General features: G+C 44.1%; 1 protein-coding gene across 1 annotated transcript; it reads right to left on the reverse strand.

Annotated features, from left to right (window-relative positions):
• Nucleotides 1-13,591: 13,591 nt before the first annotated feature.
• LY86 (lymphocyte antigen 86) lies at nt 13,592-43,223 on the reverse strand. Its single transcript, XM_068396967.1, has 5 exons — nt 42,965-43,223; nt 29,087-29,173; nt 27,468-27,596; nt 20,279-20,331; nt 13,592-14,336 (listed from the first exon to the last, which is right to left on the reverse strand). The coding sequence occupies exons 1-5, from the start codon at nt 43,083-43,085 to the stop codon at nt 14,241-14,243; spliced, it is 486 nt and encodes a 161-aa protein (XP_068253068.1). The 5' UTR covers nt 43,086-43,223; the 3' UTR covers nt 13,592-14,240.
• Nucleotides 43,224-71,430: the final 28,207 nt, after the last annotated feature.

Consider the following 71,430-nt stretch of genomic DNA (forward strand, 5'->3'; position numbering starts at 1 on the left):
CCAGCAAGTTTCTGTAGTGGGTTTGGAAGGGCTGCATTTATGTGCACTGTGTGCATGAGAGTCCTGACTGTGCTCTGCTGTCCCAGTTCATTAAATATGTTTCTACATATTCAGTTGTGACTGAGTTAGTTAAAATTGTTTTGGAAAATTGACTTGGCTAAATCATAGAGAAACCATGGTGTGGACATGCTGGTCTGTAATTAATTGATGAGCGCTAACCAGATAAAAACCGGTTGTCAGCTCGCCTAAGTGCATTCATATGCGTTTGTACGTATTTAGCCAAACAATTCAAATGCTATTTTGATTCAACTGCTTCTAGACACTGTTTATTCCCTCCTATAAAAAGTGTACCTTAGCAAAAAGGAGGTGCAATGCTGTCCCAGAACAGAGGTGTACCACTGCGTGCCCATCCTCTGCCTGCTGCCAGGGCTGCCCTGCGACGGGAAGATGCAAAGCAGACTGCCTCCCTGGGAGCCCTGCCAGCGGCTGACTCAAGGTGAAGTATCTTGGGGACTGACTGTGATGGATAAGAGCCACACCCGGGGTGGTTAAGCAGCACACCTGGTGCTGTCTGCTCCAGCAGCGATTGGGAAAGACATCAGTGTTTGCTGGCATAGCCCCCTGACAGTGTGTCCGTGGCTCACCTGGGCTTCAGGCACAAGCAGGCCTGTGAGCTCGCACAGCTATGAGGTCTTGCATTGCCGCAGCCTGTGTGGGTAGGGAACTGGCACAGCCCCTCTCCTTCCCTGCTGGAGGAGGAAGATGGATGAAACTAGGCTGGGGGCAGCTGAGTCACAGGCTGGCTCCTCGCTTCCTCTTGGGGCAACTTCTTGATTGAGGATCCAGAGGTATGTTAGAAACAGGAAAGGGACAGCTAGCTAGTTTCTAGTGGGGATGCTGGGCTGGGAATCTGGAAGTGTAGGAGATCCCCAGCTGTGCTACTGGCCTCAGCTTCCCCTAGAAACAAAACAGGGCTAATAACTACTCTAGCATGAAGTTCAGCCTCGGGAATATTGACTATTACATAAGGGAGTATCCATGGGACTAACACTTGTTTTGTGGTTTTATTAGCACTGGCACTTAGTATAATGGGAATAATCTGGGGATCTAACAGGCTCTTCATTGGGTAGCTTGCTTACTCTTTTACTGAGCTCAAGTCAATTGACATAATAGTTCAGGGTCTTCTGCATCAGCTGTTAGTGCAGTGTGAGAATAAGCATGATTAAGGTTTTTTTTTTTTAAAAAAAAGGTTTTCATACCATAGTAGCAGGAAAAATGAGGGAGTTCCCTTTTTTCCTTAGGATGCACTAAACAGGTCCTTATTATTATTATTAAATCTTAACACAGAGGTTTTGACCAGCCTGAAAGGCATGCTGGTAGTGAGGAAACTAATGCAGTATGTGCTTTTGGTGCCCACATGCTTAGGAGAGATGCTTTCCTAGGCATTCAGTACTCTTGTTTTTCACAAAAGTCATGAGAGCACTCAGTACTCAGCCCTAAAAACCTCGTGATCTCTGCAAAACTAGAGAAGGCCATATTTAGCTTTCTTGGTATTCCTAAATCTGGGGCAGGGGGGAATACCACCACAGTCCTGAAAGGAAGCACACTTAACTCCCCACCCCATCCATGGGAAAAGATCAAGTATTTCTCAAGCCACAAGAAACTCCTCTGAAAAAGAGCAAAAACCCAATCTAATAATGATGTTTTTGCAAGCACCCTTAAAATCTCAACAGAAAAAGGCTGAATTAAACCTCTTGAAAACATCACCTTGATCTTATTTGGGGCAACACAGATTGAAGTACAGTGTTCAGATCAGACTCATCCTCCCCTGTTTTCACTTCTGTGAAAGTGATCAGAAGCAGAAGGGGTGACTTCAGATTCTGCTTGCAGGATGCAGCGGTGTTGAAAAGCAGAAAGCAATACTTCAAGGCTGCTTGGAAAGAGAAGGTATTTAATTACTAACTTAATCAGTGAAATGGGCTCTTTCCTATGAATTTCAGCAAGGGCTGCCACAGATGCTAACAGGCTAAACTTCACTGAAACTGGTGGTGCAGGGAGAATCTGTTCCCCCCCCTCCCCCTGTTTATGGTAGGAGTAGGAAACAGATAAGGTCCCTAATGGAACTTGAAAAGTGGAAATACTGGAGCCCCTGCCCCAAATGCACACTCATGACAGGCGGTGGGTGCTTCAGCTGGCTATTGGCTTATCAAATATGAAATGATTGAGAGGAGCAGGGAAAAATGATGATGCCTTTTTAATGGCAGAGGAAGGCTGTCCTAATGCCTGACTGCTGCTGAACACACCATCCAGCTCTTCCCTTTCCTCTGTTTTTCCTCTCTGACTCTGAAACAAGCTACTTGGGGAGACACAAACAAACTCAGCACGGTGACCCTCCCAACAGTGACTTTTATCTTCTTTTTTTTTTTTTTTTTTTTTCTCCAGTAGGATCAGCTTGCAGTGGGATGGCAGGGATGGTTGTGCTGGCCTGAGGGAGAAGCACAGCTGCACATGGGGGTTGTGAGGAGGTAAGAGGCAGTGATCTGAGGGTGATTCTCAGGAAAAAAAAAAAAGTCTGCTGAGTCTTGTGTTGGCAGCTGAAGCTGTTAATGAACTGTCTGTGGATCTGCTGCAGGGGATGGGCAGCTGTATTAATGCCTGGTATTGACAAGTTTGCTAGTGCACCAGCCTGTTACTGGAGGTGGCTTGGGAGCAGGTACGTGCTGTGCTCAGCTGTCCCCTCTGCAGGGCAGTAATCTCTGGCACAGAGCGGGTTGGTGGCCCACAGCTGGTAGTGTCCTTGAGTCCTGCAGCAGGAATAGCCAGAGCCACTGTCAAGGTTTGAAGAGGCTTTTAAACAGAGTATGAATTTCAAAAGGGGACATGAGAATGTGAGCAAATACATTGCTTTCCATTATTTGATCTCTTCTGTGTTCACAGCGGGGGAGAAAAAGGGAATTTGTGCATTCTTTGTAAGGGATGGAGGGAACACCTTCTTCAGCTACTAAATCTGCTTGTAACGGAAACTTGCCACTCCCTACATTTTTGGCTGGATGCTGAGGTCAAAAGGGATAATAGTAGCACTGTGATGGGGTTAGTGTTGGTCTAGTTATGAGGAGGGAGCTCTGTCTTGTCAACATAGGTTGAAATCATCTCATAGTATGGACACAGATGATACTTAAGTCATTAACACTTCAGTGATAAATATCTCCTCACAAGGTAAAGTCCTAGGAAAGTGGCTGTGATATAAATCAAGAGGATTGCTTAACTGGAAACTTTCTACGTTTATGGCACTCGCACTATGTTGGTGTATGACACTAGACGTGCTCCAACAAGTAAGGGCCCAGCAGGACAATTCATAAGGCTTGTTGCCTTCTTTGGAGGGCCTTCAAAGCAGGTAGCAGGCCACTCTTACCCTGCTGGTGATGGCAGAGGTAGCAGCTGAGGCACTGCAGCCCAATCTGTGTTTCATTATGGTCTTTTCTGTATCAGGAGACCAGGTGTGAGCTTTCGCTATGGGAGAGGAGGGGCTGCCAGCTCCTCAGGAAAGATGGTAATTGGGTTGGTTTCCAGAAAATCAGTATTTGTGAGTAGCTCCTCTAAAGAATACCAGGAGCTCTTGAAAGATGGTTTGCTCTGGTACCACCAGCCAAGGACCATTCTCCTGATGGCCTTGGTAGGAAGCAGGGTAGGTACAGGCTTGTGTGAATGTGTGCAGCAAAGGCAGTGTTTCAGAGATGTTGAGCTGACTGCATGTCCATAGGTCAGCTCTTCTGTCTGTGTGTGATATGTGATTTCAAGGATAATCAGATGTGTAGTACTCATGTGGTGAGTAGAACTTGTGGCCTGTCTCTAGCTAGAAATTTGGGCACTGCTGTCCCAGAGCATGTAGCTTGCAAAGCCTCATTTGCTGGTAGCTTCTGCAATTGTGGTAGAGAAGGGCCAAGTTTCAGGGAGGTAAAAAGTGGCCATGAGAACTTTTAAATCACTAAAAAAAGACACAGACACTGCAATCTTTGCTATGACTCATCTGGGCTGTTATTTGAAAAAAGCAGGCTGAGCAGTTGTGGTCCTCCTTGCTCAAGGGAGCAGCACTCATTTGTGAACTTGCCCTGAAAGCAGAATTGGTACAGGTGAGCAGCTCCCATGCTTAGCCTCCGACCACTGATTTCCCTCCAACCATGACCAGATGCAGCTTAGGGAGAGCTAGAAGGTCATGGCTGGCTAGTTTCTTCCCACCTGTTGTTTCCACTGTTGCTAAACCAGTTTGAGAAGTAAAAATCCAGCAAATACATTCTCATAGTCATCTTTCTTCTGCAAACAAACAGTAAAATAGTTGCAGGAATATCAGTAATTCCTGAATGATGGGGCTTTGCATTGCCATGAGTGTTGCAAATGGGAGGTGGTGGGTGTCTATAAGGAAAGCTGGTGTCTGCATTAGTGAAGTGTGAGTGTAGATAATTTCAGGATGTTTTGAGGATGTTTTGAGAATATCTTGCCCATTTTGAACTTTATTCCAAGTTCACAAAGAGTCAAAGCACTGCTGTGAACTGCAGCAGCTTGTTCAGTCACCTTCCTTCAGTGAACAAGCCATGCTCCCGTGGGGCCTTGCTGGGACATGAAAGTGCCGACACATGAGTTCTAGCAAACCTCGCAGCATCGCTGCCCCCTCCCTGGGGATTAGGGTCCCATCGAGTCCTAGAAGGAAAGAGTACGTCCCCTCAGCTCAGCAAATCTTGGTGCAAACTGCTGAGCGGGGTAGGTCTGTGCCGTTTCACTGTCCAGCAGCCCGGTCACTGGGCAGAGCAGTACTGCTGTCCCTGGCCACCACTGCTGTTTGCTCAGGGAGCGGGAGTCGGGGTGATAACGTGTCTCTTGTGATAAAGCACTTTTGTTGTTTGCCTGCTGGGTCAGAGTGAGGTAGGTGTTCTGCGTCGCTGTGCGTTCAGGGTGTAGGCTGTTTCAAAGTTCCTTATTTAATTTCTTTTAAACAGGCTGAGTCCAGGTGTCAGAGGGTTAAAGCAGAACAGTTCTGGCAGTCGCTGGAGGGAGAAAGTTGTATAACATCACCTTACACCGAGTAAATATCTCTCTCTGAGCTAGCCAGCCCTTCAAAATCTTGATGCAAGAGAGGAACACTCGTGCAATCATAAAGCCATCGTCTGTTTAAGGAGCTTTTATTTTTTTCAGCCAAGTTTTTGCAATGGGGTATCGCCATCCTCAAGGCAGGAAAAAAGATTACTGTGGTGAGGTAGGAGGGGGGGAAAAAAACCCAACCCGAGTAGTGGCAAGGCTCAGCAGTTTCACAGTGCCACCTCCTGGATTGCCGTGCAAGGGAGCGATGTCCCAGCCTTGCACTGACGTGTCCCACACTTATTAGTTACCAGCAGCAGCTGTGAAGTCCCACACACAGACTTCTCGCCAAGTGCTGGACAGTGCGGGGCTGCAAAGGGGAAAATCAGCTGCAGCTTATACCTAGTCAGCGCAGCAGCCAGGAAGGGTCTTTGGTGTGCAAAGGCTGGCCCAGGCACGATTTTTCCACTTCATGCGAAATCCACAAGTCTTCAATATTTTTCATCTGCATGGGATGAAAAGAAATCCTGATCTCACCTCCTCTCCCAGGGGTGGGGGGGCTCAGAAAATAAAACGTTTTGATTCAGAACGGCAGGACAGATCCTCTTTGGTAAGGTCAGATCAATTGTCCAAATGCTGATATTTAAATTTTATAAAATATTAATTAAAGGCAACAGTTAGAAAGGTATTTTGAGATTAAAAGCCCCTCCCTATAGCACTGGTGTAAAGCTTTCTCCTTAGGAACAGGCCAGGATTTCCTGGTGTGAGGGGGTATCCATTGCCCCATCCTCTAGGCCCCTGATCTCCCTATTAACACAGGACATGTGTTGCTGCACAAGGCAGCATGGATAGAGCCAGGCAGCCCTGCTGGGGCTGCACAGGGTGCTGCTGCAAATGCCTCCTGAGCCAGGATGATGGGAGGGTGGCGTGGCCAGGCAGCTCCTCAAGATGGGCTGTCAGCTGGAGAGCGAGGACTAACCTGGGACTGAGGAGCTTGGGGTACAGTGGAAAAGGCTGTCCCTAGGGAGGCCAGCAGAACAGGGTCTCAGCTTTGCAGGAAACCTTGGTTTCTGCAAAGGGTTGGGTTCACAGCCCTATTTTTGCTGCTACACTTGAATTTCCATGAGGCTGAGCAGGATCCAGGACTGCCTTGTGTGTGGGTGGCAGTCCCACAGCAGTTTAGGCAGCTCTTAACCTCCCGCCTTGTTTCCTTGCTCCTGGCTACAGCACTCCTATGACCACTGCAGAGCCAGTTCAAGAAGTTAAACCATCAGAAAGCAGAAGGCAGAGGTGAGCAGCTTTTTGCTGGTTCACTTTCATGAACAGACATGCAGCAGAGCAGGGTGAACATAATGTGGGTGTGAGGGAGGGGACAGGAGCACATAGCTGTGGTGGCAAGGGCATGAGCACAGCCCCAGTGGCCTTGGTGCTTTGCTCTGCCCTGGATGCTGTGTTTGTGATGGCCCCCAGTGCAGCTGGGGCAGGCCTTCAGCAGCAGGGTGCACTTCCTGAGGCACATCAGCTGTTTCAGCGTATTCTCAAGAGCACTTAGAGATGCTCAGGACCTCATAGGCAGAATTTTCCCTCTCTAAGGAAAGAATTTATCTTTGCAGAGGTTCCAGTAACAGCATGGGGTGGTTTCTTTTTTTTCTCTAGATGGTACAAAAAAATATACTCACACAATACAGCAGACCAGCTTTCTAATCTTTCCTCTGTTGTACCACTTTGGCAAGTTCTTTGGATTTATATCTGTATTTCATGGTGTTCCCATCCTCCTCACTTTCATCTCATCCTATGGTGTTTCCTGTGGGTGTAGTTACTACTGAGGAAGCAGGAGTGGCAGGAACATCTTGAAATGGCTGTGATGGAAAAACCTGGTGGTGTGGTAGTGCCTCCTTAGCTGAACTTCAGCCTGTGGTGGGGCAATGCAGAAACCTCCGCAAGGCTTTTGACATGAGGAATGCTGCATCCTGGGACCTCAGCCCTTCAGCTGGGCTGAAGGATTTGTGGTGTGAGCCACACCAGAGAACTAACTGAGACTAAAATAAGTAAATAAAGTTACAGCAGAAGTCTAGTGTGTTGACACAACTGGGAGTTCCTTCAGCCAATTTTGCTGCTTAAGCCCCCATATCCTCAAGGTAAAATTTAATAGTTTTAGACTTTCTTCCAAATCACTCATGAGTGAGTGTTCTTCCTACCAGCCCTTTCTGCTGTGTGACCCTAGTCTGTGTTTGGGAGGCTGTCTGTTTAATCAATCCTTTCCAGACAAACTGCTTTGCTTCATCTGGCTGCTTCCCCTGAAATTGAGCAGATGCTCTTCAAACCTTAGTATTTGTCTGTCAGCTCTGTTTCACTCATGTTTGGGGTTTTATCCCAAGTGGGATGTAACAAACCAGAAGATTTGCTGAAAAATTACCTTTCAGTCCTGATGGCGAACATCAGTTGTGTGCAGGTCTGCACAGAGACTGTGATTTCCAAGCCAATGTAGAAATTTTTCCCTGAAGTGTCACAGGTGGACTGGGATTTTTCTTTTTGCCTCAGGATACTCTGGTATGGTTAAACCCTGAGGTACCCATGAGTCTACTTGAGACTAAGTTTCTTACCTCAGCTGTACTTGGGATTTGTGTCCATGTTGTTCTTTTCTTGCTGGCCAGTAAATACCAGAGTGGGAGCAGTTTGCCATTGTAGACACAACTATGAGATCTGTGTGAGCAAGCAGCAGTGACTTGGAGGTGAAAAAATCCTGTGATGTTGTTTGCTTGCCACCTTCTGCAATTGCAGTACCAAAGCTCATCGTAGTAGTGGCTCTAGGCCTGTTTGTTTATTTGTACTCATCATCCACAAGGTACTAATGTATTTTTGAACTCTCATATCTCTTGTGTGTTTACCCTTGGAGGTGTTGATGGAAGAACTGGGGATGGAAAATTATTGTGTATTCCTGATCTGGATCTGTAGTTCCCTAACATCCAGGGAGACCTTGAATTTGGTGCTACTTTGCTGTTTCTTAGGGAACAAACGAAACTATGAATAATAAATGCAAGCTCTGGGCAAAACTGTTTTCCATTCATAAAATTCAACAGTAAAGACTGAGTAGTAATTTCTCAGCCTGCTGCAAAGTGATAGGAGCTCCATGTTGGGGCTAGAAAGCTACTGACTGCTTCTTCAGCTTTTGCTGTGCCGTAGTTATTGAATTGGTTCATCTTTGATTTTTATCTAGATACAACAAAGGTGTCTCCAGCTAAGGGGTGCAGGTTGGGATCTACATTAATCTGAGCAGTTTGAACTTTAAAAAATACAGTTAATACAAACCCCCTTCTTCCTTCTGTTGGCTTCTCTCTTGGCTTTCAGAATGGGAAATAGCTGGGGCATAACTTGACTGAATCAAGTAGAAAGAACAGATGGAAGCTATAGCATTGTGTTTTGTGATGAATTAAAACCTATGGTGCAGACGCTGAAGTTTCTGCTTCAGTGATGAAAGGGTGAGAAAGAAAATTATTTGCATCCTATGATTTGATGTGGTCCTGATCCAGCAGTTATTTGTGTCTCAGCACCTAAAGGGTCCTGTGGGAGCTCAGGCAGAGCTCTGCTGGGGGGGAGGCAGGGAGGAGGGAGTAAATTACTGTCAGCACAGTGGTGCAAAGGTTGAGGAGGATCTTTGATTTGGGTGCTCTAGTAAAGAGTATTTCAAGCATTCAGTAGGGTAACCTGATCATGACTCGCTCTCCTCCTGCCCTGGAGTAGCCTGTTGTTTTCTGAAATGATGTTTGTCAGGTGGTAGAAGGAGGTGAAGTTTTGCAAGGGACAAGAGGGCATCCTGGATCAAAGTATTTGGTGTTTCAAGGTAAAGCTGCATTAAACTGGGGAGAAGCAAATCAGCAACAGTGAAGAATAATCTGTGCATTTTATCACTCTGCTAACCCCAGCTGTAAAATTTACCATAGAAAAGCTAATAAAATGGGAGCCACACAAGCAAACAGAGGGCACGGGACTATTGGCAAACATTTATTTTGGCTCTGGTGGAGCCACTCTCCTGATCAAAGCTGTTGGAGTTTGAACCTCTTTTAAGTTGTTCCCTGCTTGGTCTGGGAGTGCCCTGCTCTTGCATTGATGGTATCAGTATCATCTGTGCAGCTGAGTGGAAGAAGGAAAGTATCAGCAGGGAGAAGGAAAGTATGTGTGAGGATGCATTACTGCAGAGTGAGACAACAGTAGCTTATTTTAGCTTTGCCAGCCGCTGTCTGGTTTAGGAAAACAACCTAAGGCTTATTGTATAACTAAGGTAGTACAGGAGTTATCAAGGGGCCAACAGGGAATGCTTTACCATCTTGCAGGCTCGGGCCTGGCAGACTGAGTAGCTCTGCAACCCTTATCAACAAAATATCCCTCTGGCAGAAATCCCCTTGAGCCTCAGGCTGGGCCCTTCAGGGACCCTCTTCTCTGTCTAATCTCTTTGTTCAGGGTTCCCCTCTTCTCCCCTAACTAGAGATGCTTGAATCCCTCTTGGCAATTAGTCTCCTGGCTGAAATGAATTGCTCCTCTCTGATCCTTTCAGGCTCCACGGTTGGTGTCTGGTGGGGGGGCTTGATTGGTGAATGTGGTGTTCTCGCTCAGTCTCACTGGCTGGGGAAACACTTAAAGAGCTTCTGGGAGGAGGTAACGTGGGTGAGGACCACAGTAGTGCCATGGAGAGAGGCAGAGGAAGGAGAAAGTTTTAAGGCCTCATGAGCAGAATCTTTCCATGTAAACATCTTGCATCTCCCTTTATATGTTAAGAGCAGAACAAAGGCAGTTTTATTTCTGACTTTCTTTCCATGGTTTCTTTTCTCACCATTTTTGCTCCTTCTGTCCTTTTCTTTTTTTTTTTTTTTGGTATTCTGTTGGGGAGATTGTTGTAGACATCAGTGTGCTTGAGTTCAGATCCAGTTTAAAGCCTGCTCCTAATGTGTTTGCAGTAGAGAGGCCTGAGAGACAAGTGGGGAGCTGGGCTTGAATGTACCTGCTAATACCATGGCTGTCCTCGCTGGGTCAGGGCAGTGCTGAAGAACAACAGAGTGTCCCTGCCTCGAAAGAGAAGCCAGGCTGAGCAGCAAGGGAAGAGAGCAGATAGTGGGAAGTTAACCCTGTGGGGGTTAGTCTGCAGAGGATTGCTTCATAATACATTTTCTTACAGTTCTTTTTTTTAAATGGCTCTGCATTATCTAGCCAGAGCTAGGCCAGAGTACTTGTTTTTGGGGCCCTCCCTGGAGGTGTGGGTATTGAGGGTAAACTGGAGCAATCTGTAAGGCTGGCAGAGCAACCCAAGCAGGGCTTTCCCCTCACTGTCCCAGGGGACCATATGTGACTTTCTGTCCTCATACCTTCCACAACCAGCCCTCTTGTGCTGTGTGAGGAAGGTACTGCATCCATCATGTAAGGTCCAGGAAGGCTTTCCTGTTCTAGGCTGGTTGAACACTGTGGCATGCACCACATTAGTCTAAGAGCTGTCCTCCAGGGAGGCCCATCCTACTGCTGCACAGAAATGTACAGCCATGTAATGAGGTTGGGTGGGTGAAAGCTAGCTTTGTGGGTGGACCTTCATGCTGATTTAGGGATGTGCTGGTGTAAAGGAGTGGTGGGAGCTCTGTTCACACCTGGCAGTCTTGGACCTTGCCTGCTGAGGTACAGAATTCTCTGACTGGGCTCTGTATGACTTGGTAGAAACATTGTAGTAACTGTTTTATCTCAGCTTTAACTGATTCTTGAGTGTATTTGTAGCACACTGATCACTGTCTGCCTGAGCCCTGTGGGAGCTCCTGGGGACCAGACTCCCATCCCATCTGTCTCACTGAGGCGTTTGTTAGTCCAGGGAAGGTTAGTTCAGAATAATCCACGAAAGAGACTGGGGTCTATATTCTAGGCAGATCCTTCATCATAGTTCATTACATGAGAGCTGAGGGTTAAGATAGCTTCATGCTTTACCTTCCCAGTGTCCTCTGGGACAAAAACTTGATTTTTGTTGGAATAACACCCTTTAGTTGTCCTGTTCCCCTCAGTCCCCTTTCTCATGCTGCAGAGCACTATCAAAATAATAAAATGGAGCCACTCTGGAATTCTCAGGGCTACACTGTAGAGTGTAGAAGATGGTGTACAAGAAATGTAAACAATGGATCTTTATGGAAAGAGTAGCATCTTTCAACATAACAGAAGAAACAGCATAAAGACATCTCCAATTCAGGCAATCTTGCCAGTAAGGGCTGAGAGCTCAGCATCTTGCTATGGGGTTCATTTATGCCTCATCCCCCTGACTTCAAGTAGAGCTGGCTGGAAATGTGCAGATCCTTGTTTCAGCAAAACCCAACTGCCTCCTTGTTTAGGCTGCAAATCCCTGGAGGATATTGCTCTCACCCTTGCACAGCTGAGCTAGTTCAGAGACTGGATGTTGCTACAGTGCCCTTATTAAGCTTTTTGAGGCTATTTCAGGAAGATACCTGCAGTAGCTACCAAATGTATTTGAATTCTGGTTGTGATAGTGTGAATACACCACAGACCTTCTGGGACAGCAAGGGATTCATTAGCTGTGCTGGGATCAATGAAGCTGAGCCCTTTTTTTGTTGCTTGACCATGCATGATGGTGCCTGATTAGAAACAGGAATTCACAGAAGAAACAGAGGCACTTCTTAGGCTGAAGGGGCAGAGCTCTTTTTAATTTAGTGAGCAGCTGAGGCCTTGAGCTGCTAAGCCCTAAATGATTTTTAGACAAGGAAGCTACATGGCTCTGTGGTATGGCAAGTACACCTTTCTCTTGCTATGGAGAAAGCTCCAGTTTAAGCCTTGGAGTGTGGGTTTAAGATTTAGTCTTGGTTCTTCAGCTTAATTCCAAGAGAAAAAAGGGTAAGTAATTTTTGTGATAGGAAGCCAAATGTTGTTCAGCTGGTGCTGGGAGTGAGGCTCTGTGGTGTCTGCATAGGAGCTGGGCAGTGAAGGGTCAGTGATGGAAGATCTCAAGGGCCAGAAGTCTGATGTTTTAGAGATTAAATTCCTGCTTTTTGGGCAGCTGAGACCTCCTGCAGCAGCTTCTGCTACAGCTCTAGGGAAGTCCCCACACCATGTGGAGGCAAAGGCTGGCTTGTTTGCTGTGGTGGGCATGGGGCCCCTCCAGGTGTGCCCCAGGGTGTGAGGAGCCTGGCAAATTTAACTAAGAGGATCTTGGCTGTTATGGGATTGATTTCAAGTAGAAGCACTTAAACTAGCACTGGGTTTGTTTTTCATCTGATAACAGACCAAGAATCTTGGTGGAAGGAATTTGGGTTTTAGTCATGCTTTTGTTGTGTGGTTGTGGTGGAACGGAGCTGGGCAAGTGGACTCTTGTGTGAGAGCTGCTGTTGAATGCAGTTTTGTTAGCTTCTCCTCAAGGTCTCGCTCTTCTGACATCACGGGAATCACAGGGAGAGGTGAATCTAAAGAGCTACTGATGTGAGGAAAAAAACATGAGCTTGTATCTGTAATGTGATACTCTTTTATTAGCTATGAAGACCCAAAACATGGCAATGGTGGTGACTTGGATGAACTGTTGCCAAAACAGCACCAACACTTTAGAGCTGAACCCTGATCTGGGGAGTGGTAGCCAAAGCTGTGATGAATCCCTCTGGGCTTCTTTTCTGTTATTTCCAAATCAGGGCGTAATAGAAATGGGCTGAAACTGCAGTGTGTTAAATGTACTCTATCCTATTTTATGGTGCTTGCTGTTTCATGTTCAATAGTGGTAAGCCTCCCTAATGCGAGTCAGGCCTCAAAGACTTGTTCACATTTGCTGAGATGGCAGGTGAGAATTTCACTGCATGGGAGGGAAGCAAGGGACTATCCCTTGCCGCTAGCTGTTGGCTGCTCTGTGGTGTTGGTCATGTGTGCAGCAGGGATGTTCTTGCTGCTCAGGAATTTGTTTGAGCCACAGCACGTGGGTGTGTAGGATGGAGGCCATGTGTCAGAGCTCCTGTGTGGCCAGCTGTGAGCCACAGCTGCCCTAACCATATATGCTGAACCTCTCCAAGATGAGGCATGCAGCCCAATGCTTGCTACCATCCTTCATAAGCCTGTGCTCAGCTCCAGGACCCTCCTGTGGCTCTGATTCCTGCCTCTACTTTTCCAAATCAGAACTCAGCCTTACTCTTGATCCTTCCCCTACTCTTCCAGTCCCCCAAACAGGTCTCCACACTCTCCAACACAAGATCCTAATCCCATGTGCTGCCCTATGCTTGGTTATCTATCCACCCTACAGCTATGCCAGCTGCAGAGGCTCCTGGAATGAGAGGGTTTGGGGATGTGCCGCACCTGGAGTGCAATTTGTGTTTACTTCTGGGGCTTCATGCTCGAAGCAAGGAATAGTTTGTCCTCTGCTAACAAAATGTATGTCAACATGACTGATATTTCATATTAAAAAAAAAATGCTCATTTAACTTGTTCCCTCAGTTTTTTTTCCCTTCCCTTTTTTCCCCACTTTAAGCTTTAGAAAGATCCTAGAATCATGAGGAAAAAGAAGAAAAAATTGTTCTTTCATTATGAATTTATTGAGAGGCAAGAAGAGCACATAGCTTAGATACAGAACAGTTCACATATCATTTAAAAGACATTAAAGAACAAAAAATTCCAGGCAGACTCCAGAAGACTTGAGTGACATGAATCCAGAAACAGGGCATGGATCACTGGAAAAAAGGCATGTTCATCCTATTTGGTCTTTGTAGTTATAACAAAATCTATACCAGTGGAGGCTCCAGATAGGTCTCAGGGAAGACTGAAAATGTTGAGTGCTGTAACTGCATAATATATGATACCTATGAAAGTCTTCTTTAGCCTGTATTAGAAATGGATGCCTCCATAACTTACTGCAAAAAATGTTTAGGCTCTTGCCTATTATGCCTCATGTTATTTTCACCCTAAGATGAGAATGTTTGTATCAATACTTTCTACTTGCAGCTGTCTATGTCAGAAGCAAAAAGTAGGCTACAGTGTGCATTTAGAGATAAAATTGCCACTAGAGGGTCTAGTGACTTCTTGAAAATAGTGAATTATAAAGATGAATAACATCAGAACCACCATTTGGGGATTATTTCCTTCAGAATCATTGTAGCATGCAAGCAGCTCACTTGGCTTGAATAGCTTTGGTAGTCTGTAGCTTTCATGAAATTGGTTTGTTGCTAATAATAGTCTAAATAATTTTTCACGGTAAAATCAGCACAAGCGACAGTGACACCATCTTCATTAGTTAGCTTCGCTGAAATGGAGTAATCTCCCTGTATGAGCCAAACACAAAGGAAGAGATTAGCCCGTCAGTAGTATAATAACTGCTTCTGTTTCTATGATGGAGTCATCTTCCTAGAAACAAAATAACATTTTTCCCATCAAGTTCCTCCAAAACCTTTCCTGTCCAAATGCGATTCAGAACTGATAAAGGACTTGCCTATATTTTCTGCCAAAATACTCTCATCAGGGATATCAATCCTGACAGCACAAGTTCAAAATTAAAACAGTGCAAGGGGAACAAAATGTTTTGATGCATAAAAATTCCTTTCAAGTCTGTATCACTCCTCATGTTTCTTATGAGCAAGCACAGTAGGGCCCGTGCTGTTTAGTAACTGGAAGGGGAAGAGGTGCTCAGTTGTCCGGCACTTCTCTTCCTTGGATCTTGTTGTTCAGTGTATACACTGTTATTGATATGAATTTTTATAAAAGAGAACACCTTGGGGGATGTGTGTGTATAGATGACTCAATCTGTGATGAATTCCTATATGATAAAACAAGAGGTAGCTTAATTTCAAATAGTGTGGTTAAAGCTATTAATAATTCAGGCTTTGGGGAGAACTTGCGTCATCACAGTGCAAAAAATCTCAACCTTAAAGAAGCCACGGATTTTTTTGTATTGGTCAAAACTACTTTCTCCAGACGTTTGGAGAAGGAGAAGCGCTGGGCAGGGGAGGTGACAAGGCTCATTTAACAGACTTGGAGGAAGAGAAGAATTAAATTTCATTCACTCTAGATTGCTGGCACTGCACTATTCTTTCTGTGTTTTTTTTTCTTTTTTTTTTTTTCTGTAGTGTAGAGGGGAGCAGAACCTGGGGTAGGGGAGCTTGGCAGCAGTGGCCTCCTGGCCTTGCATCATACAAAGCTCTTGCCCTGCTCAGAACTCTTCTGGTTGTGGAGTAGAAGGAGGCACAGCTAGAATGAGTCAGGCTTCTTGGCATTTGCCTTTTACCATGGGATTTCTAAAGCAATAACTGGCCTGTGTCCTCACAGAGAAGGTCAAGCGAAGTGTAACTTCCAAATTTAGAGACAGGCCCAATGGCAACATGCTCATGAGAATACAGCCTTGTAATTGCTGCACAAACGTCCTTTGGGCTGCTCACGTGAGGCTCTTTGTAATGAGAGAAGACTATTGCTGCATGGAATAACTCTTTATTGCCAGCATGGAAGGATGGTGCTATTTGCCTGATTGATTAATTAACAAAAAAGGCTTCCTATTTCCTTTCTCGCAAGCATGTTAATTCTCCAAAAGCTTCTAGTTTCATTCATGGAAGGGAATTTATAGTAACTCACTTCCATTGCTTGCTGTGATTAGATTTTTTTTATTTTCCTCCTCCAGAGTAATTTTTTGCTCATGGGTAAAAATTGGAGAGCTTTAAACTAGATTCGAAGGGGGATGGGGTAGTAGCTGGGCTTGCACCACTGGGACAACTCTCTAGTGTTGAGGTAGACCAGGAGGCCTCCCATCCCCCTGGGGTGAAATCGGTGTGCTCAGCTCACTCCCTGAAATGCCTGTACACCAATGCACGCAGCATGGGGAATAAACAGGAGGAGTTAGAAATCTGTGTTTGGTTGGGGGGGCTATGATTTAGTGGCAATCACAGAGACTTGGTGGGACACCTCGCATGACTGGAATGTGGTCATGGATGGCTATGTCCTGTTCAGGAAAGACAGGCCACTAAGGAGAGGTGGTGGAGTTGCTCTTTATGTGAGTGAGCAGCTAGAATGTATTGAGTTCTGTCCAGGGGCGGATCAGGAGCGAGTTGAGAGTTTGTGGGTGCGAATTAAGGGGCAGGCTGGCAGGGGTGATACTGTTGTGGGTGTCTATTGCAGGCCACCAGATCAGGATGAGGAGGGTGATGAGGCCTTCTACAGGCAGCTGAGAGCAGTCTCGCAATCACAGGGCCTGGTTGTCATGGGGGATTTCAACTACCCTGATATTTGCTGGGAGGCCTACTCAGCCAGCCATCCTCAGTCCAGGAGGTTCCTCCAGTGCATTGATGATAACTTTCTGATGCAAATGGTGGATGAGCCAACTAGGAGAGGAGCGCTGCTGGATCTTATCCTCACTAACAAGGAGGGTCTGGTTGAAGAGGTGAAGGTTGAGGGCAGCCTTGGTTGTAGTGACCATGAGATGGTAGAGTTCAGGATCTCATGTGGCAGGAACAGAATAGCTAGCAGAATCACAACCCTGGACTTCAGGAGGGCCAACTTTGGCCTTTTCAAGCAATTGCTAGGGGAAATCCCATGGGACAGGGTACTAGAAGGTAAGGGGGCCCAAGATAGTTGGTTAGCGTTCAAGGACTGCTTCTTCCGAGCTCAAGATCAGAGCATCCCAACAGGTAGGAAGTCAAGGAAGGGTAGCAGGAGACCTGCATGGTTAAACAGGGAACTGCTGGGCAAACTCAAGTGGAAGAAGAGGGTGTACAGATCATGGAAGGAGGGGCTGGCCACTTGGGAGGAATATAAGTCTGTTGTCAGAGGATGTAGGGAGGCAACTAGGACAGCTAAGGCCTCCTTGGAATTAAACCTTGCAAGAGAGGTCAAGGACAACAGAAAGGGCTTCTTCAAATACATTGCAGGTAAAGCCAACACTAGAGGCAATGTAGGCCCACTGATGAATGAGGTGGGGGTCCTGGAGACAGAGGATAAAAAGAAGGCGGAGTTACTGAATGCCTTCTTTGCCTCTGTCTATACTGCTGGAGGCTGTCCTGAGGAGCCCCGGACCCCTGCGGCCCCAGAAGAAGTCAGGATAGAGGAGGAATCTGTCTTGGTTGATGAGGGCTGGGTCAGGGACCAATTAAGCAACCTGGACATCCATAAATCCATGGGCCCTGATGGGATGCACCCGCGGGTGCTGAGGGAGCTGGCGGAAGTCATTGCTAGGCCACTCTCCATCATCTTTGCTAAGTCGTGGGCAACGGGAGAGGTGCCTGAGGACTGGAGGAAAGTGAATGTCACTCCAGTCTTCAAAAAGGGCAAGAAGGAGGACCCGGGTAACTATAGACCGGTCAGCCTCACCTCCATCCCCAGAAAGGTGATAGAACAACTTGTCCTTGGTGCTGTCTCTAGACACATCAAGGATAGGGGGATCATTAGGGGCACTCAACATGGCTTCACCAAGAGGAAGTCATGCTTAACCAACTTGATAGCCTTTTATGAGGATGTTACCCGGTGGATAGATGATGGTAAAGCTGTGGATGTGGTCTATCTCGATTTCAGTAAAGCGTTTGACACGGTCTCGCACAGCATCCTTGCAGCTAAACTGAGGAAGTGTGGTCTGGATGATCGGGTAGTGAGGTGGATTGTGAACTGGCTGAAGGAAAGAAGCCAGAGAGTGGTGGTCAATGGGACAGAGTCCAGTTGGAGGCCTGTGTCTAGCGGAGTCCCTCAAGGGTCGGTACTGGGACCAGTTCTATTCAATATATTCATTAATGACTTGGATGGGGGAATAGAGTGCACTGTCAGCAAGTTTGCTGATGACACAAAACTGGGAGGAGTGGCTGACACACCGGAAGGCTGCGCAGCCATTCAGAGAGACCTGGACAGGCTGGAGAGTTGGGTGGGGAGAAATTTAATGCAATATAACAAGGGCAAGTGTAGAGTCCTGCATCTGGGCAAGAACAACCCCATGTACCAGTACAAGTTGGGGACAGACCTGTTGGAGAGCAGCGTAGGGGAAAGGGACCTGGGGGTCCTAGTGGACAGCAGGATGACCATGAGCCAGCAGTGTGCCCTTGTGGCCAAGAAGGCCAATGGCATCCTGGGGTGTATTAGAAGGGGTGTGGTTAGTAGGTCGAGAGAGGTTCTCCTCCCCCTCTACTCTGCCCTGGTGAGGCCGCATCTGGAGTATTGTGTCCAGTTCTGGGCCCCTCAGTTCAAGAAGGACAGGGAACTGCTAGAGAGAGTCCAGCGCAGAGCCACGAAGATGATTAAGGGAGCGGAATATCTCCCTTATGAGGAGAAGCTGAGGGAGCTGGGTCTCTTTAGCTTAGAGAAGAGGAGACTGAGGGGTGACCTCATTAATGTTTATAAATATGTAAAGGGCAAGTGTCATGAGGATGGAGCCAGGCTCTTCTCAGTGACATCCCTTGACAGGACAAGGGGCAATGGGTGCAAGCTGGAACACAGGAGGTTCCACATAAATATGAGGAAAAACTTCTTTACGGTGAGGGTGACCGAACACTGGAACAGGCTGCCCAGAGAGGTTGTGGAGTCTCCTTCTCTGGAGACATTCAAAACCTGCCTGGATGTGTTCGTGTGTGATATGGTCTAGGTAATCCTGCTCCGGCAGGGGGATTGGACTAGATGATCTTTCGAGGTCCCTTCCAATCCCTAACGTTCTGTGATTCTGTGTGATTCTGTGAAATTGTTATTAAAAGAGGATTGTGAACAGTCTTAGAATTTCTGGCTCCAAATTCAGCTAATTTGCCCAGAAGTGGAGTTTTACTAGTGGGTGTGGATGTGTCTAGGGCCTCCTCTTGGTCTAAAAACCTGTTATTCATTTTGTCTAGAGCCTTTACTACGGAAGTGTCCTCAGTATGTTAGTAAAGCTGCTCCTGGAGCAGGAAGCTGACTGATAGGAGCTTGGGTACTCCACAACAAAAGGCATTGCTCAACACAGCATCTTTAGGTGTAGCCTTTAGGGAAGTAGGCTGGTAAGCATGGGATAACAGCCTGCATAAGGGGGCCCATCTCCCTGTGTGGAAGCCTTGGAAAATGAAGGTTGTGGTTGCTGCTATCATCAAGGGAAGACTGAGACATATGAGATAGTAGCTGTTATTGAGGCTCAATCCTCCCGAAAGCCATCTATCCTTGTTATCACCTCTGCAGGTCTTGGCAAGCCTGGCTCTCTGGGACTCATGTCCTTGTTCTATACCCTGTCGTGATTCTGTTTTCTCCTTTTCCTGCATCTGGACCAATCCAGCGCTGCGCAGGCCCCAGACCTCATCTTTGAGGCTGTGACATAGGTTTTATGTCTGCTGCTGAAGAACTGAGAGCTCATGCTGTGTTTCTCTGTGTGAGTAAATCTAAGGTGTGTTTGATTGACCACCTGGCCTGTGTGCTTTCACAGTGGTGACTGATTCTTTCTTCACCACATTCTCAACCAGATGCCTTCTCCCCTTCAATCTGGTCTCTTGTGTATGTGGCTAAAAATCCTTTGTTATTTAGTGGTCAAATCTAGATTCATGTTGCACCCAGTTAAGAGAGACTGTGGTGCATTCAGCATTTGAGACCCATCTTGTTTTGCAATATGATTTGGTTGACCTTTAAGAAGGGGACTTAGCTGAGTGGGGAGATGGCTGCTTCTAAGGACCATCTGTAATGGATGACCAGGATATTCAGAGCAGTGTCTAGAGTACTGCCTGTTTTCTTACTTTTCTAAGAAATTATTTTCTTATTTTAAGGCTCCATAAGTCCAAAGTGTTCTGTACTTTCAGTTACAACCTAGAAGACCTCTATGTCTAACACCATATATGTACAGTGGAACACATACAATTCTAATAGTTATCTAAATTGCCTTTATAGCCAGTGAGGATGAACGAGCTTCTCCAAATTGTTCAGCCCACTAAGGAGTGAGCTCAATTGCAGCCTTGATCTCTTAGGAGTCCCTTGAAGCTACATTTTTTGTTGCCATTTTAAGAGTAATAGAGAGGAAGCCATTAAAGAACTGTATGGCTGCATGACTTCGTGCTGGAAGTGGGGATCTGCTATCCTAAGAAAACCTGTCCATCTCTGGATAATGGTGGTTCTCTAATGCCTTAAGCAAAGTCATTTGATTTCATATTGAAAAGGTTTAGTCATGTAAACACTATCCGATCCAGTGTGCCAGCTGGGGAAGCTTGGAATATGCTGATGTGATTGCTGGTAGTCCTCTGACCATACATCATCCAGAAAGCCCTTCTGCTTGGGAGCACAGCTGTGACCAACTTACCTGTGGGATTTCTTTGATTCCCAGTGTGACTGGTCCCTCATAATAGAGATGTTCTGAAAAGCAAAAATGGTGATGGGTGGTTAGACATACAGCACATGAAGGAAACAAGCAGATTATTATAGATGCTTTTTTGTAATAGCAGTTCAAAGTGCTCCAGGGGCAAGTGTTATGGAACTGCAAAGAGCTCTCTACGGTCTTATAACATCCCTCCTGAGAAATGTCAGGATGTGTACTGCTACAGGGGGAAGGCAGGTCAGAGCCTGGGCTCAAGGAGGACCTGCAGTCCCTCTCTGAGTGGAGGAGGGGGCATGGATTTGCACAACTGGGTGGGTGTTCCTATGTCAGCATGCATGCTGCAAATGGAGGAACGAAAGGGGAGGGGGATTGCTGGACAGAAGTTACTTTAGCATGATCTGTTAAACACCTGCAGCTGCAATTGTTGAACTGTACTGTTTTGGTAACTTTAAGAAAAAACAGTCTGAGCTGAGTGTTTCTGTAGGTGTGGACTTCTGACTGCTTGTTGAACATGACCTTAAAGTAATGAGAATATCTCTATCCCACTGCTGAGGGAGCATTCACCAAGAAGTTACATGATGTGCTAAAGCCATCACAAGTTGTGCTGGTGACTGGAATAGAGCCCAGGAGTTCCACCTTCCAATCCTCATCTCCCTAGTCGCAAGGCATGCTTGCTCTTTGCTGTTGAAGAAAGGGCAACTTTGGCACTAATGGACAGAATTAGCAAGCTGTTCTGCAGTTCCTCCTACTTTTTCATAGCTTACTGGGCCAAACTGTGCAGACTTGACTGAAAATAAAATTTGTAGATGTTTCAGTATTTCAGAATTTCTTGCACAACTTGCCCTCCACAAGTCATGGAAAAGTCTAAGAACTGTTTAAGGATTCTCTTTTGTAGGTGTCATGAAATATTCTTTACTTTGACAGTAACAGAGGAGTAAGTGTTTCATCATATTTATACGAGTATGTGCTGGCATCTTGATGCTTGTCACTTCTAGAGAGTTGTTTTAGTCCAGTCTCACTGTGCTGGTTTAAACTGTTTCTTGTGAAACGTTTGACAAAAGCTTTGTAAGATGTTTATGTAGTATGGTCCATACCACCATGCAGTAGGTATCTGACTTGTAAAGAGTCCACAGAAGGTCTTTCCCACACATGCTATGACATGTTAGTCAATGCCTTGTAACAAACTTAAAGGAAAGAATCACGACTGTAAAATAAGCTAGGAAAAGAGTAGGAGAAACCTGAGACATCACCAATGTTCTACACCTTTGCATTAATGAGGAGTTTGTTAAATGTAATGCCCTGATGATCCTGGGAGGTAGAGAAGACGCAGAACTTCTCGGTAGAGAAGATGCAGAACTTCTCGGTGTTGCCCTGAAAAACCTAATACCAAACAGAGAATAGAATAAGTATGTTTTGGCTTGTCACTCTCAAACTGATCAACTATGCTGCAGCACTCACTGTACTCATTCCCCTCTGCATACCTGGCTACTTCACCTGGACACCAAGAGGTCTTTCCCTTTTCAAAGAGCAGTCACCATCGCTGCTTGCTTCTGTGCACAAAGCAAGAGCCCTGGAGTCTGACACATCTCCGCTGCAGAGAGCGGTGACTCAAGAATTTTAAAAATGCAGTACAGCCCACTTCTCAGTTCGCAACTTTACTAGAGTCTAAACGGGAGTTAAAGGCACTGCAGACTGCATGAATTGGGTGATGAGTGACTCCCTTGAGACTTGAGCTGTATGAGTGTTGATATATGCTAAGCCATATTGTGAGCTGCCCCCGCAGGGTGGTGTGAACCACACGATAGCGTGGCTTGTGGTTTGTGTGTCCTTTCGTTCAGTAGAGAGCCTTGTTTGACTATCTCTCCTTCAGTCAACTCCGAGTCTAGCAAATTTTGGATGGCAGCAGAGGAGAGTGGAGAGGAAACTGGGCTGTGAACAACCACCCTTCCCCAAAGTCCTTCTCCACAGGGACATGGAAACTCCTCTTGGATAACGTGGCTCATTAGGGTCTCATTTAGGCTGTTGGAAAACCATCCAGAATCTAAAGATACAGATGCACCATTCAAGCTCTGCAAAGCCTATATTTTAAAATGAAGTAGAAGTCGCCAGGCCATAAATTTGCTTCTGAAACGATGGGAATGATAATTTCTCCTTCAGTGTACATAGAAGCTATTCCCCCTGCCTCCTTTTGCTGTGACAAAGTAATGATTACATCAGAGCTAGATGATGCGGTCTTAGGGCTCTGCCTCAGCCCTCTCTGAGAAGTTTTCCATGACTGCTCTCATTTGTGGTAGCTGTGCCTTTGCTCAGTAATTAATGGAGTCACTCTCATGGACTGGACTATGTTTTAGGGAGCCTCAAACTGTGGAGCTAGGTGCTGTGTGTCCAGGTTGAGGCCCACATTTACTGCTTTATGTTTCAGCATTGCTCTTATTTAGCTCTTTCTAACCAGGGATCTTGCAGTGGTTCACAGCTATTAATCATGTGGAGCTACTGGAGAGAGTCCAGTGAAGGGCCACTGGGATTATCAAGGGACTGGAACATCTCTCCAATGAGGAGAGATTGAGAGAGCTGGAAGTGCTCAGCCTAGAGAACAGAAAGATTAGGGGAGAGCACATCAATACATACAAATATCTGAAGGGAGGTGGTAAGAGGACAGATCCAGGCTTGTTCCAGTGGTGCCCAATGACAGAACAAGAGGCAGTGGGCACAAACTGAAACACAGGAGATTTCTTTTCTCCTGAACATCAGGGAAGACTTTTTTTTTTTACTGTGAGGGTGATTGGGCATTGGCAGAGGTTTCCCAGAGATGTTGTGGAGCCTCCATCCCTGGATATATTAAAAAACCCTGCCTGGACATATTCATGGGCAACCTGCTCTTGGTGGCTCTGCTTGAGTAGGAGGGAGTTGGACTAAATGATCTCCAGAGGTCCCTTCCAACCTCTCAACCATTCTGTGGTTCTGTAACCAGGCCTCTAGAAAACTCTCGTGACCTTCCTTGCTTCAACAACACGGGAAAAAAGGACTATGCTGTTTTGAAAGTATGTCCTGACAGGAAAGCAAGGGCAGCTTTAACTTTCATTAGTTGAGACTTGCCAGGAAATAATATGGATCCATAGTTCTGCTGAATTTTACCATTCATACTCACTTTGGACCATGGCAATCTCCTCAGTGCCTATGCTGGCTGGATCAGGCTTTTCAAAGCCCATTCAATGTTCCTCTCACTTGAGGATTTCTGCTATAATTCCAGAGGTGTAAACATCCTTTAAGGCTTTAAGGACTAGTTTGTCACAGCATCCTTCATATACTCATACATTTTTCTCCATATATTCATACACTTTTGCATTCCTCCATTGAAAAAGGATGAACGCATCTGCAGCAGTAAGTGTAACTGGCACAAACACTGAGCCTAGCTCATTGAAAGAATTCTGTGGTCTTTTTAGAGCAAGCCCAGATGTAGTTGCAAAAATGTACAAACATTGGGAACAGCATAAATCATGAGTGCATTTTTCCAGTTAAAAATTCCCCTATGTCTTTATTGGTCTGCTTGTAAGTTATAGTATTTGTCAAGCATGCTTCATAAGTGATGTGTTTGCAGTCTGCTTTCCATGTTTAGCCCTTTTTTGTTAAAGACTTAACTGAAGGTGACTTCTGTAGAGTGTCCTGGAAAACATTACTAATGTACCACTGATTCAAGGTGATATTATTTTATTTGTTGTAGAAGCTTTTCACTACTGTTTTTACCAAAAGTAATTTAGTTATTTTCCCTGTCAGTGAGTAGGCCTCACAGCTTCCAGTCTGAAGCAGAGCTTTCAAATATGTAAGAAAGAACTTCCTGAGGATTACTTCAAGTTACTAGTTATCATTTATCGTGAAGATGCCTCTCATTCCTGACAAAACACCTATAATGAAATTCTCACTCCTCTTTCTCAAATCTTCCTTGCACTGAAAATCTTTAAACATTCTCACACTCTTGTACTATATAAAGGCCCTGTACATCTGCACCCACCTCTTCCTTTTCCTGTTTTAAATCTTTTTAGAACTTAAATGCTCCATGTTGGAGTTCTTCTAGGACACGATCTTGCACCCATGCAACTGACACACAACTTCTGTGAGTTTTAGGGATGCAGGAATGATCTGAATAACAGCCAGCTATAGATGTATAATTGAGTGAGAAAAATGTATATAAATATATAGCTGGGTGAAAAACATCTACTCTCTTTACTGGGGAGGAAAAAGTGAGATGAAGGGACTAAGCAAGACAGCACTGTATAATTGTTTATCAGCCCAAAGACCTAGCTTTATGGTGTGGCTGCTTTCTCAGAAACATGTACCTAAACTCTCAATGTGATACCCTGTTCTGTAACTCATGCCATCTTCTCTACTTTTATTCACAAATACTATTTTAGAAACTTGCTCACTGTTAACATCTGTTGTAAGAGGCAATAATGTGAAGAAGAGAGATCTGAAGCAGGGGGCGTTTCTCTATGGTTTGGGAGTGTGCAGAAGGAATCGTGAAAGTTCTCTGATGGTGCCTTTATCAGTTGGGAATAGAAAAAAACTAGCAGACTTGCAGAGGATGCAACTCTCTTTTGTCAGGAAGTTTTGTTTAAGCCTGCAAGTTGTGGTTGGCACATTGCTAAATATTACCTTGGTAGGTCTTTTTCTCTGATTTTAGTGATTGCATTGGGAAATCTATTAAATCTTATGTAACTGTTTTCTTTGGAGGAAATGGGGAATAACCAGCACTTTCTACTAAAAAAGAGGAAGAGCTGTGTTCATGTTTTGCTGCAAAGAATTTAGCGGGTTTTGTTGTTGTTGATGGTCTTAAATGGACAATGACCCCCTTCCTTGCAACCTTTGAGCTAGTAACTTCACAAGTCATATAGCTCAAAGAAAGGGATCTTGGAATCCTATTTAGGAGACTCAGAGAGCAGTGCCAGATGTGACCTTTGCTTAACATAAATAGTAAATACTATATGATTATGATGAACATGAAACCTTCAGCTATATTATGTCTCCTAAAGTATTTCCAGTCATGGCAAAAGAGTAGCATTATTGGAGAGCAAAGAAAAAAAAATAAAACACCACACCACCAAACACCCAAGACTTTGCCACATCTGGGTCTTATAAGTCTCTTTTCCTTGTAACTTCTGCTCTGCTTGTCCACAGGAGTGAGCAGACCAACAAAGCCTGTAGCAGAACTACATTCTGTCTCATTTTGGGAGACGGAAGAACAGGCAATTTTTGGCCTCCTTGTGGAAGGCAAACAAATTCTGTGCGGAACCATATTTAAACTCAGGTCAGGTCTGGCCAGATGTTGGAAATTTTGCCTGTATAACAGGGAAAAAGGGGCTCTGCATGAAAAGCTTCAGTTCAAAGGGCTATCTGCTTCTCTGTACCTTTGCTGGGGTGCATACTTGGCCATTCACAATGTTGTCCTTTCTGCATAGGTATTAGGTCAGATTTACAGCTGTGTTAATATGGTAAATTATGGCTGTGCTGAATTGCCTCAAACTGGTCTTCAGCTCACTTCTGTGTCCTAAAACAGGGGTTAGAATCAAATGTTAACTAATTAAGAAATACCACATTTTCAGTTTCAACCTTAATCTGAGAAAGTTCACTTCTTTCCCACTGTGACTTTAATTACTAAATAAAAACAGCTACTGAAAAAGAGGACGTGTATTAAAGAGTGTGTGGCAGAGGTCCTTGCACTAACTTAGGGTTATTCCTAAATGAAGATATATATAGTATTATTTAAACAACCAACTATGTTTTTATATCATAATGTACTTCAATTAGTAGAAGCAATCACCTGTCTGTTTAAGGGACTTGGAAACCGCAGGAGGTTTTGGCTTTGTGGTGTAATGTGTGAACAGCATTTTGTGCTCAGTTCAGGACTGACTCCACTTCTTAATGTATTCTCCAAAGGATGTTATTTAGTACTTCATCAGAATAAGATAGTTTTTCAATAGGTCTGTGGGTGGTTTTTTTGCCTTGTAATTCAATACACAATTGAAGAAACCTCAGAATTTGTTTTTTTTGTCTATCTGGCTTACAGGATTTACATAATTGGTTGCTCGTGCAGTGTTTCTCTGTTATTCTTTGTGATATTTCTATGCTGTGTGAAATGCCTTAGTAATTTTCCAGGGGCTGTCTTAGCAGTAGTGCTGTGCATGGTCTTTAAACTCATGGCCCTTGCACGTGAATTATTACAGCATTATGAGGGTGGAGATGCAAGTGAACGGAAGGAAAGCAGAGCTTCTGAAACTAACTGGTGCTCTAACAACTCTGAAACTTCCCTGCAGCTCTACCTGGTTATTTTATAATCAGCCTAAAGACATGATCATGGTGTAAGAGGAATTTCAAAATAACCATTTAAGATGCGTGGATATTACAGTCCAGAGGCATGACCATAGTTGTTCTAAGGACACACCATGGCTAGCTTTGCACTACCTGGCCTGGGTTGTGGTGGAAAGGACCTTGAGGTGCCCATGCTCACCTGGGACCAAAGATGCCTGCATTCTGGGGGCAGCTAATGCCACTGGAAACCAACTAGTACAAGTATGCACCAGTTGGCAGTTTGACTGGCGTGAACTGAAATCTTCTGACTGCTGCATAGGCACATCTTTAGCAGAAACAAGATGCAAACCATAGATGGTATTCAATAGTATCTTGGTCCAAATATCCTTATTCAAGTGTAATTCCTCTTAAAGTGAGTTAGAACTGCCTTTAAGGACAGGAAGTGTTGCTTCCTTAATAGTGAAGAACATGTTCAGAACGGCTTGTTTGTTTGCTCAGCCATTTCTTTGACAAAAATAAAGGCCAGTTCTGTACTACTTCTTGCTCACATGACAACCATGTGGCTATAAATAGGGCTTATGAACCTCTCTGCTGTTGGATGGGGTCACATTACCACAGTTTTTTTTAATGGACTTGAAATCCCATGTGTGTGCAATATTCTGTCATTCAAAGAAAGCAAGCAAATGGGTTAGGGGAAAAAAGCAGGCTCTAAAATGAAAATGTCTCTGCCCTACTGTGTTTGTGTCATCCATTAACATGCTGTGGAAGTAAACAGAACATTATGATGTATTGGTGCATTCAACAGCACAGCAGGTGCATCCTGCTTGGAGTATTCAGTAGCTTCACACATTTAGAGTGCTACCTAAATTACCTCCTTTCTTCTTTCCACAGAAAATCAGCTTAGAATGACCCGGCCCGCAAAGTGTCTCTGAGTAGGTTAAGACAGTCTTCCCATTTATGATCAGGTCAACCTTGACGTACAGTTCCTTGATGCTGTGTCCTACACACAAAGCAGAAGGAGAACTTGGAGAAAGTGCAAGGGTAAACAGGTTTATTACTTTATTTTTAAAAATATTCAATTTTTTTCTTCTGCTGTTTAAGCCATTGAATGTTTTCACTGAGAACTCCTGATGCACGGAGATGCATGCTCCAGGAACAGGTCTCTAAGTCCCTTAAGGTATTATAACAGGGGACATAATAGCATATATCTTTATTGTTAAATAAACTATGCCCATGACCACTCTCTGACCTGAGGCCAACTGACGCAGTAAAGCTGGTGTCAGTGCACCTACATTTTCTTCCCTACTGTCCCTTGCAGAGGGACCATATTCAGTGGGCCCCTGGGAGCAGCCTGTGGCCTGGACCTGCTGCCTGGGAAAACAATAGCTGGCCTGAGCCACAGCTGTGCCAGGGACCAGCATAGCAGCTTGGCAATGCTGGGAGGTTGTCTGCTTGTGGCTGGCTTGCTAACACAGATACAGTCAGTGAGGCTACAGGATTTAGAGGCAGGTCCTGCACTCTGAGTTGTTGGAAAATTATTTGTAAATGTCTGTAATGTTATTTTGTAGGCTTGTTTAATTTTGCAGCCACCTGAAAACTGGTGCTCCCCAGGCAAAAGGGCAGCATGTCTCACAGAGGGAGACCTTTTGCATGCAAGGAAGCATTCCCAAGTGCTAAAAGACACTTGTTACACAAACTTATTTTCGGCACCAGGAGCATACAGTAGTGCTCTCGTATTTATGCTCTGGTAGAGGTTCTAGATGAGCTTGGGTCCAACAGAGTTATGAGAAGGTGGCTTTTTCTGTGCAAAGATCACAAGTCAAGCTACGGCTAATACTAACTTGTGCACCCAGCCCATTAGCTCAAATGCAGTTCTGCTTTTGACCTTTTATTGCTGATCAGTCAAGTGCTGGTGAGTATAATTTCACCTAGCACAGGTGGTGAGCTGATGGCATGACTGCTGCCTCAGGCTAGCACTCCTGTAGTGCTCTGGATCCCCAGCATTCCCCAGCATGCTTCTTTGCATGCCCAAGGGGGGTGCTCCCACCTTACTCCATGGGAGTCCCTTAGTTCAGTCTCCCACCTGCAAGGGTCAGTCTTGGCAATTTGTTAAGCACTGCTGGTGCTGACACAAGAGGGGGGTGCTGTAGCTGTCTCATTCAACAGGACTCTCATCAGAAGACTTAGCTGTGCAAACAAGCTCTAGAGCAGCCCCCACCCTGGGTATCCATATGTACAAACAAAGGGTAGGAGAGAAATAAGGGGCTGAGGGCTGATATGACCTGCTTAGGGTGACATATGTAGTCTGAGGCAGAGCTGGTAACAGAACTGACATTTCTGTAGCCCACACAGGTTTTGAAATTTCTCAGAAATGAAGCCTGTTAATATTTTGTAGGAGGTTGTCACCCTTGCTTACTTCTTAATACTCGCACATGAGCACTCACACGTGAATTACCTGTTTGTGGCATGAGAAAATAGCAATTCACTTACTTAGGACCATTGCAGCTCTGATGTTAAAGGTGTGGGTTGTGATATCAGAACACCGGTCAATGCTGAAAGCAAAATCTTGCTGGGGATCTGTTTGGAGACAGAAAGCAGTGGGTATCAAGTTGTATTTTTAATGAGATAATGACTGTATAGAAGAAAACAATAAAAAGCAGATTACATACTCCTTAGAAATTATCCAAGATGTGCTCAGAGTTCCCATACCTCATGTTTAATAGCTACTTCTGTCCTTCCTGCAACTTCAATCTGAAGCACATTCAGATGATAGCCTATATGTGGCTAAAACCTACTGTGTGGGGAAAATGAGTCAAGTTCAGGGAAAGCAAGTTCCCGACAGTGGTGAGTAGTCAATACTCATTCAACAGTGAAGTCTTAGCACTGCTGCTCTTCCCAGGCTATGTGCATCACCATTCCTTCCTCAGCACTGATGAGCAATTGGTTATGATGTGGTTTAATTCATTTGTGTCACAAGATTGCTTGGCGAGGGTGATTGGGAAACTGAATCCTGAAGTGGGATGAAAAGTCCAAAACTGAAAATAAAATTGTGTAACTGAGATGCTGCAGTGTTTCCTTCTGGGTCCACCATCATGTGCTATTTCTAACCAAGGAAATATTTTACATTTTTCCCTCTCTGGGAGACACTAGCAGAGCTGGGGGTAAAGGGAGCCCTACAGCTGATGACTGACATGAACATGGCTCTTAGCAGCTCCCACAGTGTCTGTTGCTCAACAGGAAGCTCCAAAACTCTTGTACAAATGCAACTCTTTTCCCCCCACTTCCACCTTCTTCCTTGCTAGCCTCCATGACACTCTGTCCTATGCCTGAAGGCTTGCCAATGTGTCACTCCCTGGTGACAGCTGGCAGCAACGACTGACAGCTCAGTTGCCACAACCAACAGCATCTGCAAATGTTTTCCAGATCTGTGGCTGGAGGTGAAAGATTTGGCCAGTTTGGCAGCATATAATCTTGAGCCTCAAGGCTTGCTTTAGGTTTAGGTTTGTCCCTTGTGGTGACTTTCCAGCCAGCCTGTGCATCCAACTTCCTTCTCTCTGGAAACCAGAGAAGTGACTGTGGTGCACACAGAAGCAGCTGTAGGCCCCCTGGTTTACATAGAGCTGGTGGTGACAAAATATAGCCTTAGGAACTGAATTCTGTTTCGAAGTTATTGTTGCTTGAGGTAATCTTCTCACTGAATTGAAAATAACAGGTTGGGAGAGTTTTCCTTTGGTGCTGTGGTGAAACTTGAGTCATTAGTGTTCTCTGTGAGGCTCAGCTAGCATCTCCATAGACTGACCCTATTTTTGCAGCAGTGCCCCACAGCTGTAGCAGCGGGCAGGGAGCAAGCCAGGGTAACCAAAGCCTGAGTGCTTAGAGGGGAGCATGAAATGAATAAAAGTGCTGGGAGGAGCTGAGGGTTCTGACAGAACCAGGTTCTGCAGCGCACAGATTGTCATTGTGGTCCAAAAGGAGCTCCTAAGTTCTGATAAAAGAGCCCTTTAAAGGAGGGAGATAAAAGTCACTGGTATTTCCTACAGCTCTGTGTCCCTGTGCTGGACTTTGTCCTCCACACCACTAAAGCAGTCTCTGCAGTTGCATGATCTGCTTGGGACAAAAAGTTGGTGCCTGGAGTTGTTTATCACCTACTCAAGTGTGATAAGAGTCAGAGGGTTGTCTTTCCTCCCTCTTCATATTCCTGACAGTTCTTGCTTTGTTATTGCAGCTTCAGAAGCTGTTGCAATCGGGTAGGAGAGCAGTTTCCTGCTCCAGCCAGAAAGTGTGTCAAACTTCTCTTTTCTCCAAGACCGTTATGCCTGCTTCCCCTCTGGTCTCTACCACCTCTCAGGGTTTGGTTTCCGCTTTCCTCTGGACTTCTGCAAGAGCCCCTCTTGTTTCTGTTTTGTGTGTGGTGCGATGATAAAGTTCAGGAAGCAGCTGCTCAGATTCAGAGCAGCTTGGGCATTGATGCCTACAAACCATGCTGGTTGTCAAATGACTAAAAGTGTTGACTCTAATTTTCAGAGGGAGCTATGGTCAAAATGGCACTGCAACATATACAATGCTCTGCTCTTCTTTTTTCAAAGAGACTAGGCTGTGCTTTAGTCAACAAATTAACTGATGGTATTAGGGCTAGAAGTTGAATTTTTAGTTCAAAGTTTCTCATCAATAACTGGATGGAAGTGGGATGTTCATGAACCAAGCTTCTCTAGAAAGCATGGGCTTCTTACAACAAACCTGACCTCAGTGTTGTTTTAGTTTGGATGTCTCAAGCCTGTTCGGGTTTTTTTTTTCTATGGGTTGAGCTCTTTTGCCAGATGACATATTTCACGGTGCATTGTAGCTGTGAATGTCTTCTACTGTATCGTTAGTGATGCAGCATAGGACTAGTATATCCAGAGAAGTGTTGTCTGGTCCCCAGAGAGAAAGAGAGCATGGAAGCACTGACATGAGAAATTACAGCAAAATTTGTGAATTAGAGCACTTGGATTTTGTGGTGTTACTCTGTTGCTGAGAAATGAAAACTTTTCCACTGGCACAAGAAACCCCAATTAATTTTTCTGACCATCTCCCTGTGGAAATTCAGGCTATGATTTTGCAATCCAACAGATTAGATATTGTGGTGGGTCCTCCTGCTGAAATCAATTGAAAGGACAGCTGTTTTGCTAAAGCTATGGTGCCAGGGAGCCTGGATTCCAAAACATGTAGGCAGAGAGGTTGCTGCTAAAAGGAAATTAAAGAAAATAGTGATTTTTAATAATTTGATAAGTAAAGATGTCTGTAAACTCAGCTGTGCACTATGCAATAAGGTATTGTGCCATACCCCTCTTTGTTTAAATGTTGAGGAGTCCCTCGTGTGGCAAAGGCAACTCGAGGCAATTGCCATTTTTGTGTTTCATCTCAGATGCACAACTGTGAGTTACTGTGTGTCTTATGGAGGTTTAATACTTATTCTTCCTTGTTTGCTTCAATCTGAAGTGAGCTGGTTAGACTGAAAAAAATACATGTTATGTCTTTCACATGTGCAGAGCAATAACATTTATCATTAAATCTCTAAAATACGTGGGGCTGCCCTTCAGCCTTCTACTTCCCTGCAATGTTTCATAGTGCACAGTACTCCATGTTCCCAGACTTCCCTCCACCCACTCCCTTCAATCTGCTCCCTCTTCCATAATTAAAGCTAGAAACTCTTCAACTGGTTGCAGAGCTTTGCTTTTCTAGTTCAGCTTTGATAGATTACCAACACTTAAAACACTGCTGGAAATTTTGCAAATATGTTGAGGTTTATCAGTGAAAATCTGCTTATTGGGGGGAAAAAGGGCTTTTTTTGTGTCTCTGTGTATCTATGTGAGAAGGGCTTGGGCTGCAACATATTTGCAGCTAGCATGAAGGTGCCCAGGAGCAGGATTTTGACTGAAGCTTCTCTCTAGACGGTTCTAAATCTTTCAGGCAACTGCTCTGAGAAAGAGGCAAGTCTTTGGCTTTTGTAAACAATCAATGCACTGTAAGATCTCTTAGACCTGAACTTGATGCTGGGGCTAATGCTGAGCTCTCAACTGTATCTAGCACTTAAATGTACAGCTCTCGCTGAATACTGGCTTCTGTAGTACAATCCTGCTTTGTGAGAGGTAAATTTGGGATGTACCTGCCATCTTGCCACTGATCACATATTATGTGGCATAGTGCCAGCTGACCCCATGCATGCCACCTCCCATTTCACCCTTACCGAGTACCCTGGTGGAGATATATTGCTATATTGCTTGGTATGTGGCTTTCCTTGCATGCGACCTGTAGTGGTACTGTAGTGCAAGAGTTCAGCCTGGCTTACTATTGCGAGGTGCGAAGAGCAATGAATTTGGCTGGGTTTTTCTAGAAGACTGTGCAGACATGCATAATACAGCCTAGAAGCTCAGATGAGCTCCTCACCTTTCCTTCCTAGAGTTTCTTTTCCTGCTCTTGTTCTTGGCAGAAGGTTGATAGGTAAATTAACTCAGACATATTTACAGGTGTATCTATGTGACCCTCCTGGCTGCAAGCCTTGTACGTTTTATGGAGATTATTACCCCAGTAACAGGGACAACAGATGGGAACACACTTTCATGCCTCAGTTACTGCAGTTGTGGGGCCACCAGCTCATGCTCCTGCTGAACATGGGTGTGCACCAAGCCACAGACCTGTGAGTTGGGACTGCCCTTATGCCCCATGTGTCTGCTCAGCCTCCTGTGCTCTGGGAGAGGATCTCCAACAGGAAGGTGAAGCAGACAGCTGGGAATGATAATGTGCTAACCTGCTATGGCTATGTCCCTCAGCCTGAGGTGCTAGAAGGCTAACTGGGCATTACAGAAACTGCATGGACACATGGGAAGCATCTGTTATGGGAATTTTGCTAGGCTGGTGTACAACAGCCTCTGTCTTATTCTTCTCTCTCCCTCCCACATCTTGTTAACTATCCTCTACTGGCTTTACTTCTGTCGGAATCTGCTCTAAAATCAGTTTCCATATAACCATGAAAATCAGTGGTATAAGTGAACAGGAGCAGCAAACAGGCAAGCTTTGGTTGTAAGAGTCCACATCCATAAGTCTTGCAGTGGTGAGAAGACTCTCCAAATTGGTAAGCTTTGGGTGTTTCAAAATAACACTTTTTAGGGGCAGATAGGCCACAATTGAATGTAATGACATAGCTGCACTCGGCTAGGGTCATACAAGGACAGACTGGTGCTAGAGGAGCTGGAAATTAGCACAAGGAAGAAACATGTTTAGTAATTACCCAACACTCCTCACCTTCAAAGCTCTTAATTAAATTAAATCATTAGTCCTTATTACATTCAAGGTGATGAAAGGAGAGGGAAAGAATGAAGAACTGTTTGGGATCTCAGACTTCATGTATTCACTCAACATTTTCCCTTTATCATCTATTTAAATGAATTAACCTGAATGCTCAAGGTTATATTTGACACTGGAATCTACTTATAAGGTACTAAGGAAGAAGCATCAGCTGAATTAGCAGCTCTCCAGTTGTGCATCTAGATTTCCCTGAGCACCTTCAGTTTAATGAGCTTCCCTTTGGGCTTGCCTTTCCTGCATGCCACTGCTGTGTTCAGACATGGCTGGGAGAAGCAGAGTGACCCTCTGTTCAGGGGGGAGCAGAACAAACTGAGATGCTTGTTGGCTGTGGCTAGTTTATCATCAGGATGCTTCATCCCAAGACACTCACCTCAGATACGACCAGCTCTGGGCTTTTGCCTAGTTCAGACAGGTACTCTGCTGTCCTTTGCAGAAGTCATAGTATGTTTTATCTCCTGTACCTTTCTGGCTTGGTGAAAGCACAGGGAAGATTACAGTTCATGTTTCCGTAATGTCCCGGGAGTACCGACTGTGGGAATTCCCCTTTGCAAACAGCACTATCAACTTGTGGTGTCTGCTTGTGAGATCTGCTTAAACCTGAAGCTCTTGGAGATGACTGGTAGAGCGAATAACTGCTTCCTTTATGATAAAACTTACATGGCTGTAGAAGGAAGTCTGAAGATTTGATATCAGTATAATATATAAGCTAAAAAACCCCAGAACGTTAGCAAGAGAAAGTTAAAATATAGTTTAAAAAAAGTGTTTATGCAATATTTAAATCATTTCCATTCCCCTCTCAAGAATACTGAATGCTGGTAATGCAAAGAGCAACTATATACAGTTTGGTTAGATTAGCACAGGCATTACTGGCCTGTGTTTGTGGCCCTAATTTTGGAGCAAGGCAATTCCAGTGTTTTACAAAATTAGCTTAAATAAAGGATGAAGACTTTATCTCTTACTATTTCAAATGAAACTCATTGCTGAGCATAACTGATGTCCAAATTTGCAACTATTCAGAAACAGTAACTCAGAAGGCTGGTAGCTTCTCTGAACATGTTGATGAGGCACTGACTGCAATAGTAGCAGCATTTGGGGTGTGAGGAACAGATGCAGGATGGAGGGCTCAGCCTGTGAGCAAAGGGCTTTAAGTATGGCAGATGGAGAAGAGAGGAAGAGATTTGCCCCAGTACCAAGCTGAGGTCACCCAGATGCCACCTGTGGCCATGGAGCTGCTGGTGGTCTGGGTGAGGAGCTGTGCGGTATGATGAGCTGTAGGGAAACCCCTGTAAAGACAGCAGGTGCGAGGGCTATGTTTGGGGATGGGGGTGTCACCAGTGTGCATAAAGCAGCCTTGTCAAAGCCTCGACCTGAATCTCCCTGCATTTTCCTGCCCAAACCACCTTTCTTGACAGCAGGCTTGTTAGAGCTGATTGCCAGGTCTTGAGGGGAGGCCCAGTGCCTAAAGGTTTATGGAGACTTTCCTTCCTTTTACCAGCAGTGGTATTTGGAAAGGAGGGTTTCTGTGCTTTGTGTTGTATGACAAAGCTTTATCTAAGCCTGTTTGAGAAGGCAAAGCTGAAAGCTTTGAGAGATAGCACATATAGATCTGTATTTGTATGTGGGAATCCTGATTTGTCCTAGTTAGCTTGAGAGAAAGGAAGGCAGGGCAGGCTTCAGCTACAGCAGTGTAACAAGAAAATGCTGCATTAATTTGGGCCCAGCAGGGAATGTATTAGAGAGAGAAAAAGTCTTTGTTCTTCTGTTCTGTTGGTAAGAAAACACCATGCGCTGCATGAGTAAGATGCATACAGTAACTGCCTGTATTCCTAATCAGATCTGTCTCTTCATGTGTTTTTTTGACCATTCTTTATACTGCTGTACTTGAGACAGAGATCTCTGGACATCAGTGCTTGCCAGTGTGACTGGGGATTCACAATAGACTTGCAGACTCGTGTCAGAAATAGAACTAAACATTGCTAGAAACTGCCCTGCTGTTAGACACATGCCATGCTCTGGGATAGCAGGCTCTACCGCTGATTATACAGAACAGTAATCAGCAGCATATAAATGGGCTAAATGTTCCCATTTTCCCAGGATGGGTTGAAATCCACCACAGGAGCGTAGCACTAAGCTATAATTGGAATGGCATGCTCCCTCTGCTGAGGAAACTAGCTGGGTTCCCGCCTGCCTGATCAGCACTGGATCATTTGACAGGAGCCATCCATCTTCAGGTGAAGAGGAAACTGGTGCATTGAATTAATTTGTGGTAGCTTTCAGGATCCTAGCTTTTGGCAACTGGAAGCTCTCCTGAGTCTAAAAGCAGCATCTGGGACAGATCAGAGGTTTTTGGATTCGGCACGTGGTGGTTCTGTACAGGGTATTTAGGTATCTTGTCCCTGATGGCCACTGTTCCTCCCTAGTTTTAGATTGCCATAAGCCTTCTTGAAGTTGGTGCAATGACTCTTCTTTTTTCTGAGGTGTGTTAATTTTTCTTAGATTATTCTGGATATTTTTGCTGATGGATGTTAAATTGCTGCGAGAACCTGATATCCTGCCTCTATTTTCTTTGGTAAACTGTAAGCATTGTAGCGTCCAGAGCTATTTTGAGGCCTTGATGACAGCTCTAGATGAGATGGTGTGGCAAAGTCAAGAAAGCCTAGAAATGCTTCATATGCTTACACAGAAAGCTTTATACTGGAGCACATATGAGCAACTGTGGTTTGTTCTTGCTCCTGACTTGATGCAGCAAATGTGCCTTTTGATAATTTCTACTTTACGTAATACAGGAAGCTAATCTCAAATTTTCATCAAACATAGCTGTGACTCACCCGTTTAGTATATTAGACCACTCCCTCCATAGAGACTCAAATTCAGTGTGCAGTAGCAAATGACAGTTCTGCCTTGTCCACATTACTTCTTGACTGTAATGCAATATACAGTTTTCTAGGTTTGTCTCTCCTATTTGTGTCCAAAGGGGAGAATGCCTTTTCCTATGGCTTGTCTTGTGGGCTGTTACCCTTTCTGCTTGTGATTCCTTAGTCACCCAGTGGCTACAACAACCGAAGACACGGCAAAAGTCAGTGGGTGGAAAACCTGTCTACTAGTTTAGATTTAGCAGCTGGAGATAAGCAGGAGGAGCTGTCACACATAAACAACTTTTTTGCAGTCCGTGACACAGGACCTTCGTTGATTTGGTGAAGAAATGGACACTGTGAGGAAACCTCTGAGAACTAAATTAGATGGGAAAATTTAAAGCATGGTGGGAAAAGTTCAGCTGAAGTTAATTCTCTCCACTACTAGTCTCAGTGAAAGCATTAATATTGATTTTGCTACATGGTTCAAAGTCTAGATGCTGAACCTAATGTTTTTGCCAGAGTACCTTGGAGGTATGAAATTGTCTCCTGCTCCTCCTTACCATTTACATTTTAAAACTTACTAAGTACTCTCCCCTCTCTGAAAGAAGAGGTAAAATTAAATCAGAACCACCATGAGAGGTCACATAGGAAAAAAAAGTTTTAATCCTCTCTAATGAAGTGGAGAGTGAAACAGAGTAGTTTTAATTTATGGTGGGACCAAAACTTTAAAAGAAGATTTGCATGTGCACTCATATCTGTGCTACCTTGATTCTGATGATTGCTTCCGTTTGTTAGGATCTGGTGCCAGAAATATGCATGTCAACATCTGGCCTTCCCCCTGGAATAAGTAAGCTATTCCAGATGAGTATAGCAGCAAGGTTATGACACTAAGATGGCTTGGACAGAGCGAGCAAACAAACAAAAAAGTTTTCAAGTGAAATTCTTAAGTTCTTTGATTGTTTGCCCATTAGCGATCTATGCAACAAAAAGATCAGAGGGCAGTTTGTGTCGTGTGGCTTTAAATAATTTAGAATCAGAAGCAATTGCTGGAGACTGCTTGAGGGAAATAAATAAGTAAGTCCAAGAGAAGCATCTGGCTCAATCTGTCTGCCAAAAAAACAAAAGAATAATGGAAAAAGAACCTTCTTTTACCAAGTGTCTAGAAGAACATTTGCCCTGAAGATGCATGAGGTGAGAATTTTTTGCAGACTTTTCTTTGTCAGCTGAAGCTATCAGATTGCTTACATGCTTTAACTAAAGGATGTAAGTGTGTGGCCAGGGAGGAAAAAGGACTAATAACGTTGGTTGACATAGAAAACAAAGTGATGTGCTGTAAAATTAGTGCTACGATGATGACAGTTTAACAGGTTTGTTTACAAGTTGGTGTTGTTGATTGAGCAGGGATGTGTGTTACAGGTCTATTTTTAAAAAAGGTAAAAGAGGATTTTAATAGAAATAGTATATTTGATCTCTCTGTATGTAGGAGAAAGGATATGATGGGCTGAGTGTGTGAAAGGGACCCTAGTAAGAATGAAACTATTCAGCATGGACAGACAAATCATCAGAAAATTATAATCTAACCAGTCTATCAGTCTTCACTCTTTTTTTTTTTTTCTTTTGGCAATGAAAAGTTCCCTCAAAGCAGAGTTTAACAAGAGGGTGTCTATACTGTGCTATATGAACAGAGCAGGTTCTACACCAGAATAACCCTGTTGACTTCAAGGGGCCATTTTAATGGAGATCCAAATCTGAGCTCACAAGTTTAAAGAAAAGCCATAAAAATGAGAGTTTCTCTATCTGTAAATGCAATCCAGTGCAAGCTTGTACTGAAGTGGGCAGTGCTTCTCTCTTCTACTGTACCAATGCAGGGCAGGAGAAAGCTTTATTGAAATGACCCTGCTTGAAGTGCGACATAGAGCTATACAAGCAGCCATGGAACTCAGTGGGCGTAAGATCAGTCTGACTTTGCTCTGTTTAGGAAGAGGCATTAGCATGTAAAAATAGTTCTCAAGATGACCATAGAGCTCTGCTTCTTTGTCTAGCAGAAGACATCAATTAAAGCAAATGGTTATCCATATCCCTAAATATATTTTATTATTTTTAAATCTGTAGATATGCAGATATAAAACTGGTAAAGAAGGGTGCAACCAGTTTTATGTTTAGGTTCTGGAAGTTGAAATGAATACTGATTGATTGCTCCTTCTGAAACTTCAGCTAATGGTTATTAACCTTGCTTCAGATGAAAAAATAAGACAAAGCAAACAAACTCAAACATGATTTGGGAAATGTGTTTGTCTGTGACAGTAAAAAAATCTCATGTGGTCTGAACAGTTTTATGAAGCCTAGAGAATATCACAGAATCACAGAATCAACCAGGCTGGAAGAGACCTCTGGGATCATAGAGTCCAACCGTTCCCTGACACCACCATGTCAACTAGACCATGGCACTAAGTGCCATGTCCAGTCTTTTCTTAAACACATCCAGAGATGGTGACTCCACCACCTCCCTGGGCAGCCCATTCCAATGTCTAATAACCCTTTCTGAAAAGAAATTCTTCCTAATGTCCAACCTGAACCTCCCCTGGCAATGATATCTCTCAAGATGTCATCTTCAAATACTACTACTTTGACTCTCCTGAAGATCTCCCCAAAATTTCCTGTTATTTATTCCTGTGCACAGAAAACAAAGTCCTTAACGGTTGGTGCTCTCCAGACTCTTTCTAAGAACCTCCTGCCTTACCAGTAACCTTTTCTGCACTGTCAAGATATCTACAGTTTCAGGCAGCAGGCAGCTCTGAAATCTCCCAGGTACTAATCTAAATTTAATTTTAGCTTTATTAACCAGCATACTGGTCTGGGTTTGCAGGTTGAAACAAAACCAGGAATTCTGAAATACTGATTTGTTGACATAGGCCCAACTAACATTTCAAGAAAGAGCTGTAAAAATAGTTGGAAAATGTTTTTCATGTGTCTGCAGCAGCAGTCACCTGCTTTACTCTATGAAGAGGGCCCCATTTGAACACTACATTGTAAGAATGTTTTCATGGCTAATTAAGACAATTAGGCTTACATGAATGGTCTGAAAGCAGGTGCTGGTAGACATGTTGAAGAGTTACATTTTGTAGTATCTCACTGCATTGCATTTTGCACTTTGAGGTGGGTGACTGATGCTCAGATAGCACTGGAATCTGCTCAGGACACTTAACTACCATGCCTTTCTGCCTTTCCCTTCCCAGACAATTGCCTTTTTAAATGTAGCTGGAAAGATCAAAAGCATTATTACTGTAAAAATCACTGTGAAATTAAAAGGGATAGGACTCAGCCATTTGTGTAGCAGGTTCTTTTCATGTCTCTGCATAGACTTGCCAATTACAGTTCTCTTTTCTAAGTCAGAGATGTTAACCTGTGCTGCTTTTATCTCGGGATCCCTGCACGGGTTTCTAAAGTGATTTATGGCCACTTGAGATCTTCCTTCGTTTTTGTCACTTCTTCCTGGGAGGAAGAGTGGCACTGATGGGAAATGTCTTGCTATTTATAGACTGTCTCAGTGTTATGTCTCTTGTGGTTATACAGAGGAGGCAGCATAGTGTCTATTTATTTTACTTTTAGATGTCTCTCAGCTTGAGTTTCTTGCTACAGACTTGCTGCTAAGAATTTTTGTCCGATTTCTTTTAAATAACTTTTCTACAAGTTCATGACATAGATCAATGGAGTCTTGTCCAGCTCTTTCTTTTGATGCATCCCTGGGGGTCCTGGTTACTGAATGTTTAGTCTGATGTGGCTGGGTGGGAATGGAAGTCCTTTAAAATGATCCAGAGCATGGAGTGAGGCTGAAGGCTTGATGCATGCATGTATCTTAAGCATTACAGAGGCAGGATACAGCTAGAGCAAGTGCTTGTGACAGGGAATTGGAACTTGCTCATGGGTACAGGAGATTGCTATGCTTTCTCTGTCTGTCTTCAGTTATCCACCTAAGCTTCTGTGCTACGTTTATCACAGTTATATTAGCTCATATTTTTGGCTTTAGTCAGATTTTTACTGCGTTATAGGAGAGGATCTGACAAACTGCAAAGTAAAAATGAACAATTAGCTCCTTTTTAAATGCTCAGACTGAACTCTGATGGATGGCATTCAGCTCCAGAAATAAAGTTGTGAAATACATCACTAAAATTCTCTCAACTTCCTTAAATTTTACTTGATTCAACCCTGATTCACTGATAGCATCCTAGAGTTTACAGTAACAACAATAAAGGTGACATCCTGACCCTCTTGAAGCCAGCAGGGAATCCTTTACCCAAGGTTTCAATCTAGATACCTCACTGTGGCCACTGTATCCCAAAAATATGTTATCCCCTGGCATCTTCAGTGGAGCAGGATGCACCTTTGACACTGTGGTGAGCTTGCCAGTGAGCTCGGTAAGAGCAGTGCCTTCTCTGAAGGGAATGTGGAGTAGTGTATACGGATTTATCTTCCCCATCTGTAGATTTTTGGGCTCAGCCCAAAACGCCTTCTATTTTTCTGCTTTATGCAAGCTACTAGACTATGAGCTGGGTCAGCAGAAATGCAGATGGTGCACCCTGGTCTGATGCTGCAGGTGTGGTAGCCTCTGGAAAAAGGCAGGGCAGAACATTGTGACAGCAGCTGTGACTGTTGCCACAGCTGAATCTGCCAGAGCTATGAGGCAGTGAGGAATTGGGCTTCAAACAAGGAATCTGATTTAATTCTTGCATTGTCTCCATGCCTGTGTAATCTTCTCATCTCCCATAGCTGTGCCTGGGAGAAAAGAAAAGCATTCTCAGTATTGGGACCTGACCTGTATGATCTCTGGCTTGTGCTTCCCAAGCTGTGAATTCCTCCTGAATGAATGTACCTCTTACCTTTCTGTGCATGGCAAACCAAGATAAGTGACACGTAAGCTCTAAACAGATGCATTTTGTTAGCTAGGCCAGCGGTGTGCATAATAAGAAGCAATGCCTGACTGACACGTACCCAGTAGACAAATTTCATCATCATTTGAATTGACTTAAACTGTAGCCTGTGCCTCTGTGTCAAGGCATTTTATGCTAACTGAGACCTGTTGAGGGAACAGAATTAACTTACACAATGAATTCTTGCTAAAATAAAGGTAATACCAAAGCTTGTGTTCAATATCTAATTAAATATTTTCCTAATGCAGTACACTGATTTATAATATGTGAAGCTTGACTTCAGTCTCCTGGGAGCAGGCCAGTAAAGAATAGCATTACAAATATTTATTTACTGCTCTTGTCCCTCACTAGCTTTATTTTAATGGATGTGCAAAACCACATGAAAGCTACAGGGGAGAAAAAGCCCCCTGGGAAACCCTTTGTATCAGGATGAATTGGAAAAACAAACTCTAGGGTGCTCATTCGCCATGAATCGCTTTTCACATCACGTGCGGAAAATGAATGAGGCGTCTGTGAATCTAATTCCCTTTGTCCCAGTTGTAAAGCAGATCAGCACAATAGGAGAGGCACAAGGCCAGCAAAGTAAGAGGTGGAAAGCAGGCACCATTCAGTGAATTATTTTCAGCCATTCCAGTGCTGCTTGCTCCTTTTCTTCTCTACAGATATAAAGAACAAACAAAACCCTGTGGTCCCTAGGAAATGCCTCTGTTGAGCGCTGCTGCTTAAGTCTTGCTAAGCACGGTGGCAATGGAGGAGAATGTGAATACTTCCCACTGTCACTCTGGGTCCCTTGTAACTCCAAGTGGGAGGACAGAAAGCACATCACCACAGCCTTGCCACACACCAGGAAAACAGCAGATCAGTGCATTGAAGAGTCTGTGTCATCCCAGGGATAAAAAAGATAAAGATCTAGGGTCTTCCTCTTTTTTTTTTAACCTAACTTCAAGATAAAAATCCTAGTCATCTCTTCATGCTGGATTTTTTGACAGCTGTTTATTATTCTGCATTAGGTTACATTATTTCCTTTTTGAAATCTTCTATCTAAATATAGTTAGATTTGTGTGTGTGTGTCAACCAAACCAGCTATATCTGAAAGACTAAAAATATCCTAGCTGCGAAACCCAGTGCTGGCTTGGGAATGTAACCGTTCCATTTACTGCCTGGCTTATAAGCCTCTCTCACTGCATAAGAACAACTTTGTTGCCCAGCTAAAAGGTAAATAGAAATTTTAAAAATCTCACCGCAGCTTTTGTAATGTATTTCCAAGTTGTCCTCTTTGCAGACTGTGTGCGTAGGCCATTCTGTGCTGGCATCGATGTAAAGCAGGACTGAGATGAGAACAAAAACATTTGATGTCTTCATGGTGGTGGTGGTAGTTTGCAGGATTACTTCTCTGTCTCTCGCTAACCCCCTATGGAGGGAAGTGTTCCTTCGTTTCTCCAAGGGAGACAGGAGTTACTACGTTCGCGCCTGCAGAAGGCTTAAGTGAGCCAATGCAGCCTTAGCTTACTACAGCGTGGTATAAACAAGAGGCTAATAAGAATTGGAGGGGTGCTATTTCCGTGTGCTTAGACTTCTGCTTTCTGCTTCATGTTAGTTTAAACTAATGACAAATGAGCTAATCACACCTACTCACTGCACAGCATAGCCCTGTGTCGGTGCCTGCTGGAACAACGCAGCAAATTGTTTAGTTTTTCTCTCGGTGCCAGTTTCTTTGCTTGAAGTCAAAGCATTTGGCTCAAGACTTCAGACAGGCTTATTTAGCCCTTCTGGCCGCAAAACATTGCAATCCAAATTGCCCCATCTTCAGCACACAAAGTCAGACCAAATTTTGTGAGGCAGACAGTTTTGTTTCTATGTTCTTCTTGGTAACAAATCTGTCTGCTAAAGGGAAGGGCGGTGTGTCTGATGAAGCTGACATCAAATGAACGAAACCTTGAAATTTTTAGAAATGAATCCTTTCTGCTTGACTATGCTAAATACTGCATTTATGTTCATTTTGTTCAATGGTTCTTAGGAATGTACTATTTAACAGTATACACTATCAGGTAAACTTGACTTAATTTTTTTCCTTCTCTCTTCCTGGTTATTTAACTACCCATTAATGACACTGTGCACTTGTTATTTGCACTTGGGTTTTTTAAAGCTGTGCTTTACACAAAAATTAGTGGCTTTTGCAGATGGCAGGGAATTATCAGTAAGGAAAGGAAGGGACAGTTGCTGCATCTGCAGTAAACTTCTCCAATTCAGTCTAAGATCCAGGATTGGAATAGAATTTCAAACTGCAGTTGCCAAAAAGGTCTTTCCTGGACAGCACCAACTGGAAAAAAGCTATAAGCTAAATTCAATCCTAAAGCAAATGTCTGCAATAGTCTTCTCTGAGCTGGAGACAAGGAGAAATTGGCTCTGTAGCATGACAGAGTTGGATAAAAGATCACTTTGGCCATCTCAATCTTTCTTGCTCTGAAGGCTGTGAGTGTGATTTGCTCTGCTGCTGAGTAAAGTTGAAGAGGGGAAAGCCTATGTACTTTAGCAAACAGGAGAGCACCTAACAAGATAATTATGATAATGCTAAACAGTAGAGCTGTTCCTCAGGCACAATCCTAGCCTGAATGAAGGTAATAAAAGTAATCCCATAGATTAAAGAGGGGGCCAAGATTTCAGCCATGATGTATTAAATTTAAAAGCCGATTCAATGCAGTCCAAGAGACCTTGCTTTGAATAATGAGGCTCAGGCCTGCTTCGTGTTTTTGGATACTATCATAATGGTAAATTATACGTCCAGGGCCAGGGTGAGAATCCATGCAACTATCCTTGGACATGGAACGTGTACGAGTCACGTAAAGAGATTTGGGTTACAGATCTGTCTGGTTTGACTGGACTCTGGTTGTACCCAGCTGATAGTCAATGAAAGCAAGCGCAAATGCAAAGGGAATAGTAAGGAGAGACAATGTCTAGGATTACTGTAATACATTTAAACTAGAATAATGTAGAGTAAAAGTCCCTTCCCACTAAAGTCTACAACGACAGTGAAAATTGGATATAGCAATTCATTAAAAAATGCAAAGTACTTCAGATCAGGACTGTGAGAACATGACATCATCATGGTCTTTCATTTAAAATGTCAGTTTAATGCTCAATAACAATGAACAAAGCAAATCAGATGATAGGGCAAATGCTTCAAAGAGAGACCCACTGGGGATCACGAAATAAACCAAATCAGGCTCAGGACCTCTCCTGAGGTGAAAATAATTAGAAGCTGGGAAAATATGTGCGAGAAATACCATACATGCTTGCCCTACTCTTATTCTTCTCTGCATGCCTGCTTGTCCACACTGCTGGGAACAGGTTACTGGGTTAAATGGAGCCTTGGTTTGGACTAGAATGGTTTACCTGGACACTGGGCTGCTTCTTTACCTCCTCTTCCCTCTGCCCACCCCATCCTGTTGGAACAGTGTTGCCGGTGCTTGTGGCTTTTGAAGTGCTGACTCAAAGCAGTCTTTCATCTTTGCAGAAGCCCTGTGGTAGCTACTCTGAAGATATCCAGGAGTCTGGGCCTTGCCTTGCAGAGACTTCAGTCTAAGCACAAGCAGACAGCCCAGGAAAGTGGAACAACACTGGGTTTTTGTGATACAAGACTTCCTGCTTCACTGAAAGCAGGGTGGCTGGGGAAGATTTCCTAGCAAAAAACAAATAGGACTTTGTAGATGAGCACAGGAGCTCTGCTATACACAGGCAAGCACCTGCACCGTTTCCCCGTCTGGTGCACAGACTCTCTCTTGCTCTTTTGAGACAGCTACTTCATCCTTTTTTTTTGGCAGTGCTCCTGACACTGACTCAAAATGACAAGTCACAGAATTTTTTTTGTGAGTGCCAGGTTGGAATGTGTATCTCAAGTAGTTTTTGGGTAGCCAGTGTTCTGAGGGGAAACAGCCATGACAGGTAATGTTTTGGAAAGCTGCGCTGTCACTTCCACTTTGCCCCACCATGTTGTTCACAGTGGGAAGGGAATTTTACTTGGAGTGGTTCAAGTTTACAACGTGTACTCCAGACACTGTTTCACCATTTCATTCCCTGTGTAATCCTTGTATCTCCTAGAAGGAGCTTTATTACCAACTCCATATGTTCTGAGAACTGTTTTCCCTTCAAACAGCCGAAGCCTGTGGGCTGAGAAACTACATCTAAACGAAGCAGTATTAGTGCTGGCAGTAGGAATTCTGTTTTGGCAGGTTGCTTAGCTGGCCAACAAGCATGTTTCTTTATCAGTCTGATTGAAAGCTTTGACCACAGAGATAAGCAGCTCAAAAATGCCTGTAATGAAAGCTATTTACTTAGAGGGGCAGTGACTTCATATATCTAGAGCACTCTTCACCTTGTTTGGATGCTTCCGCAGTATTAAAGAGTGAAGAAGCCTCTTGTTCCTTATCAAGAACATTATTATATCTGTAATATAACTGGGAAGAGTAAAAGATACAAAGATTGCAGTCTAGTAAGCAGGTAAATATTACATCAATGTCTGTAACTTCTTGGGTTGGTTGATACAAGACTGCTGATATAACCATATCAGCAAATCACACCCCCACCCCGTCCCAAGTAGCTTATACCACTAGCCTCTCATACGTACAATCAATAGCCAGTACCAGCTTCTTGGAGAAAGTATAGCAATGAAGAGGTTTTTTTGGTGGTGATGGGTTGGTTTTTTTTTTCCCTTGTTACTTCAGGGTCCAATTCTCCCCATTTAGATTGCAGTCAATATTGAGTCATAACTGACTTAATAGACAGCAACATCTATTGACTAAACAACATACTATTAAGTAGCCTAATTATAGATATGCTATTAATAGATACACTGTTACCATTAATTTACAATTGTATCATTTTGCACAGTTACAACCAAATATAAAACTAATTCTTGTTCTCAGATATTATCACACCCAACTATTTTATTATAATTCTGCCACCCTTCCCACCCACTCTACTTGGTGCCAGTCCCTCTTTCCTTGCCACCACTGCATCTTTCAGGCATAGGCTGATGGAGAGTCGCAGGGGTTCCCTGTAGGGTCCTGGTGGGCTTGGATGCGCAGGCAGCTTCAGTGCTGCTTGTAGGTGCCTAGACTTCTACTGTCAGAAGATCCCACCTTCTTTTTTTTCTTTACCTGATTTTATGTCTTATTCCTCCTTTTTTTTGCTGTTGCGCAACCAATCCTTTTTTTCCTACCTTTACCACTTCCCTTTCTTTACTCCAACTCTTTGCAAATAAGCAATTTGCTCCTTTTTTTTTTTTCTCATTGGTCTCAATTCTGCTACATCTGTACTCAAATTTGATGTTTCCAACACCTTTACTCAGGCAATGTTGGCATTATGGGGTATTACTGATACAGTTGCCGAGGCATGGGCAGCCTCCTAAGCCTGCATCCCAAAACTCCCCTACAATTATCTGGTTCATACTGGCAATGCTTTTCTTTTTTTTTCTTTTGGAATGTCATACACTCACTAAGGTAAATTATTCTGCTTTGCCTTGATTCCTCTACCTACCTCCAATTAGTGCAAGTAGTTTCATATCTGAGGTGCAGCCTGCATACCAGAGCAGCAAAGCTACGTGTTTTTCATGCTCTGTTTTATGCTCACACAACATCCTTGCCCTTGAATTGTTCTAATTACTCTCTGGGTTCCCTGCAGAGGTTTAGCTAGTCATGAGGCCCGGTGCTCCAGCAGGGCTGCTTGCTTACGTTCATATGACTGCACCTACATTATGACTTTTGCCAAAATAGTCTATGGGGCCAGATGGGATACACCCAATGGTACTAAGGGATCTGTCAGAAGTGCTCACCAAGCCACTTTCCATCATTTATCAGCAGTCCTGGGTAACCAGGGAGGTCCCAGTTGACTGGAGGTTAGCAAATGTGATGCACATCTACAAGAAGGGCTGGAAGGATCCAGGGAAGTACAGGCCTGTCAGTCTGACCTCGGAGCTAGGGAAGGTTATGGAGCATATCATCGTGAGTGCCATCACGTGGTACATACAGGACAAGCAGGCGATCAGGCCCAGTCATCATGAGTTTATGAAAGGCAGGTCCTGCTTGACTAACATGATCTCTTTCTGTGTCAATATGTCCTGCTTACTGGATGGAGGAAAGGCTGTGGATGTTGTCTGCCTAGTCTTTAGTAAGGCCTTTGACACCGTTTCCCACAACATTCTCCTGGAGAAACTGACTGCTCATGGCTTGGATGGCAGTACACTTCGGTGGGTAAAAAAACTGGCTGGATGGCTGGGCCCAAAGAGTTGTCGTGAACGGCGTTAAATCCAGTTGGCGGCCGGTCACAAGTGGTGTTCCCCAGGGCTCAGTATTGGGGCCAGTTCAATATCTTTATCAATCTTCTGGATGAGGGTATCGAGTGCACCCTCAGTAAGTTCACAGATGACACCAAGTTGGGCAGGAGTGTTGATCTGCTTGAGGGTAGAAAGGGTCTGCAGAAGGATCTCGACAGGCTGGATCAATGGGCAGAGGCCAATTGTATGAGGTTCAACAAGGCTGAGTGTCAGGTCCTGCACTTGGGTCACAACAACCCCATGCACTGCTACAGGCTTGTGGAAGAGTGGCTGGAAAGCTGCCTGGTGGAAAAGGACCTGGGGGTGTTAATCAATGGCTGTCTGAATATGAGCCAGCAGTGTGCCCAGGTGGCCAAGAAGGCCAACAGCATCCTGGCTTGTATCAGAAACAGTGTGGCCAGCAGGACTAGTGGAGTGATCGCCCCCCTGTACTCAGCAATGGTGAGGCCACACCTCGAATACTGTGTTCAGTTTTGGGCCCATTGCTATGAGAAAGACATCAAGGTGCTGGAGCGAGTCCAAAGAAGGGCAATGAAGCTGGTGAAGGGTCTGGAGAACAAATCTTATGAAGAGCAGCTGAGGGAACTGGCATTGTTTAGTGTAGAGAAAAGGAGGCTGAGGGGAGACCTTATCGCTCTCTACAACCACCTGAAAGGAGGTTGTAGTGAAGTGAGTGTTTGTTAGTCTCTTCTCCCAGGTAACAAGTGATAGGATGAGAGGAAACTGCCTCAAGTTGCACCAGGGGAGGTTTAGATTAGATATCAGAAAAAATTTCTTCACGGAAAGGGTTATCAAGCATTGGAACAGGCTGCCCAGGGAGGTGGTGGAGTCACCATCCCTGGAGGTATTTAAAAGACGTGTAGGTGTGGTGCTTAGGGACATGGTTTAGTGGTGGACTTGGCAGTGCTAGGTTAATGGTTGGACTTGGTGATCTGTCACGGTTTAAAGCTGGGCTGGCTATTAAACCTGTGGCAGATGCTCTCTGTTAACCCTCCCCCCCCCCCCCCCCCCTCAAAGGGAAAAGGGAGAGAGACTTATGGGTTGGAAAGTTAAAACAGTTTTAATCAACTATAATAATGAAAAAGAGTATAATAATAATATTGGAATAATCAAATATATACAAATATATACAAAACCAAGATCGAGCTCCCCGATGTCGGCCCTGTCACCACTGGCACTGCAGGGCAGGCTCCGGGAAGGCCCAGGCTGGGCCCAGCGACGGTCAAGAGCTGGATTCAGGGATGCACGGATCGGGATCGGGGGCAGCAGGAAAATGGACAGAGTCCTCTTCGGATACCGGCCATAGCAGAAAAAGAGCGAGACCCTCGTGATCCCCCCGCTTCATACTGAGAATGACGTGTATGGGATGGAATACCTTTGTTGGTCAATTTTGGGTCACCTGCCCTGTCCGCTCCTCCCTGCAGCTGCGACCCCCCTTTGGCTCTTCACTCGTAAGCAGTGAGGAATTCAGCAGTGACCTTGGTTTCTCTAAGACTAAGTACAGCAAGAGCCTTTCTGCACAACATCCCTACCGGTGCCTCAGTGATAACTACAAACTTCGAGCGTTATCAGTCCTGGAAGCAGACACTGTCTGCAAAACGTGCAGTTAGTTTCAGAAAGTGCAGTTACTTAGAAGAGACTTAGCTGAAAGTAAAAATCACTGAAAGGAAAATTGGCCTGGTTTAGTACAAACCAGGACATGATCTTAAAGGTCTTTTTCAACCAAACCAATTATATGGTTCTATAGCTATGGGTATGTTGTTTTTCCTATGTTCCTAGCCAAGCAGTTGTGTTTGCAAAACTTTTTCAACCATAGACCTGGATAGTGCTTCACCTGATCTCAGCAATGGGGTTTCCTCTTAAGAGTTTCTTCTATTGAAATGTTTTTTTTTTTCCTCTGTTGTGCAAGTCCAGTATAAGGTGAATCCTAACCAAAGTTTAAGTTCTCTCTTTCAAGCCAAAATATTTTTTTCTTGCCTTTGGCATCTTTCTGTATGCCTGTATCACACAATGAAACATTTCCCCAGGGAAAGCTTCACATTAAAAGCTTCACTGATTTATCTTCCTTTTTCTTGCAATTCTCTCCGAACAAAAGCTTTCTGCTTCATATTTCTCAGTATGGGTCTCCTGCTAGTGAAAGACAGTGAGTGAAAATTTCTCAGCAAAAAGATGAGACTTTTCAGAGGACATACCTTCGCTCTCCATAAAAGTCAGCTTTTCCTACTGTGCTTGTAATAGTATATTTAATATTTTAGTTAAAATCAACAAGGCCTAGAAATGCAATACAAGCTAATGTGCCACCACTGCCTATTTCCAGCTGCACCTGGGAGAAGGTAAGTTTTGTTTTCTGAGATTTCTGCAGTGCTGGAAGTGTTTGAAGTGCTGTGCTGTCAGCAGTGTGCCTGATGGGGCCTGTGCACAGTGTAAGCCCTGCAGGAGCAGAGACCAGAAGGCCCTCAAGCACCCAAGGCTTCTCCCTTCCACGGGGTGGGAAAGTTTCTAGGACCCACCAGCCCTGTTGGCTGCCAATACAGCACCCGCTTGGTGGGCACCCAGATCCTGCAATCACCCCTTGTCCCTGCAAGTGCTCCAGGACCAAACCGAGAGCTGGGGCTGAGACTGCTGCAAAATGACAAAATTTGATGCAAGCAGGACTTGCAGATGGGTCTGCTGTTTCCTGCTTTCTCTGAGCACCGTAAAGCTGAGCTTCTCTGAGCCCTGGCATGCTTTCAGCACAAGTCCTTTGTGGCTCTCTGGGGTTGGACTGCTGCTCAAGAGTACCTGATCCTTGTGAAACACTGGTGCTGTTTGTATATAGCATGAGCCTACATAGTTTTATACAGGTCAGGTTTTAGTTGCTTTGATACCTTAAATAGTAGCAGACTACTATGTTAGCTACCTTGCTAATTTTAATTGCTCTTTTTAAAATTAAAGCTTTCAGGAAAAGGGAGTAGTCAGTGGTATGGAGAAAAGAACAGAACTTTCTCCTTTTAATTGTTTATATTAATTGCTCAGAAAACTATTTAAGTTTGTATGTTGTTACAGCTTTTCAGGACTCTACCTGGAGTCTACAGCCTGTGAGACAGACTAAAGGTTCCTGGTTTATCTGCTACCAAGTGAGAGGGTGTGCATTTTCACCACCATACACACCTTAGACCATGCAGCTGTGATAGGTGCAAAAGTGAAGCCTGTTACGGCTTCCTACTGGTTACAAACCAGCCTTTTCCTGGAGGAAACTGGTGGATAGTCATGGAGAAAGGGCAAAATTAAGCTGCTGTCATGAAGCAAGCGTGCTCCTTGGGTCCAGAGGAGGGCCACAAAAATGATCAGAAGGATGGAACACCTCTCCTACGTATGAAGTCGGTGGGTGGTACCCAGGCAAGTGCAGTTGTCTGGTTTCCAGCTTTCATTTATTGCTGTATGTTTTTATTGCCCTCAGTTGTACTGCTGTGCCAGGGACTCTTCTGTAGTGATGCAAACTCTGTGCTCAGTCCCAGGGAAAGAACTAGGTTGTCTCCTGTACGGCCTCTTCTCTTTGGCACCTTCTTTCCATAGGGAAAAAAGATTCAGAGGCACAGAAAACATTCAGTCATGGTAGGTTTGGAGCAGGAAGGTGATATTTATATACTATGCCTCTGCTATTCGTTTGCATGCAGGAAGAAAATGTAGGATGAGTTTGTTCTGGTGCTTTCTGAAGAGGATAGCCATACTTGTGATGTGGCTAAGGTGACGTGTGTCCATGTATGGACTGACTGAGAGTTTGGGATGTTATTCTTGGACGAGTGTTGCTGCATTTGTCAATTCATCTGCAGTGTGCACTTTTGAATAAGGGAATAGGAAGGAGGAAAGCAGATTTAGCACCACTCAGAGCAGAGGCAATGATACATACACACATTTATTTGTGGTTTGCATTGCATGTTCATGATGCAAATGTACACGAGCCTAAGGCTGAAAAGAAATTCTGGTCTTGGAGTCATGCGGTCTCTTGAACCGTAGTAGGGGTGGAAGTGACAAAACCAGCTTTGATGCAAAGAGAAAAAAGCATTCATCTGCTTCTGCATCTCTGCCCTTTGGTCCTACCAACTGATCTCAATAGCTGTGCAGAGTTACTACTGTGGCAGTCAGGTTTTGAGGTGGGTGAGAATTTTCTAGAGAATACTATTCTCAGAAAATACCACTTCACTGAGTCCAAAGCTTCTTATAGAAATGCTGGTAATATGTGGTGGGAATGTGCATACCAGCAGGGGAGTTTTTTCAGCCCTCGGAGCAAGCACTGCAGTTAGCAGAAAGCTCCTCTTACAGAATAGCCTGTATAGGTTGAGGAACATTTTTTTTACTTCTTGCGAGGCTGGAATTCAAAGCAGGTGCTCGTATAGGGACTTCTCCTGGGCTAACAGACTCTGAGCTGCCATGGGGGTGGCCTCTTTGTCCAGATGAAGCTCAGAATGGGAGAAGCTTTGAAACCTCAAGCTTCAAAGGGGTGAGAAAGGGTGTTTCATGCTGCTGTGCTGTCCCTTCAGTGGACTGCTTCTTGGTGCACGGTAGTGGCAACAATGTGGTGAGGAACTGCTCTGGTGAGCAATCTTTAATTATCTAAGGAAACAGCCTCTGGCTTAGCATGAACTTGGCAGGTCTCATTATGTCAGGAGTCACTCTCTCCTGTGTTACTTCTTGGCTGTGCTTGTGAGCAGATCTTCAGCCAGGCAATATGTTTAAATTGGTGTTGAATCAGGATCACAGTAGATCAATGACGTCTATTAAAACCCCATGGCCTTCCTGGATGGACCGAATTTGTTTGCCAACATTGCAATGCTGGTGTGCAACTTCAGATCGATGCAGATCGGTGCTGGTTAGGCAGTAAGGAACCGCATACCGAGACAGTTGAACTGAGGCATGATGTTGGCTTTTGTAATTCTGGTGGAAATGGATGTTTCTCCATCCTGGCTAATGGAGTTTCCTCTGTGTTCATGGGGAAGTGACTCTCTCTGTAGAATAAGCTCAGTTCACTGCCTGGAAAATGCTCAGCAGTGTCCAGGTGCTCCTTTCATAATATGCCCTGGGACCTTGTGATGGAGCAGACTCAGCAAAGGACTAGTTCATGTCTGATGTAAGGAACAGAGTTTCTGGCCCTACAGACAAATTCTCTTTACAGGTGACTCAACAGGACAGGAAGTGATATCTATGGACATGAAGTATTTATAGCCAAATGCACACAGTGGAATGGTGTGAAATTCCATAGTCGTGCAAGTATTGTGTTGGGGAACTTGGCAACTCAGGAGGGTTTTGGATTGAATAATCATCCACAAGCAGGGATAAATGTCCAAAATAGCTGCCCTTGTGCTTCTGGATCACCTAGCACTGATAGTCTTTCTCCTCTGAAATGATCCAGTTGACTTCCACACAGGCCTAACATGAAATCTTTAAAAATGTTCTCGTAATCACATGCTGGCAGGTATGTAAAGAAGTGTCTGTTCACTGAGAGCACTGTAAAAGGAAGAGCAATTGAAAGTGGAGGTCTCTTACCAACAACAGACATTGTGAACAAGCAACTTCCAGGCAAGAAAGCAGGGCTTAAATTAGGCAAGAATTTTGTATTTCATCGATCTACTTTGCTATTTGCTCCCTTTTGGTACCTGGGGGTTCCCTAACTTATATTTCTCCTCTCCTTTCTGACTGACGGGTGGTGAGGTTGGATTTGTTCAGATGCATGGAAAAAAGGAGGTGAAGGAACTACAGCTGAAGGAAGATTAAGTTTAAACTGTATTCTGATGGATTTTAGGAGTGAATTTCAGACTGGTCAGCCTACAGCCAAAAAGTTGTGAGTCCGGGAATGAATTCCATAGCTGCTGTTGACGCTCTCCCAGCTACATTCTTCCAGCAGAAGTGTGTCTGCTAAGAGAGTTTTCAGTTGCTCCCGCTGAAGCTATTCCTGAGTTTATCCTGCTGTTCTCAGACTGTAGAAACACAGGATTTCTGAGTGTCCCCTTGTCATCAGCACAATGCCAATGACGAGAATGCAGGGAAGTCGCTCTCTCAGTGGCTTATGCTGTTGTTTCAAATGCTGCTTCGATGGAAGATATCGCTCCCTCCATGTTGAGCATTATTGTAATTGTGCAGGGAGAGCTTGGCTGCTGCAAGCAACCAAATCTAAGTCTGACAGGAGGGAGCTTCTCCTTCCTGGGTGGGGAGGAAGGACACGCTACATCCATCCCTTCCTCAGGCCCTCAGAGGACATAACTGGTAGAGGGATGGCTTCAGCCAAGGTGGGGTGTTCAGACTTGCTGAAATCTGGGTTCTCTGCTCAGTCTCCTGAGGGTGCCAGTGCAGTGAGCTGTTCTGCACCCCGCTACCTCAGTCAGGCTCTCCAGCAGGCACAGGTTGGTGTGGATTGCATCTGATGTGAGGGTGGGATAGAGCCAAGTGCAATCTGTGACGGGAATTTGCCAACAAGGCAGCAATTATAGATATGGGATTATATGTGTGAATGGCCATTGCAACTTCTCCAACGTTTCTGGAAAGAATAATAGGAGCCATTTTAGGATGAGACTGCTACTCCCTGCTCCAGTGTCAGGGGTGGGACAGCAGGGATCTTTCCTTAGTGGTACAAGAAGATTAAGAAGTCCAGAAGGCGACAGCTGTAATCTGTGCATTACCTCTGGTTGCTTCTGAGACAAAAGAGTGAGAGAAGTATCATCTTTGGTCCAGGTCCTGGCCTGATATCACATCACAATGCTGACAGTGCCTCTTCAGGAAGCCAAACTTGCTTTCTTTAATAAGAGTTTGTTAGGGATGGGGCAAGTAATATATTAGGGTAAGCTGTTTTTTCTCAATGGATATTCAAAGAGTATCATCTGGGAGAGCCTCCAGCTCATTCTAGCTTCTGTTTCCTTAATAGAAGCCAGTATGGATCAGAGCCACAAGGTATTGCTAGTATGCAGATTGCCAGAGATCTAAAATTAATGTCTAGACCTTGTCCCAAGAGACCAGTGTGGCTATGGATAGCTTTCTTCAGAAAAGCCTACCTATCTGTCTTTGCATGATAGCTTTCCCTTCCAGGTAGGCAAATACAGGCTTTCTGAGTTAGCAAGGACAAGACAGTTTGGACTAGCTAAGCCAAATATGGGTGTTGCTGAGATGAAAAAGTGGGATTTTTTTTTTTTTTTAGAGTTTCCTCTGGCAGAGAAAAGTTTCACTAGCAGTCTTGATCAAAGCCTGTCTGGATCAGTTTCCTAGCAGAAACGTGCTCATCTTTCCTCCCACTTCTGTTGCAATCTCTTCCAGAGGATTGGTGATGGTGGGAAGGAGCAATTACATTGGTTTTGAGGACTCAGTTTGCTGTAAGCACCCCAGCCTGAGCTCCGCGCTGGCTGGAAAGAATGACGTGAGGAAATAGGATCACAGAGCCTGGGGAGAAGCTTTGCAGACCACCTGGCCTTCAAATTCCTGGCATTGCTCAAACTTGTCTCTGTAGGAAAACCATGTTCCAAGTCAAGCTCAGGTCACATGAGAAAATGAATTTGGCAGGAATATTATGAGTCCCTACTGATCTGCCAACAAATCCACCCCAAGCATCTTGCTCCATGGCTCTACGCTTAGAATAGAGCAGCACAACTGACAACCCAGTGTAGAAAAGATGTACTTAGAGAAGTGCCTGGAGGTGGCTTCTGCAGGCTTTCCCATGAACCAATGCTGCTGCAAGCTGACTTTCCTTAGGACTGCATTCTCCTTTTACAGAAAAATAAAAGGCAAGGGCAGAGAAAGGGCTTGAAAGCAAAGAGAATTAAGGTGGCAGGAAAAAAGACATTCCGCTTTCTTAGTTTTCTCTGTTCCTGCTGTCCTAGGAAGAATTCAGTTCTCCTGGGTGCTGTTTGTTCACTCCAAAAAATGTACAAATGTAGGGACAATTCATACTTCTGTGCCCACCTGACCTCCTCTGACATCATTAGTAGCAACTGGTGAGTTGTTGCCATGTGCATTTAAGTGCCATTTTGTGCATTGTTTTTCCCAAAATATCTCGGCTTCAGAGCAAAGTGAATAAAGAAAATGAAATTCAGAATGACTCTGGCACAATTATAGTAGAAATAAGCAGCTATTGAGCTTAATGCAGATGCCATAATGGGAAATACAATCTCATTTCCTCTTCTTTTTTTTTGTCTTTTGTGTTAGGTGCTCCGTTACCATCTTTATGTGGGATGTTCAGAAATTTTATTGCATTGAGCATATCTGGGAATTGGGAGGTCTCTTTATTACAGAAGGCAGAGATTTTTTTGGGGTGGGCTGCCAACAACTTGCAATGCTTTAACGTCCTTTCAAGGTGACAGGATGATGCGCTTTGTGCAGAAGTGCCCCTTGGGACAGTATAACTGAAAACACAGGATTTCCTGTTCAGGCTACAAATTTTTGAAAATTAGAGGCCTAAAATTAGATACGTAAATCAACCCTTCTATATACATAAGCACAAACATAACTATGGAAGGTCCTGATTTTCAGGATTGCTGCTGTGGGCACCCAAGGCTGAAATTCTGAGCTGTGGTGTTTCCTAGAGGAACTGAGTAGCCGCACGTTTGAATAGTTTTCCTTTAAATTTGTGAAGTGAACATGACTGTATGTGTTTATTTGCGTATTTGTTTCTATACCTTATATAAATGTAAGACGTAATATTTATCTTCTATAAGTAAATATATGTATGTATGAATAAATAAATATACAAACAGCTAAATATACTTACATGCATTTCTATTTAGATGACCTAAGTTCTGCTAGGAGACAATTAGAAGTAGCTAATTATTCACTGGTGTGGAGAACACCCTGAGGAAAAATCTTTTAAAATCCAGGCATGAGAAAAGCAACTGAGACTGATGGCATAGGTCCCTCCCTTGGTAGTCATGCAAATAGTGTGGATATGGCTGCAGTCACTGCAGCACTGGGTGAAACAGTATTTTGTTTTCCTTCAGATTGTCTCATCCAGTGGTCTCCTGTCTTTGCAACGATAGGTACGGACAACAGGCAGGAGTCTGAGGGCAGAGGTTGTGACATGCCTGAGGTCTGGAGTCTGGGAGCTGAATTCTCATCTGTTATCTTTATGTGTGTTGGGACTGTATCTGCTCTGTGACTCTCAGGGGATGGAGTGGGCTCTGGCTTGTTAGTGGGAAATGCTTCTGCTTTCAGTTTGCACTAACCAAATATGTGAGCAGCAAGAGAAGGCATTGAAGATGCTGAAGGAGCCAAGTTATTTCAAAGGCAGTCTTTGGTGAAAGAGCACCTGCTTGAGGCTGAACGAGGCATCCTCCTCCTTCCCTATGCAGGCAGGGGGAGGTGGATGCCAGCAATGGCTCAAAGGGGGTTTGTACACTGGCGATAGTTTTCAAGGTGAAAACATCAATTTGCCGGTGCCCCCAAAATTTGAAGAGGCTGAGGGAGAGAATCAAGAGTTGTACTCTGCTCAGACCGGGACTCTGGATGCCAGAGCAGGTAGCCTGTTAACGAGTCAGTCAAACTATGTAGTTGAAGCTGAGATACATACAGCTGTCAGCAAGCAAAAAGACAAGACATAAAAGACTCTCATAGCAAGGGGGAAGAGGCACATTGGAAGTTTTCCCTTAAGGCTTTGCCTGGATGTGCTTTGCTGCCATTGAAGCTTTCTCTTATAGTTTTGGGCTTCGATTTCCCCAGGAAGTGGCTGTGGGCCCTCCCTGCTTGGAGGGTTGGAAGAGGAGAGCAGAGGGATGGCCAGGTCCGTCTGGGGATGTCCTGGGTGGCTCCGCACATCTATTTCCAGGCAAAGCCACCTGATGGTGCTGTTTGTTCAAGTTCCCGGCCGCAGAGGGCCCTCCTAGCCTGCTGAGCTGTGGACCTACATGTAGATCTGCCTTATTGCAGGGCGTTTAATTGATAAATAAATGATAAAAAAAGGTCTGCATCGCCCACCTGGCTCTGGCAGTGGGAGCTCAACCTTCTGTGAGACCCCAGAACAACAACAGATGGGGTTTTTAAGCTCGATTTCAAGAAAATGTCTTGGAAAAGGTCTGGGGGAGGCCAGGGCTGGGTGCCTCTGTGTTTTGTGGAGGCTGACGATGGCTTGCTAGGTTTTCCTAATTTATTTTGCATTCTCCTCACAATTTCCATTGTGGAGCTTTCCCGTATGAGGATTAACCATCACAAGCGGTGCAGTGCAGCGTTGGCAACCTCCCTGGAAATCACACATCCTGAATAATGATGAGAGCTGAAAGCAGGACAGAAAATCCACCCTCTGCTCCCTAAATCAGCATCACATAACACCAACCCAGACAAAGAGCAGTGCTTGGTGACACCCTCTGTTCCCACAGCCTGCCCCCCTCGCAAACCTGGCTCCTTCTCTGCAGGGGCTTGCATCAAAACATGCAGGCAAGACAAAAAATGCAACCTGTGGGGATGTCTCTGCCCAGCACCAGGCTCCTGTTGGGAGGGCCAGGCTCTCCTCATTTGCTCTGGAGGGTGCAGGTGTGTGTTTTCTGTCTTAGGGACCAGACATTTCAGTTAAGAATTAGTGGTACGGTGATTTGCAGTGTAGGTGCAGAGGGTGGGGGTGCCTGGTGTGAACAACCAGGGGCAACATGTGGAGAGAACAAAACAGCTTACCCTCCTGCCTTGCCCGACTTCATTTTATGATTGTGACAGAGGGCAGGGTGTAAAGTTTAGCCCAGCTTACCCTGCTTGCTCCTGCCACAGGCAGCACTGCCAGTGGGTCCCTCTGAAGCGAAGAGGCTGGCTCCTCATTTGTTTCTCACTGTCAGGATGATGAGTCCAACTAGATTTCTTTCTGTTTGTGTTTGCTGCTTGTCTGTGCTGACAAAACATGCGTAGTTTGTAGCTCCCTCGCTTCAGCTGGCTGCTGTTCCATTTTAATGTGAGGCGCTTCATCGGAGGTCATTTACTCAGTATGTTGCTGGGCCATTTACAAATAGGAGCTGATGAATATTTCATTGTCATTCACTAGGAATTCTGTTGAAGTGTAGAGCTTCATGGCAGTGAGTCAGTACGTGATGCACTCAACCTGAAATTGTTTCCTTGCTGCATCTCTCGTCAGATCTGCTAATTGCTGATGTTGAGGAAGTAAAGTTGGTGGAAGGGGAAGGAATACATATATGTATTAATATAATAATACTCTTTATCTCGCCTTAATTCTAGTTAAATATCCCTGGAATTAGCGCTGCTCAGGGAAGGGGCTCTTTCGATGGAACAGCAAGAGCAGTCATCTCTTTCTGTTTGCTCTGAGAGCAATACCCAGGCTGGCTTTTCTTCCCGCAATGCCACACCTCCGGGAGGGAGGCTCTGCTGGGCTCACAGACTCGCTCTTAAGTGCCAGGAAGAGTGAGTACTTGCAGCGGAGTAGGTGGTGAGACCAATTTATCTTGCTGCAAAACATCCTAGTGGGAGCGGGGCACAGCGTGCAGGGGACACATGCTGGTGTTAATGCCTGCTTGAGACTGCAAAGAGCCTGGAGCAATAGTTCTGCAGAGGGATACCCAGGCCATTTGTCTTAGAGTCCAATGATGATTCAGGCACTAGCATCATTAGGTATTTTACTGCTGAACCAACTAAAGAAAACAGAGGCTGGGATAGAGCACCAAAGTTAACAGCAGACATCTATAAAGGTAGTTCACCCAGAATCTGCCAGCTGCAAGGGAGGATGTTGCTGTACCACGGCAGTGGAGTGGCAGAAGAAAGTCTCAGCTAGATGGTGCAGATGTGCTGGTGGCAGTGCCTCCTGCCTCACCCGCTGCCTGGGGAAAAGACCATGGGAAAGTGTTCTCCTGTTATGGTGTTGTTTATGCCACCGTAAAACAGTCTGTATTGCACTCCTGGATTTTCTGGACTGGGCAGTTTTCATGGTGAATGATGTCTCGCTCTAGTGTTATGGAGAGAGTTAGGGCACATTGTGTTTTGCTAGTGAAAAAACAATCCAAACAAAGAGGTCCTGTAACCATCCAAGTTTCTTTGGCCCTCTCCCTTGGTGGTGCTGAAGTTGAGTTCTGGGGGCCAGTTCTAAAGGTTATTGTAACCATGTCAGACACAGGAGAGCGAAAGGAGGTCACGTGTACCTGGAAATCATCTGCATTCCTGCACACTCAGAAGCTTCTCTTTGCTGCCCAGCCACAGGGATGGGCTACAAAATGTGCCTGCTCTTTGTTTGCTGCTGGCTGGTCAGCTGGTGCTTCAGAGCTAGAGCAAAGGAGAGAAGCTGTGAATATAACAAATTTGGTAGCTGTGTGGGAAGTAGGGGGTCATCTTGACGGATGCATAGGAGAAAGGTTGGTAGTTTGAAACTAGGCTCCACAACTCTTCTGAGGGTGGAAAATGAGAGACACTCCTCTTTTTTCCTTTTTTTTTCCCCACTTTTCCATCTCAGCTTGGTCTACGTTACACAGTTCATGCAGCTCTTGGTACTGCAGTTTGTCTGGCACAGCATGCGCTTATGCAACAGGCCATCCAGTGCTGCACTGTAGGTACGGTCCTGCAAACCTGGCTGGATGCCCTGCTTTGTGTGAATTTCTTGTCATACACTGTGCAGAACAGAGGCAGGATCTGGCAAGGGGGCAGGTGTGGACTTAGGATTGCATTCCCCAGTCTGCTGGCTTTTTTGGGACTGAGCAGGAGTTTCGTGCTGGTGACACCGTCTAGTCACTGTTGTTCAAAGGAGTCTGGTGTGAACTCATGGTATGTGAACCAGCACCAAACCGTCTGGAACAAGATTTAATCTTAATAATCTGTGGGGTTTTTACTCTGGGGTATTTTTTTTGTTGTTTTTAAGATTCTGTGAAGTCTCTATAGCATGGACAGTCCTCCACGGTGTTGTTCAAGTCTGCCTGTGTCTGTGTGTGTATATATACATATATATATGGTATGTTTTCTCTTATTGCATGTTTTGACATAGTTTCTAGAAGCACCGTCAGGAGAGGTCTGGTTATCCAGACCTTTGGTTCATGGGACTGGGTCCCCCCAGAAAGGGCCCAAACCCAGTGAGGACAGTGGGAACATTCGCCATAGAAGTAGGGTTAGGCTGGGATGGACTTTTTGTGACTGGAAACTTTAACCTCCATCCTGCTAGAAGCTTCATTAATATGTCTGGGAAAATCAATCTTTACGACTCCTTTAAACCCCTTTGTGCTTCATCTCTGCTTTTTTGAGTAGATTTTGGAAGGTTTTTGTTTGTGTTTTTTTCTGTTTAAACTTGACTAATGTCTTCATGGTTTTTTGGGCTGGTACCCTATGATAAAAAGTGCTCACTGAAAACAGCTGAAAGGCAGACCAGCTTGTAAAAGGAGGATATGGTCTGGAAGTTAGCTATATGGGAACTTGATGCCAATATTCATGAAATGCAATAAAGGCAAGCAGTGTGGGAAAAAATGTGAGGGTGTCCTAGACTCCATCATAGTTTTTATTTGGCTTCTTAGTGGATTTTTAAAAAAAATATAATTGAATTTTTAATTTGACCAATTGTAATGACAGAATAAAACTGATTCTGTAGCCAGTTCTTCCAAAACAGCTCAACTAACCTGTAGATGTTTAAAATATAATTAATTAACCTTTGGTAGAGTGAGACTTCTTTTCTATGGGGGTGTAGGTGTATGTGGGTGGTTACTGAGAATACATGGTACTCTAGTCACTTCTCACTATCTCTCTTCCACTCTCTCTTTCTGATGCACAGAGATATTATGGGGCAAAACTTGCCAATTCTGTCATCCCAGAAATAAACAGGACTAGTCATAGGGCAAAACATGACTTACTGAAAATACAAGTGACAGAAACCGTACCTGAAGAAGGAATAAAAACGGTCATTTTTAATAACACTTGGTTAGTTTCCAAACTGGAGAGCAAACTAATGAACTTGTATTATACTCTAGGAGAAGAAAGAATTATTACCATTCTAGAGAAAGTTGGTGAAGGGAGGGCAATTACAATGGAGATTGCTATTTGAGGCAGAGTGTCTAAATTTTGATTCAGGGTAGGTTTTCTCATCAGCATAGCTGACATTTCCCAGTTTTTCACACTATGATTTGACAGTACTTCAGTCATGAGTTAAGTAAGTTCAGATATTGCACAAAAGAGTAAATATAGCAGATTTTACTTTTTTACTTAAAAAGTAGATGCTGCACCTGTCCATGTTCTCCATTAGTCACTTTTTCTTACCAGACATGGACACTGTATGTGCTATCAGTCCATCTGCCAGCTGATGGCTTTACTTATCCACCTCGTAAGGAAGCCTAGACTGTGAGAACCATCAAATGTGTTTCAGAGCTCAGTGTAAACTTGTTCTTGGCTGTTTCCAGGGCAGTTGTTGGGGAGGCAGAAGTGCCAGTAAGAATCCCAAAGGAACATGGAGGCAGGGGGAGAAATCCCTGTGTTTCTCTTCCTGTTACCAGCCCATGCAGGACCACTTGGCTGCCTCCATCTCTGGCAGCCCTGTGTTTGGTGATACTGAAGACCAACGGCAGACTGAGCTCTGTCTGCAGGATCTTATCCATCAGGTCAAGGGAGGTGGTTATCTTCCTTTGTGTGGCACTTGTTAGGCCATGTCTGGTGTACTGTGCCAAGTTCTGAGTCCCTAGCACAGGAGGGATATTGGCAAGTTGGAGTGAGTCTACTAAGTTATGTAGGGGGCTGGAACATATGACATACAAAGAGAAGCAGAGAAAGAATAAGAGGCAACAGACAAGTTGCAGCATGAGAAATTACAGCTCGATACAAGGAAGAAAATCTTCACAGGCAAGGTAGTTAAACACTGGAAGGAGTTCCCCAGAAACATTGTGGGATCTCATCTTTGGAGGTATTCAACTTTGGAAGTTGGACTAGATGACCTCCAGAGGTCCTTTTGTACTTAAATTATTCTGTGGTTCCACGATTTTGTGCAAGAGTTTGAGCAAGTGTCTCACACAATCTGTACCGCCTCTGTAACACTCCAGAAAGACTTCCAAGCAAGCGTCTTTGCGCTCCCTTTCAGAAATAAAATTCCCTCAGGACTCTCTATACCATGAGCAGCTTTGCCACAACTTTGCAGGCTGCCACTCCTCACCCCGTGGACGATGAACTTTGTCTTTGCCTCTATTTTCCTGTATGTGAAAAAGGCTATTAGACCCATCTCCAGCTGAAAACATCATTTCTGTTAATGAAGAGCCTGAAACGGTAGAAAACACACTTCAAAATCAGGCCTTCTGCAGTCCAGTGCTTTGTAGGTATTTCCATGTGCTTCTCAACAGATTCTCATGGAAAGCTGCTTCCTCTGGCAAGTCTTACTGTAAGGGACTTGTGATTGAGGGTTCTTCCCTCTTTTCACCAACAGATGTCACTGGTGAACTCTTTCCTCTTTTTTTTTTCCCCCTAAATTTTCACCAGGCTTAAACAGACTGCAAATTACTACTATGTCAACATTTAAAATGAAACAGAGAACTTGGCTTGAGTCTTAAGAGATTGAAATGAGGATCCATGCTTTGGATCAGCCAAATGCTGTTTAGTCCATACCAGCATATCTGAATAGGACACAGGGCAAATAGGAATTTTTCTTTAATTTAAGTTTTGAAACAAATCTCATCTCTTATTCCATGGGAGAAAAAAATTACAGAATACTGTTTATCCACGTCTTCCACATTTTCACAGGATCATAGGACAATTCAAGTTGGAATTGATCTTGGGAAGTCTGTAGTCCCACCTCTTGCTCAAAGTAGGATAGTCAGTGGGGTTAGACCAGGTTATTCAGGACTTTACTCAACTGGGTCCTTAAAACCTCCAAGGACAAAACCTGCACAACCTCTTTGGTCTATAACTTTTCCAAAGACGTCAGTTGTTCCAAATTTTCTGGAAAAACGTCGATAAGCTGAAGACCTAGTTCAAAGGAGTATGTCGCGTTGTCAGCAGAGAACTGTGAGCAACCTGACTATGGCTTGAATAAGTCATTAAAATGTCCTCCAGCTTTCCCTTTGTAAAGTGGATCCGGTAGCACTGGAGGTGCCAGAAAGACTGTATCCTAGTTCGAGTTGCAGCTGAGCTTCAATGCGATCACGAGTGCTGGCACTTTCCTTGCCTTCAGCCCTGGAACTCATCCAGTTCTGGACAAAGTCACGCTGGCCTTAAAATCCAGAGCTGAACTGTGGAGGCAACATGAGGTTTTTTTTGTTAATTTGGAGTGAATGAGAGAAACAATTGCTGAAGGGCATTCCCTTGTTAGCAGTCAGTAAGGTACGAAAGTTCAGGATTTCTGATTGAGATCTCATACAAAGGTATGTTAATTTTGAAACTACTTTGCAGAAGCTGCTGCGAACTGGGAACATTACAGCGTATGCCAGCTTAACAGAAAGATGCCACAAGTTACGGAGTTTGACCCAGGAATTCCTGGTTGAAAGATCATGGCCTGCTCTCTGTGGGAAGTCAGACAACTGCCAGGTTTTGGAGCAGCAAAGTTCCTGAGTGCTGTGCAAGCACTTGCAAAGTCCCCTTTGCCAAACTTTTTGTGGTCTCAATGTTAGGGTCACTTTCGTGAGTTTTCATGAGTGAATGGATCTGTGGTGGGAGCGTAGAACAGTGTTGCTAACTGTCTGAGCTAACACCAGTCACAGAAGCTTTTTTGAAGCATCTGCTCCAAACGCTGATAAAGACTATCTAGTTTTCTGATAAGATGGAAAAGTTTCTGGCTTCTTTGTCCCTGTCTCCTTTTCTATGGACTTGAACTTGATGAAGCACCCTTTCCAGGCCAGCTTCAACAGGATAGATGAATTTCTGGTATTTATCTTTATACCTAATGCCAAGGAAAAAAAAAAATCAATATTTAATAATTCCTTGTTAATACAGCCCTCCTGTGTCCCTGCTCAGAATATTCAAGGTCACCGAGTACTGTGCAAAGGCATGGGAACAGTAAAAACTGCGCTCTGAACAGTGTCATATACTGAGTGTTGTTAAGCTCATAGGTTGTTTTCAAGGACTCCCCATGACAGCATGTAATAGCAGTCTTAACCTGACATACTGAAATGGCTTCCTTGTTAACCAAGCAAGTACAAGAAACAGCTTATTTGAGCTGATGCACATGTTTCCTTTTGATAATGATGCTCTCCATCAGCCTATTAATAGTAGTAGCAATGTTTAATTAACAGCTTTCCTACAGCCCCTGTCCCCCTTCGGTTTGGCTTTGAGCTCAGTCATGGTGGCTTTCTCTCATTTATCCATTGCCATAGAGGTCTCTCTTTTTGTTCTTCTAGAAACAGATGGCAAGCTATTGTTTGTATTTTGGGATCAGTTAAGGAGATAAACATGTAAGAGAGTCGCCCGCCTGCTGAGTTTACTTCACTGAAAGGGAGTGAAGGAGTAAAAATTACCAGAAGTGTGTGACACAGACTCCAAACGTGAGGAGGTTGGGGTACCTGGAGGCCCAAATTTCTCTGATAGTTAATGAGATCTAGACTCCCAGATTTTTTCCAGGATGCTGTACCCAAATGTAGACATTCCCCCCACGCTATAGTCAACAGGACAATGCAGACAAGCTTAGACTTGTTTTCCACAAGGCAAAAAGTGCTTTTCAGCAGTCGTTTAACTTTGTAGTGTAGACTAGACATCCTGTTTATTTTTTTCTGATTTTCCCCTTTCAAACTGTGCTGTTATATATCTTTTATGGTTCTGCATGTCGTTCCGTGTAGGGACTGAATCCATATGGGGAGGAATCCATCTGCGGCCACTGATCCTCAGATAGCTCCCTGTAAGATTCATGCAACTTAGTGCATACATGGTCACATTTTACCTCCTGTTTTGATCAGCTCTCACACTTTTTACTTTCTACATTGTGCTCCAGGATTCAGGGATATTTGCTATTTGTATCTGTGCTCGCCCTACTTCCAACTTAATTTTGTGTTCCTTTTTTTGTTACCTTTTCCAGATAATCTGCTAGCAAAGTTGCACTTGATAATCAGCAGGTAAAACGTCTCATTCTACTGAGTAACCATAGGCCTTTATTTATGGTTTCATGTGCAGAGAGCTGTGTTTTAGGACCAGCAGTTTCCATGATGAGAAACTTTTTCCATGTTGACACCGCAAGTAACAATTGAAAAAGTTTGGAGACCTCGTCTCTGCCTATAAACACACCAAATGAATCTTTCTTAGCCTCTTCTGAGGTCTTGTAACTTAACTATGTGGTAAAATCCAGCCACGGAGGATTTATGAAGCTTGGGTAATGGCAATTTATTGACTTCAGTGTTCTTGCTCATTTACAAAGACAGTCAGCTGAAGGAGAAGCATTCATACTTTATTACTCTTCCTTGAACAATGACATTTTATTTCTCAAGAATTGTTTTTCTTTTTAGTTTAAAGGCAAAACACAATTTTCCTTAATTTGACACATAACAGAAGATTGGCCTGAGATGCTTTGAATTCCTTTTCTAATAATTACAAAATTCACCGTCCAATCTTACTTTCTAATAACTGTAGCATTAAAAGTTGAAAAACAGACTGCTTAAGAAGAATAAAAGTCATTGCTGAGGTGTCATCATTACATTTTTTTTCTACAATAAAATAGATATTTTTGACTGCTCCTTCACAAATCATTCTAATTTCAGTGGATGCTCTGCTATTACCAATACCTCAACAAAATAATATAAACTGTTATGAGAACAGCAGAATTAATTAAACCTGGATGCCTATGAATTTGAGTCCTAAACCATACACCAGTGCAAAACTGCCAGCTCGGGCAAGAGCAAACGCCAGTGATGCTAGATTGCTGCCGAATGTGTACGGGTTTGTTGGCTGTCTCAGGCTTGCTGGAATATATAGCAGCTGAGTTTTGCCTACTTTCCATTAATGGAAAGCACTAATTTTGGTCTTTCTTTTCTCTCCAGCGGCCAGATCCCTGAAACTTATAAAAATATAATTATCTGTGAGATTCCAGCCCGTCTTTCAAATTTGGTTAAAATTAGCTGAGGAGAAAATTCACTAAAGGGAGCTGACAGACAGGAATCAGGCCAGAAATACATCAACCATCATGTCAGTTGTGTGTGTCACGGGTAGCTGTTAATTTAGTACTGTATTTCTCCCAGACCAGCCTGTAGGGATAGCTACTCCAGTGTCCAGGAGGTGTGATTATTCTGTGCCTGTTTCAGTGAAGAGTTACTCGGAAATATTCATGTCTGTCTGCTCCAAGCACCGCTCAGCGCTGAGTGTCATTGCATGTTCTTGGAGAGGGCTCAACAGCCCGAGGTTTCCCGTTCCTTGTAGATTTGGGGACACGCCAGACAGCTCTGTGCCAGGCAGGTGGGGATGCCCCTATGGGCTTGCTTGTGGCTAAGGGCTTTAGCTAAAGGCAGCAACCAGGCTTGTAATAGTGTGGGATTCCTCTCCGGAGGAAGACTTTGGCCCTTAGCGAGCACCAACTCTCTGTGCAAAGGTTGGTGTTGCTCTGTTGCTATGGGCAGAAATAACCTTTCTCTCTAGGTCAGAGCTAACACAGTAAGTCCCCCTGTTCCAGCTGCATTTTTGACTATGCAAGACTCAGTCCGGCTCTTATGTTTTGAGCCTGTGTAGAGTAAAGTGCATTCAAGTGTGCAGTAAGTGCTGTATCCAAGGTACAACACCCATTTGTGTTTGGCACTGTCACCCCAATAGCATAATATCTTGCACAAGCTCCATTGAAGGGCTAGTTTTCATTGCATGGGGAGGTTACCAATTTTAGGCCCTGCTGCTGCAGAAGACCCATATGCCTGGATTTAACGCTGTGCCTGAGAGCACTTCTGTTGAAATTTGTAGGCATATTCATCTATGCACATTTAAGCTTCATAGGTTGTCCTGGCTGGGGTCTTTCTGCAAGGTATATTTAACACTCTCTTCTGCAAGGGTACCACAGCCGCTATTCTACTGCTATAAAGGAGACAGTAGTGTGATACCTGCCTTTTCAAGGTGCCCTGCAGTGCTGAAGACTAAAAAAAGTATTTCTCCATTGCACAGTGCAATTTGGTGAAGAGATTTCAGAGAGAGCTCTAAACTAGTTAGCTGTAAGTACTGTAAGCAATATAGCTGCATTAGCACAGAGCTCAGCTGGATAAATTAGCATTGTGCAGCATAGACACATCCTAAATTTCTGGTATGGTTTCCTCGGTGACACTTTTCCAAACCACAGCTTGAAAATAAAATATGGGGTTTTTTTCACCCCTCCAAAATACTATGCTAGGAAAGCTTGCATACATTTTTCTTTTTTATTATCTCACTATCTCCTCTTTTAAAATAAATTCTAACCTGACTGCCTCATTTTATTTAATTCTATTTTTTTTGTTTTTATTGGTGGCATCCTATCATTTGTCTGAGCCTGGATCCCCTGGAACCAAAGCTGTTTCAGCTGGGGCACAGAAGATACTGCCTCTGCGTTATAAAAGCTATTGTTTCAGTTCCCTCATGCCCTTGTGATGGAAGGCTAGACATGATCAGAAAAGGAATGGAGATCTAACATCATTATGTCCCTATATAAATCTATGCAGTTCTGATCACACCATCTCAAATAGGATGCAGTAGGACTGGAAAATGCTCAGAAAAAGGCAAGAAGGATGATAGATGCTGTAGCTTTTATAGCGTGAGAGTAAGTCACACTCTCCAGTCTAGGGAAAAAAGTGACTGTGGGGAAGACCGTGGAGTGGTGCCATGGAGGTCTGCTGTGAACAGCATGGAGAAAGCGAGTAAGGAACTGCTTTGGACTACCACAATGTGAGAATACCTGGTGAAATTCACTGGGGGAACAGGTTTAAAGGTCTTCAAGGAAGAACTCTTCTGACAGTGATTCATAAGCTGTGGAACTCATTGCCGCAGCATGTGGGCAAGACCAAATGTTTAACAGGAGTTAAAATGATGAAGGTAATTACCTTGACGGTAGTTCAGCAATGATTAAGGGGTTTAGTAGGTGGAAATATGTAAGGTAAGGATGGGTTATTTCTCTCAAAGGGAGAATAAGAGATTATTAACCTTTGTCCTTCTAAGAGTGGTTGCTGGCATCACTGGGTACCCCACTAGGTTATTCTAGGTACTAAGCTGTCTATACCTGTGAAAGCAAAACTGCCATTTACACAGTGTAAGTTCTTAAGCTAAAGCTTTGAAGAGCAAGGGAGAAAGACACAGAACATTACTGGCTGAGGTGTATTTTCTCACTTAGTCTGCCAGAGAAAGAGTAGCATCATAACCGTACCTGTTTGAAAAGACTGTAAGAAAATGAAAACTGCCACAGTGTGTCAGAGATTGATGCCTACCCTGCATCCCACAGTCAGGTGCTTAGGGAATTCCTGAGACTAAAATTACATCAGGATTGCTCTGCTTAATCAATTACAGTGGCTATTTTAGGCCCCTGTAAATTTGGAAATAAGGGCACAGGGAAAATGAGATACAGCCAAGATCATAAGAACCTATATGAGGCTTCAGCTCTGCAACTGTTTAAACAGTCTGCATAAGGTTCTTTTTCAAGCAACTTGCTAAGGGAGAAGGTGGCTTTGCAAGGAGAGTCTTGGTTCAGTAGAGAATGGATTACATTCAATATTTGTTGAAGTCTTATATAGCTAACTTTTCTTAACATGTTGTAGTTTTCTGTGGTATTTGTTTAATGGCTATGTGGTGAATTTCACCTTCCTGCCTCCGCCATCCCAAGAATTTGATGAATGAATGGAGTGGAAATTATGGACCATTGGCATTTTTCCATCCTCTGAAGTGGTATGAGACAAAATTTTAAGCTTATGATTGATATATGGATTTTGGAATTGGTTTCATGTTTGAGGGAGTAAATACAAAGGTTCTGGGATCAGGTAATTTCTGCCCATCTGAATACTCATTCTGGGGCAGAAACCTGGACTGCATGCAGTAAAATACTGGTTTCAATACACAGAGTCTGAAGTTGGCTAATAAGATACCATGACTGGCATAAGAAAACTGATCCCTGATCTCAGTTATGTGCAAGCAGTCAAAAATTGTGTTATTTTTGCTAGAAGAGTTTGTTCTGTCTCTGCCTTTATACCTGGCAGAGAGGCAGTAACTCTGAGGCACAAATCAGGAACTCCCACACACAGCCCTTGATTGCTTCTTTTTCAACTCACCATGCAATTGCCATATGTGAATCTAGCAAGTGACACTTCCTAATGTAAAGCACTATCACTTTCCTAAAAGTACAAGCTTAAATAGACTGTATGATTGTGTAAATGAAATCAACACCAAGCCTAGAATCTGAAGAAGGATGGACTTCTAATAGGACAAGTGCTCTCTGCTAATAACAAATAGTAGTTACTGATACTGGCAGCAAAAGGCCAAGAATTTGGATGCCACAGAGATCTGGATTCCTGTGTGCTAGCAAATGCAGGGTATATTGAAGCTCTTCTATGGTGGTCAAGTTGTCCCCGTCCTTTTGTGTTTTCATCCTCTGCCTGTTCTGCTACTGAAATAGTCAATATATAGATCAGGGCAGAGCAGCAGGTAATCACATCTGATCCTTCACTTAGTGCATCTTTTCCAGTATTTTAAGACCTGTCTTTCACAGATTCTCTGAGCATGCCAGCAATATCCGTACAACATATAGAGGCTGTTTGCAGAGAGTGCAGAAAAAAAGTGAGGCAGCCTGGGAAATGTCTGTCTTCGTCTCTTCCACGTTGAAACAACAGCACTTCTTCAGAGAAGATCCAGAGCCAGCATGCGCAGGCACTGCAAGGGTGAGTAAGATGGATTTGGGTCTGGATCTCCAAAGCACCGAAAGGTAAATTACAAAGGGTAGAATCTTCATTACTGGTGATTTAGGAGGTATAGAGAGACACAACTTGATTTGTGGATCCCAAGTGAGTTTTCAAGGCTGACAATTAATAATACAAAATCAACTTGTAAACTGAATTAATCTGACACAGGGTCATGGAGAGAAAATTAAATTTGGAAGCACTAGTGCCATTTTTCTAGTTATTCGTGAGAAGAGTGTGGAACTGTCTTCGCAGATACCTTTCTACTTCTCTCCTTCTGTGCTATTCTCCTGCCCTCCCACCCCAAAATTCAAGCCTGCCTTTGGGGATTTAAGCATTTAACTTCTTAATCTTATAATCTGAAGTAACAAGACAGTTGGGTGACATTTTACAAGACGAAAACCATTGACTCAGCCTCTCATAACTACACAACTGTTAAAATCCCCATATGACTAATCTCCAATTCCCAGCAGTCTACTGCAAATAAAATCATATATTGAACTGTGCTATTTTAATATCCTAAATAAAGCTCCTACACGACTTCCAGTTCGGCTCAGAGCTTGGTTAGCCTAATACCATGGTGATGTTTATACAGATTACAGACTGCATTAAATAAAACTCTCCCCATAAACGTTTGTGGGAGATTATATTAAGATAAACAGTCTATGAAATCTCCTTA

Source organism: Nyctibius grandis, chromosome 3, assembly GCF_013368605.1.
Source record: "Nyctibius grandis isolate bNycGra1 chromosome 3, bNycGra1.pri, whole genome shotgun sequence".
Taxonomy (NCBI): Eukaryota; Metazoa; Chordata; class Aves; order Nyctibiiformes; family Nyctibiidae; genus Nyctibius; species Nyctibius grandis.

What these genes read in the sequence shown, in the direction of transcription:
- LY86 (XM_068396967.1), bottom strand. Translation starts at nt 43,085, where the DNA reads ATGAAGACATCAAATGTTTTTGTTCTCATCTCAGTCCTGCTTTACATC. An exon ending in AATACATTACAAAAGCTGCG is followed by an intron (nt 29,174 to 42,964) that starts GTGAGATTTTTA and finishes GTCTCCAAACAG; the next exon opens with ATCCCCAGCAAGATTTTGCT. An exon ending in CTGTGGAAAGAAGAAAGGAG is followed by an intron (nt 20,332 to 27,467) that starts GTAATTTAGGTA and finishes TTTGCTTTTCAG; the next exon opens with AACATCTCTATTATGAGGGA.